A 72,089-nucleotide genomic window follows, 5' to 3' on the forward strand; every position below is an offset into this window, starting at 1 on the left:
TTTCTAACACACAAACTAATCATAGAATTCCCTCCTATTCATACATTTCAGAGATGCCCCGAGGACTGGAGGATAAAGTCCAAAATCCTTGTAAGGACGGTGGCAAATGGTTTAATGCCCTAACCCCTCCTAGCTCAGTAAGACACTATATTAAAATATGATTTTGCCTTCCCCCTCGCCTGGCTGTGGAATCTGTTTCTCCATCCTCTTGGATCTAGGCTAGGCTATAACTTACTTTGACCAATGGAATACGGTAGAAATGACATAATGTGACTTTGGGGTTAAGCTTTAAAAAGTCTTGTTTCCCCAAAGATTCAGATGCAATGAAACGTCGGGACACCTGCACCCCGATGTTTCTATCAGCAATGGCCACAATAGCCAAACTGTGGAAGGAGCCTCGGTGTCCATCGAAAGATGAATGGATAAAGAAGATGTGGTTTATGTATACAATGGAATATTACTCAGCAATTAGAAACGACAAATACCCACCATTTGCTTCAACGTGGATGGAACTGGAGGGTATTATGCTGAGTGAAATAAGTCAATCGGAGAAGGACAAACAGTGTATGTTCTCATTCATTTGGGGAATATGAATAATAGTGAAAGGGAATATAAAGGAAGGGAAAAGAAATGTTGGGAAATATCAGGAAGGGAGACAGAACATAAAGACTCCTAACTCGGGGAAACGAACTAGGGGTGGTGGAAGGGGAGGAGGGCGGGTGTTGGAGGGGAATGGGTGACGGGCACTGAGGTGGACACTTGACGGGATGAGCACTGGGTGTTTTTCTGTATGTTGGTAAATTAAACACCAATAAAAGTTAATTAAAAAAAAATAAAATAAAATAAAAAGTCTTGTTTCTTCTACTTCTCCTACCTCAGATAACATCCCTGAGACAGCCAGGGAAGGCAGCTGAACTAACCTACTGGCAGACGAAAGACCATGTAGAGAAAAACTGAAGAATCTCAGCCAAAAGCTAAAACCAATGGCCAAACATGTGAGTGAGGTCCCTTTGCACCTTCCAGTACAGCTGAATCTCTAGCTGAGACAACACATATGTGAATCCAGGCAAAATCAACATAGGAATCTCCAAACTCTCAGACCTATTAACAATCATGACTGTTTTAATTCACTGGGTTTTGGTATGGTTTGTTGTATAGCAATGGGTAACTGTAAAACCTTCTTTAAGATCTCCTTGAAATACTGAAGGTGGTACATAGTAGATGCTCTCGGGAAGATAAAAGACCTGATCTTCTTCTTCTTGGGCAGCCAGAACTAGAAGATCTGACTCAAAAATAATTATGGATGAAGCTTTTGTGTCATAGAGTGAACCTCTAATCAAGTTCATAAAAAAACCTACAAAAGTTTTGATTTTATTTTATTTAAATTCAATTAACATATAGTGTCTCATTAGTTTCAGAGGTAGAGTGCAGTTATTCATCAGCTGCATGTCACACCCAGTGCTTATTATATCATGTGCCCTCCTTAATGCCCATCATCCAGTTACTCCATCCTCCATGCACCTCCTTCCAGGAACCCTCAGTTTGTTTCCTATGTAAGAGTCTCTTATGGTTTTTGTCCTTCTCTGATTTTTGTATTCTTTTATTTTTCCCTCACTTCCCTATGCTCCTGTTTTGTTTCTTAAATTCCACATATGAGTGAAATCATATATTGTCTTACTCTGATTGACTTATTTTGCTTAGCATAATACCCTCTAGTTCTATCCACGTCATTGCAAATGGTAAAACTTCGGATTTTTTTATGACTATATATATATATATATATATATATATATATATATATATATAGAACATGTGGTATATATATATATATATATATATATATATATATATATATATACCACTCATCTGTCGATGGACATTTGGGCTCTTCCCATAGTTTGCCATTGTGAACATTGCTGCTATAAACATTGGGGTGCAGGTGCCCCTTTGGATCACTACGCTTGTATACTTTGGGTAAATACTTAGTATTGTTGGGTTGTGCAGTAGCTTTGTTTTTAACTTTCTGAGGCATCTCCATACTGTTTTTTTTTTTTTTCAGAGTGACTGTACTAACTTGCATTCCCATCAACAGTGTAAACCTACAAAATTTTTAAGAGAATCATATTGGTGAAAATGCTGACAGTTTGAATTAAAAAAGACAAAGGTAGTTCAAAATGGGCTCCCAGTTTCCTATATTCGGGAAATAGGCTATAGTGAGCTAAACATCTACAAACATGGGTCATTTGTTTTCTTTTGTTTTTACAGCTCTCTTGAGACATAATTCACATACCACAAAATTCATTCATTTAAAATGTACCATTATTTTTATTTATAAATTTGAAGCCATCACTACAATAAATTTTAGAATATTTTTATCATCTCAATTGGAAAAAAAAATATGATTTAGCTATCGCCTACCATCCCCTCCTCCCTACCATCCTTTCCATCCCTAAGTGACCAATCACCTATTTTTCTGTCATTTGAAGGACTCGTCAGATTGTTTTCCAAAGTAGTTGTGATTTTGCTTTCCCACTAGCAGTCCACAAGGTTTCTGGTTTCTCCACATCCTTCCCAACACTTATTATTATCTCATACTTTGATTCTAGCCTACTGGGTATGAAGTAATATCTCATTGTGGTTATGATTTGCATTTACTTGATGACTAATGATCAACAGCATATTTTCATATGACTATCAGCCATTTGTATGTCTTCTTTGGAACAATGTCTATTGAGATCCTTTGCTCTTTTTGTATTATTTCTTATTTTTATTATTCAGTTGTAAGAATTCTTTATGTAAGAAATCTTTATGTATGTACAAATTCCTTATCAGATATATGATTTTCAAATAGATCTGTAGTCTTTAGGTTGTCTTTCTACCTTCTTGATAGAAATCTTTGAAACATAAAAATTTTATTTTGATGAAGCTCAATTTATGTTTTTCCTCTTGTTGCTTATGTTCTGGGGTCATATCTAAAAACCCATTGCCAAATCATGAAGATTTACCTCTGTATTCTTCTAAGAATTCTATAGTTTTAGCTCTTACACTTAGATTTTTTAATCCATTTTGGTTAATTTTTATATAGTGTGAAGTAAGGATCCAACTTCATTCTTCTGTAACTATATCCAGTTGTCCCAGAATCATTTGTTGAAAACATTATTCTTTTCCCATTAAATGGTCTTGGCATCTTTGACAAATAATAGTTGTCCATATATCTGTATACACAACTTTTATTGGAGTCATGAAAAAGAATGGACTGGGAGTCTTATATAAATTATATGGAGAAGAGTGGTGCCTCTTTTCAGTAACTCATTTCCTGGAAACAAAAGATGGGGGGAATTATTAACTATCACTGTTTTCTAGGGATACAGACCTCAGATAAAGTCCAACATTGTCAATCTCTACTTTTGCTCAATACGAAGGAATAGAGTAGGTTTCTGAACAACTAAAAAACAAGCATAAACCTTCTGAGTGAGACAAGTAGGATCTCTCTAGGACTTTTGTTGGTGTTGTTGATATAAAATAAGTTGAACCATCAGTTTGAGAGGTTACAGCAAAAATCAATTGTTTTAGAATCCAGAAGTCCAGACATCTTAAACAGGGATACCTGAAATTAAAAAGAGAAAATATTAATATAAAAGATTGAGTTAAAGCAAATAACTAGGAATCGACCCTGTGAGTCACAGATTTAGTGGATTCCAAGAGGCTGGTGGAAGAAAATCTTTTGATAAAGCAGTACTGCTGTGGAAATAAATGAAGGCCACCCAAATGAGAATGAGCAAAGACTATTTATTCAGAGCTTGCTATCGTATGGGAGTCAGCCACCATCACTTACTTCTGGCAGAGACTCAAGGCAGGAAGATTAGTGGGCGACTTGTATAATAGACTAAAAAGGAAAAAAGACTTTAGGTATGCCCTGATAGAAAGCAGTTGGCATGAAGAAGTTGGGATGAAACTAACTAGAATTAGGGTATGCTATGTAACTAATTAGGGGAGCATTTTTGGCTTTTTATAGTTGGTCTTAAATTGGAAATGAGGAACAAAAATTAGGGAAGCAGGCAGTTGTTGGTTAACCAAGATTTAACTATTGGGGCAGTTGCTGCAGAGATGGTGATTTGGCTTACCAGGCTAATTGCTACTGAGGTTATGGACATTTTTCTGTGTAGGGGCAAATAGAAACATCATTCCTTATAGTCTTATTAGACTATTCCTTATGGTCTCATGTGATGAGACTAGAATTGCCCAGAGGTTTTATAAAGGGATGCAGTCATAGATGGCATATCCAGCTGTCAGTAAGACTGAGGGTAGTGGCTACTATTTGAGATAGTCTAATGATGGAATTATAATGAATATGTTCTGACCTAATAATTACATAAGGAGGGGGAAAAAAGGAGAGCAAAGGCCATTATGTGTGAATAACAACCAAGGGTCTATAGGAAATAAGGATGATTATTAACAGACATATATAAGACAAGAATCAGACAGAGGTCTTGGTCCAACACTCAAGGCAGAAACTACTCATCATGTGAAGCCATCTATTGTTTCAAAGGTATTCAGTGAGCTGTTTTCTTCCCAAGATGATGCGTGTTTACAAGATTTCTCAATATCCTCAATGTGAATTCCCCAATTAGAATAGCCTTCCAATTGTGTGAAACTCTGAATTGCTTCTTTAATCTCTTCAATCATAAAACATGAAACCAAGCATTCACTCTCTGGCATTTTACTATTTTATTTGTTATTAATCATACCTGATAAAGCTCCTTCCATTTAGATCAAAGGCAGTGGTTTTCCTCTGATGTATCTTCCAATAGACAAAATATCTTAGTTGAAGATCATAAAAAGGAGCACCTGAGTGGTTCAGTGGTTGAGCATCTGCCTTTGGCTCAGATCGTGATCCCAGGGTCCTAGGATCAAGTCCTGTATCAGGTTCCCCACAGGGAGTCAGCTTCTCCCTCTGCCTGTGCCTCAGCCTCTTTCTCTGTGTCTCTCATGGATAAATAAATAAAATCTTTAAAAAAAAAGATTATGAAGAGATGATTTAGAAAAATGATTTAGGGTATCATCTTAACCATTGATGATAGAACTGGGTGTATAATACAAGAGTCCCTTGTAAATTTTGCCATGTCACTATGCAGTAGGGTGAAATCTAATATTGGAGATAAAATTCTCAAATATGTGCATCTTGCAGTCACTAGTTCATAGGGGGATATCTGATGTGTCCCTGAGGGAGTGAACTGCATAACTATAAGAGCTAGTGAAAGTACTTTTGGCGAAGAGAGCTCGAGGATTTCTGAAAGTCTTGTTAATTTAAATTTAAGAATTTCCATCAGTCTTTTTAACCTTTTCAGGAAGGAGATTGTGGGTGATAAGAACAGTATAGCTTTTAAGTAAAGGTAACATCTTATAGAATTGTCTTACAAGGCTGTCGGTTAAGTGTGCATCCTGACTTCTTGATATAAAAGCTGAAATGCGCCAGGTTGAAAACACAAAATCAAGCAGCTTTTTAGTGACCATAATGCCTGTAATTTTTCAGCAAAGGAATGTTGCAGCACATCCTGAATATAGATATACAATAACTAAAACCTTTTCAAATCTCATATAGGTTGAAGCTAGTTAAAATCCATCTGAAGGTGTTCAAAGTGCCACCGAGGGTCCTGGCTGTGTCTCCCCTTTACAGTTTTTCCCAGATTAAGCTGTTGATAGATGATACATGACTTGAAAATAACCTCAGCTGTCTTTTTAGAGTTTTCTCACCAATGTTAAGATAATAATCACTTCATCTCTTCCATGATGAATAGTTTCATGAGGAAATTTAGTTAATACCCATTTTAACTTATCTGATTTAACCAGGTGGCCATTTTGAGAGTGCCAGACATTATCTGAGTGAAAGATGCAACCAGATCCTTCTTTTTCAAAAATTGGATGCTATATATTGATGTTTTTAATGGCCTCTTTGAAACCCTCCAGAGATATATCCTTTGAGGGTTTAGGTAAGATCATAACCTTCATTAAGGCAGCATTTTTAGCATAATGACCTGCTAGAGCATTTTCTTTAGCTTCTGTATTATCTCTTTTTTTTACATAGGCCTCAATATTTATAACAGCCATCCTTCTAGGAATCTAAAGATTTCTTAATTTGCTGTCCATTTTTAGGAGGAAACCAGCAGAGCTGAGAACTCCCTTTGCTGTGATTAAAGCATCCCAGTGTCTTGTACTTGTCCAAAAGCAGATCTGCTATCTGTGTATATGTGTCTGCTCTCTGATCTTTAGCTAGTTGAAAAGCTCTAGGAAGTGCAATAAGTTTTGCCATGTGGGCTGATTTTACTTCATGTAGGGGATTTTATTCTAAAGAATGATCTTCTTAAATTACTGATAGTATATCCTGCTTAATAACTCATTTCAGGTGAAGAATGGTCCCTCAACAAATAATACTAGATCAGATTTCTAGGTGGGATCTATAATATATTGTTTCTTCCAGGTACAGAAATCTCTCTAAGGGAAATAAGACAATCATGTTGTTCCCATTCTTTTAGGAACAGGGGAGTGGTAAGTTGTAGGTTGTTTCAGACTTGAAGAGTGATGTGAGAGGAGAGAGTAACAGAATCTCTTAAGAGGTTAACCAGTTGGCTGAAAAGTACTGTGTGTTCTCAGTCAGTAGCAATGTCTGTGTTGCATAAGGAACCATGAGGTTAAGTAGAGAGCCTAGAACTAGTTCAGCAGAAGCATCGACAAGTCTTGCCATGACACTGATTACTTTAAGTCAAAGGGAAAAAGCCTTTACAGCTGGGTCAAAGGTGAGTCAGTAGTAAGCAACTGGTTTTTGATGATTCCCATGAAATTGAGTTGAAACCTTAAGGGCTTGTAGAAATTGTTCATGCACAATTCAAGTTCAATTCAATTCAGTGAAATGGCTTTTGTAGTTAGGAACGCCTAAGGAAAGAGACTATTGTTGGACTTTCTTTAGGGTATAGAAGACCTGTTTGGGGTCCCAGATCAGAGTCTCTTACTGAAGACTTAGACAATTCATAAAGAAGTGTTGCAATCACAGAAAAGTTTGGCTCCCATAGCCTTTAATTTCCAGTTAAGCCTAGAAATCCTCCTACTTGTCACCTTGAAAGAGGTCTAGAGTAAGTTTGGATAGTCTTTAATGTATTGGGAGAGTGTTTCCCTACCTTAGAGGGGTCATTTCCTAAATAAAGGACAGTGTTTTGAAACATTTGTCATCTACCTTTTGAAACATTGTGTTCTTTTCCTATTAAGGCTGAGAATAAGCAAATGATCCTTTTTACAAGCTTCCTTGTTCCCTGAACAAAGTAAAAAATTTATATTATACTATATTATATTATATTATTATATTATATTACATTATATTATTATATTAATCATAACTGAATAGCAAGAGAAATTTGGATCTTGATTGATTAAGGATATGAGAAAAATAATAGATGGCTTCGTGCACCCCTGAACCATGACATCCCAGGGATGTTGTCCTCTTCAGTGAAGGCAAAAAGATGTTGATTCTCTTGGTCTAGAGGCATGCTGAAAAAGGCAAGGGAAAGATCTACCACAGTGAAGCAAGTGGCTATAGGCAGAATAAATGACCGGGTGGTATTTGAATTACATACTACATAGAAACAAAAGATAATAATTTTGTTGATGGTCTTGAAGTCTTGAACAATTTATAACTTCATCCTATGGTTTCTTTTTTGTCAGGATGAGAGTGTTACAAGGGCTACTACAGACTATGAGATCTTTGAATATAAGGTTTTTAAAATAGCTTTAAGCTCTTCCTTTGTGTCTGGCCTCAAAGGATATTGGGAAAGTTTGGGTGATGGTTTGATAGGGTCTATCTGAATTGTAATAGTTCTCCTCCAATTATATTCCAATTCCATTGTTGGAAATTTTAGCCCATAAAGTGTCAGGTATGGTGTCAAGATCTTTATCAGAAGTATGTAGTAAATATTACAGAGAAGGCAAAGGTATATCCAGAGAAACCCAATTTGATTATAAATAGAGGAGTCTTCTCAAATCCCAAGAAATGGTTCCTCTCATGTGTATTTGCAAAACCCACTTGCATAATATATATTTCCTTATTAACTTTCTAAGGATGGCACAGAGAAAAAAAAAGGAATATTTTTCAGTCAAGGATACAAGGGTTACAGTTAAGGGCTATGAATTATGTAAAATGCCTGCTTCAAGATTTGTGTGGAATCAGAAAAGACCCCGAATTGCCAGGGGAATATTGAAAAAGAAAACCAGAGCTGGAGGCATCACAATGTCAGATTTCAAATTGTACTACAAAGCTGTGATCATCAAGACAGTGTGGTACTTGCACAAAGACAGACACATAGATCAATGGAATAGAATAGAGATCCCAGAAATGGGCCCTCAATTCTATGGTCAACTAATATTCGACAAAGGAGAATAGACTATCCACTGGAAAAAGGACAGTCTCTTCGATAAATGGTGCTAGGAAAAGTGCAGAAGAATGAAACTAGACCACTCTCTTACACCATACACAAAGATAAACTCAAAATGGATGAAAGATCTAAATGTGAGATGAGAATCCATTAAAATCCTAGAGGAGAACACAGGCAACACCCTTTTTGAACTTGGCCAAAGCAACTTCTCACAAGATCTATGAAGACAAGCGAAACAAAAGCAAAAATGAACTAGTGGGACTTCATCAAGATAAAAAGCTTCTGCACAGCAAAAGAAATAGTCAACAAAACTAGAAGACAACCTACAGAATGGGAGAAGATATTTGCAAATGACGTATCAGGTAAAGGACTAGTATCCAAGATCTATAAAGAACTTCTTAAACTCAACTGCAAAGAAACAAACAATCCAATCATGACATGGGCAGAAGACATGAACAGAAATTTCACCAAAGACCTACGCATGTGCACATGAGAAAATGCTCCGCATCACTTACCATCAGGAAAATACAAATCAAAGCCACAATGAGATACCACCTCACACCAGTGAGAATGGGGAAAATTAACAAGACAGGAAACAACAAATATTGGAGAGGATGTGGAGAAAGGGGAACCCTCTTGCACTGTTGGTGGGAATAGGAACTGGTCCAGCCACTCTGGAAAACTGTGTGGAGGTTCCTCAAAGAGTTAAAAATAGAGCTACCCTATGACCCAGCCATTGCACTGCTGGGGATTTACCCCAAAGATATAGATGCAGTGGAAAGCCCAGACACATGCACCCCAATATTTATAGCAGCAATGTCTACAATAACCAAACTGTGGAAGGAGCCTCGGTGTCCATCAAAAGATGAATGGATAAAGAAGCTGTGGTCTATGGATTCAACGGAATATTTCTCAGCTATTAGAAACGACGAATACCCACCATTTGCTTCGACAGGGATGGAACTGGAGGGTATTATGCTGAGTGAAGTAAGTCAATAGGAGAAGGACAATCATCATATGATTTCACTCATACGAGGAATATAAAAAACAGTGAAAGGGATTATAAGGGAAAGGAGGGAAACTGAGTGGGAAAAACTAGAGAGGGAGACAAACCATGAGAGACTCCTAACTCTGGGAAACGAAAAAAAGTTTGCAGAAGCGGAGGTGGGCGGGCAATTGGGGTAACTGGGTGACGGGCACTGAGGATCAGGGCACTTGACGGGATGTGCACTGGGTGTTATACTATATGCTGGCAAATCGAACTCCAATAAAAATATATTTTTTAAAAAATTAAAATATAATTAAAAAATTTTTAAATACCTGCTTTATGTGCTATGTTTTCTCTGAAGAAGAGGTTGAGTAATCATGGTAGAATTTAAAAAGAAAGAGTAGTACTCATTATCTACCAGGAATTAATGAGGTTCACCATCTATATTTGTAACTCACTTTGTTTGCTTAAAACTAATCCAGAATAGTGAATGCATTTTCCTTTCTTATTGATCTAAATTGAAGGGAGTTTTTTGTTTTTTTGGTTTGAATTTTGTTGCGGTGAGACAATTATTTTTCCAGTGCCCCTTCTTTTTACAATATCTACAAGTGCCCTTATCAGTGGGTGGCTGGTTGGGAAGTGGTCTACTTAGCTGTTTGATCTTTAGGGCCACACATTTAAGTCTTGTCTCATTTTTATCCTAAAGCCATTTCAAAATGTTATGTCAGGTGTTTTACTTCAGATAACAGAGCTATTTCCTGTTCTTCCTTCAAATTAGGTACCTAGTTTCAGGTTCAGCTCCATTAACAAAATGAAATAAAAGAGCTGCTAGTCAATGAGCACCTTCTTTCACACCCACATGTTTTTGGAAGATATGTTTTAGTGTAACCTAAAAAACATCTCATAGTTTCATCTTTTATTGCATGATTGATTTATGGTTCAATCAATGTTTATTGATTGAACCAATGTATGGTGTCCAGGAGACTTTGCCCTATTTTTTGAGCTTTTTTGTGACCCTCAAGCTTATTGTGGAAAGAGGGATGCTGTAGGTCCCATTCTGGGTAGGTCCAGTCAGCTTTTGCCATATAGGATTCAGCATCTGAGCTTCCAACCAACTCATGTACAAGTTAATATACATCAAGTAACTCTGGGTCATATGCACCAAAAAGAATTCTAAATTCTTTTATGAGTATTTGTTGATCTTGTTTAGGTTTAAAGAAATCTGGATTTACTCAGGAAATTACTTTGTTGCTTATGTTTGCCAACTACCTCATAGCTTTGGTCAAAGAATCTTTCAGTGAAATAATATTTTATTTAAACTTTCTTTGGAGAAAGAAATGCATAGCAATCATACCAATGAAATGCATACCAATCAAAAAGTGTTGCCCATGGGGACTGAGAAGTCATATTCCTTTATTTTTTCAGGAATCTTTCAAGTGAACAATTTTGTGGAAGTCAAGTGCTCTCCCTCATCCCGAGTGCCCATTAAAGGCTTAAATTGTACTAGGGAAAATTATGTCATTTGGAAAGATAAGTATAAAAGTAAGCACTGTCATGAGAGTGGATATACAAAGCAAGAGTTTTCCTGGAGGAGGAGAAGACTGAGATTTAGATGATTCCATAAGAGCTGCCAGTGCTGGTAGAAATGAAATGGTTCTGCAGCTCACATCTCAAACCCCAAACTCAACAATCTGTGCCATCTAACACATGGAATATCAGAGAGAATGCTCTTTCTGAATCAAAAATGGAAAACAAAAAAAGCCCTCAGGACCAAAATTTGAGACAGAAACAGCACCTCATCCACTTTTACTGGTGACCTACAACAAAACTTGTCCAAATGGGCAGTTGTGGCAAGAAAAGCAATCTCATAGGTCTGTGAGGCTGGTGAGCAATAGGCTTAGAAAGCATATGCCTGTGTTCTACTATGATTCTCCTTCTTAGATATAACACTTTTAGATGGTACTCCACGGGGCAGTAACACAAATGCAAAAAAAAAAAAAAAGATGAAAAGAATAGCTTGATTTCACCAATGATGCCAAACAAAAGGGTGGGCACTGATGACAAAACCTGGGTACCAAACTCAGAAGAAATGACCAAAGAAATCAACATGAAGAGAGTAGAGTTCAGGTCTGTGCTGACTTACCACTTATTGTGGACTTGACAAGCAGTGAGCAGTGAGGCACAATGGGTTCTATGTGCCTGGTTGAAAACTGGAGGCCGTGGTGATGGTCGGCGCAAACTATATCTTGATGGAAACTCTGAGAAAGCTGTAGTAATAAATGAAAATCACTGAAATGAAAACAAACAAATTCTATTGATTCAGAGCTTGCTATAGCAAAGGAGTTACCACCATCACCTGAGATGAGCAGAAACTCAAATGCAGGTAGAGTAGTGGAAAGCTCTAGAGTAGAAAAGGGGAAGGTTTTAGGTAATGCCCTAACTGGAGACTGTTGGCTTACAGAGCTAGAGGACTAACTAGAAGTGGACCATCCTATATGATTGGTCAGAGTACATATTTGGCTTTCTATGGTTCATCCTAAATGAAAAATATGAGCAAAAAATTAGAGAAGCTGGCAATTATTGACTAGGCCCTGATTTGGGACTGATGTTGATCAGGTTATACTAGGTTGCTTAGACTAATTGCTATAGAGGCTGTTGATCAGGGCTCCATTTTGTATATGGTCTGGCCATTATTTGTTTCTATATTCAGTCTCTTACCACTCATTGAATTTTTTGAATCCGAGACACCAGTTGTATTCGTGGTGTTGTCCACAGCATTGGTTACTACTCCAGTAAGGAATGGATAACCTGAGAATTTCACCAGACTTGCTTGGTAGTCCAAACAGTGGACTATCCAGGGAAAGAACTGGACCATGAATGCTTAGTTGGGATGATGAGTCCTTCTAGTTTTATAAAAAGTTCTTAGACTTGAGCTTGCAATAACTCTTCAGATCTTGCAGGCAAAGACCAGTTACAAGGCAACTTTAGAGTCCCAACAAAAACTTGGCAATCAATTTGTAGTTCTCAATGACTCAATGAGAAGCAGGAGGCAGAAAAATTGAAAACCTTGCTTTGAAGCTATGATTAGTCTGTAGCCAAATATTGAAGGAACCTGGACGAACTGAAAATTTGGTAAGAGTTCACAAGCTGTGCAAGGTGAGAAAATGCACTTCAATTTAGAAGTAAACACCGAAATGGTTTTTCAACAGGAAATGAGAAACCTTGGTTACCAGACAAGACAAAGTTTGAATATCCATCAGATACCTGCTGTTTATAGAGGTGCAAAATAGCCCAAAGACAATGAGTAGGGTCAGAATCTGGTAATCCAGCAGAGCATGCTATAGTTTCCCACTGAAACACAAAATGCTCTCTTTAGTCCCTTTCTTCCCATTGATCAAAGACAATCTCAAAGAAAGATCATTCTTGATCACAAAACAAAGCTGATCTCATTAGACATGGCCCAGCTGTTTACACAGATGCAGCAAGAATGACAAGCTACCACATAGGTCTTCTATTTTGCTTTGAAGGACATTTTCATAAAGAACGTCAGATTGGACTTTCCAATGCCTCTTGAGGATAGGAAGCCAAGCCACAACTTCACCATCATTTTCACCTGCAGTACCTAGTGATTTGGTGGAAGTCCTCTCTTCCTGAGGTCCCAAAATGTCCTAAGCTTCCTGAGCCTGCCAGGAAGTGACCTTCTTTGCTCACCTATAAGGCTGAGAACCCTATAAAGCCAGTTACTGGGCCAGTTTTCCCAAGAAGGACTTGGTAAGTGTTGGCCCCAGAAAGTCAACCTTAGTCCTAAAAAATGTCTGGTCACAACTGTTGAAATGAGCATCACTTGCAAATGTGACGTTGTAGACAACGCCAGCCATGATTGCATAACCAGTGTTGCCAATTCTGTCCTCATAACAAGGTAGACGGATTCTTACTGAATCTATGCAAATAACTAGAGTGCCATGAAAACAGGAATCCTCAATAAGAATTCCCCAAATTGTGGTTTTGATTACTGCTCCCTTCCTCCACCATGTAGTATTGATCACTTACAATTCGCAGTCCGGGTGGCTCAGCGGTTTAGCGCCACCTTCGGCCCAGGGCCTGATCCTCGAGACCCGGGATCGAGTTCCACGTCGGGCTCCCTGCATGGAGCTTGCTTCTCCCTCTGCCTGTGTCTCTGGCTCTCTCTCTGTGTCTCTCATGAATAAATAAATAAAATCTTAAAAAGAAATTCCCCAAATTTAGAAGGATGAGTCAGAGCAGAAAAGATAAGGGTTTCATTTTTGCTTTACAAGAGCATAGTCTACTCAATTGTTATGAGTAATGAATAGCTCAGCAGAAAAGAGTGGTTCCTTACAACCAGAAAGCAGAGCATTAAAGCATCAGCACTGTTCCAAACAAAGCCCATATCTATGCAGTTTATTCAATTCATTCAGTGCTTTATAATTAATTTCTGTTCCACTTGATCTTGGGTTAGTCATCTCATGAACACATCTGTTTCTTGACTGGATGTCTGGAATTCCTGACTCAGTCCACTGGTATGATCTCATAGTTATTGAAGTAATATAATCAGAAGCCTGTACCCCAGAGTACCTGGCACAGTCTTCTTCACCAGGCTTTTAGTCCTTTGTTGAAGCAATTCCAGGTGCTTTCATGGAAGCATCAGAAGTAAAACAAAACATGCAAACTCTCTGTAGATGACAAAAGACTAGAAATATCTATTGTTTACTTACTATGAGAATGATCCAAAGAGAATTCATTATAAGAATAATGCAATTACAAGCATACCTGATTGTTTCTGTGGCATGCAAAATGAAATCAAGTCAATCCAAAAAAGTTGTTGACAAAATATGTATAAACACAAAGATTTATGCCTATTTTCAAAGAAGAGTAGAGATTACACCTATTTTATGAAAATAGATTAACATCATCTTCACAGACAAATTATAAGGTATAAAAATTCCAGAACATTAGATGCCATATACACCTAGCACAAAGTTAGACTATACCAACAATATATCAAGATTATCAAGTAAATAGATCCAATACATCTAACGTAGGTTCTAAACATCAGTAGTAAATTAATAAAACTCTATAGATAAATGATGTGAACCCCCAATAGAATACTACTGCCCCAAATACACTAGATTCAAGTTCAAAAGTAAAGTTACAACCAAGGTAATGTGTTTTAAAAATAATTGAAATTATGTCCGCTAATACGATACTGCTTTTGTCTTATAGGCAAAGCAACACCAAGACTGATAGATAGAAACATATCATGGACGGCAAAAGCATTGATCATCGTCTAGGACCTTCCCATACAGAATACAATTTTTTAAATATTTATTTTAATAACATTTTACCCATACAAATTTAACCTAGGGAAGTCTCAGCATTTCTTCTGATTTGAGAATATTTCCCATGAAACTCATGATCAGTAACATACCAAATAACCCTTATTATTCCTAACATTTCTCTTTTTACAAGGTGAAAGAACAAAAATGATAGTGACCTTTGGGAGACCCTAAAATTTGGGTGCTGACAAGGCTAATCAAACTTTGAGCTTGATAAAACTTTAGGACCACAAGGCCTTCAAACTCATGTATATTTTCTGTGCTTAAACTTGTTCACCCATCTCAAGTGCAGACCTCGCCCTATGTGCTTAGCCACAAACCAATACTTCCTGCCTTGACTTCCCTGTTAGTACAATCTTTGATGAAGATTAAGTTTTAAGAACGCACTCGCACACCAGCTTTCACGTCCCCACCTCCTACTCTCCATAGCCACCTATCCCAGGTGTCCTTGCATTTAAAAGCTTTGCCCACCCACCCCTCCCCGGAGACATTCTTGACTTAGTCTTCATGCAGCTTCCTATAATGATACTCTCTTCCTACTGCAATAACTTTCTTAAGGAAATCCTTCAAACTAATGTGCAGATTGCATTTTTTTCTTTGACTGTTATGACATTGTGACTCTGAAAGAATGCCAAATACCCCCAGGATCCTGCTTTCTTCACCCCAGGGTCAATGCCGTCTTAGCAGATGCTGGGTCCTTTCCTGGCTGGGATGGGAAGTCGGGATCCACAGCGGTGAGTCTCACTCCTGGTCCAGTGTTCCAAACATGTGTCTATTTTAGTATGGTAAAGACTGGGCTTTATTCTTCATTTTTGTCTTTTTTCTTCCTTCTATTTCTCTCCTTCTTCTGGCTTTCCTGGGTGTGATTAAAGCCTCTGCTTCTCTCCTGGGATATCATACCTTGGATTAAAGTCCTTAGCACCAACAGGTATTCCTTTCATTATCAAGGGAAATTGTCAATCTAACCATAGTTCCACACACTCTTCCCTGTGTGGGGTAAGCTTGGACATTATTCACACTGATTTCACCCAATCTCTTCAAAATGACAGAATTTCACTAAAAAATCAAACAAACAAACAAAAAACAAACAAAAAACCTTAGAATCTCAATGGCCTCTTTGGGGAACTTGGGATCTTTGCAAACTTAATTATTCTGAGTAGGGATTTTGAATCTCATGACTCCAAGATCACATCCAAACAGTGAACTGCTTTTATTGTTTGGTACAAAGAAACAGAATAATGTCCCTCCTACAAAAACTTTCAGAGACCACTGCTTCGTTCAAAGACCAATTCCCTCCTCAGTGTCTTCTAAGACCTCTGCCTTCCCATCACCATCGCCTAACTTCTGCTTCCTTTTTTCCATCCCCAACTTGTCCTTCAGCTCCCTAGAATCCTTTGTTCTTCCCCTGTCAACACGTCTACCGCCTCCTCTCCATTATCCACGCTGCCAGTCCTTCCCTCTCTCACTCAGGGTCCCCAACTCACTGTAGACACCTGAAGTTTAAGTGCCCTGCCATTGTGGGGCTCTGAGGAGCTCTACTACACCAGGAGAAAAAGCCTGCGGCCGCAAAAACTAATTAGAACAGGCTGCATGTTTTCTCCGCTTAGATGGGCTTCAGAGACACCAGATGGCCACTTGGTTTCTCCTCCATCACTCTCCCAAAATGCAGCCCACAACCTCCACAGGATTACAGGTCAGCGCAAAGCACGTCGTAAGGGTCTCCTCCACAAATACTGGGGGAGCTGCTTTACCTCTTACATTGAGCAAGTTACTTCAATTTGCCCCATCTGCCAGAAATACAATCTTTGTAAAAATGTAAAAGTAAGGCAAGATTAGAGTCAGCTCTTTTGTATGAGCCAGTGAGTTTTGAGTTTCCGTGTTTATACCTTGCACCAGGGCTAAATTTTTTAATTAAAAATTAAAGCTATAAGCATTTTGTGTCTATCTCTATGTGTGTGTATATATGTATATACATATGTTCTATTATGCATGCATAGTATTTTCTTACCTCCAAATGGTATTACCACAGTAAATTCTAAAATCCCTTAAAAGAGATCCTTTTGGATTGGCTAAGAGATAAATAAGAGTTTATAGAATTTTGACCTTCCTGGAATTCCCAGAAATCAATAAAATTAAATCTCTAATATGTTGAATATGGGGGGGGAGTATTCTTATAGAAACTTACTAAAAAGTTTTTAAAATTCAAGTTCACATGATTTAGGTAAATCTTTGGCAAATGAGACTATTTCTAATGTTGTTGGTTTAATAAATACAGTAATGCCTTTGAGTTTTCAGCCTTGCAAAAACACTTTTTTATTTTACTCAAGAGTGTTTTTCCTAAACTCATTCAGGTGCTTACATTTTGCTTGATAAAAGTATATTCTAACAATATGTTTAATATGTTCATGGCATATCATGTCTCAGAATTATTATGTTGTATTTTTTTCTCGTAAAAATATGCTTATACACTTTCATAAATTAGATATAATAGCCAGTCTTCTCTGAAAATATGATTAATTACTCTGTTTGGCATGTTTTGTCTAAAATTTCTTGAACTAACTTTCTTAAATGTCACATAAAAAATCTAATTTCCTTATTAATTGTACTATTTTTATATATTTTTAGAGTGAACTTTGATCAGATCTTTCACCTTTGAAAATTATCAAAAATACATCAACCATGGCTATTTTAAGTTTTTTGTTATCTACAAGTGGTTATGTGTTTTAGTCTAATGATTCCCGAAGAGCCTTGCAAATCAGCTCCAGGGGAGTGCTTCCTCTTAAACCAAAAAAGGGCTATCTTAGAGACCTGTGGAAATGATCATTCCAGGTACTCTTGGGTATAAGCTTCTAGTGGCATTGCTTCAATAACTTGGGGACCACACTGTTGGACTAAAGTCAGGATTTCTAGAACTCTAGTGGAAAAGAATATGAATTTATAAGTCTGCTAATTCAAGTTAGAGCAGAACAAGAATTAATTACATAGCACTGGATGAACTGATGATTCATGATTATGGGCTTTGTTTGGAACAGTGCTGATGCTTTAATGCTCTGCTTTCTGGTTGTAAGGAACCACTCTCTCTTTTCTGCTGAACTATTTATCACTCATAACAATTGAGTAGACTGTGCTCTTGTAAAGCAAAAATCAAACACTTATCTTTTCTGCTCTGACTCATCCTTCTAAATTTGGGGAATTCTTATTGAGGATTCCTGTTTTCATGGCACTCTAGTTATTTGCATAGATTCAGTAAGAATCCGTCCACCTTGTTATGAGGACGGAATTGGCAACACTGGTTATGCAATCAAGGCTGGCGTTGTCTACAACGTCACATTTGCAAGTGATGCTCATTTCAACAGTTGTGACCAGACATTTTTCAGGACTAAGGTTGACTTTCTGGGGCCAACACTTACCAAGTCCTTCTTGGGAAAACTGGCCCAGTAACTGGCTTTATAGGGTTCTCAGCCTTATAGGTGAGCAAAGAAGGTCACTTCCTGGCAGGCTCAGGAAGCTTAGGACATTTTGGGACCTCAGGAAGAGAGGACTTCCACCAAATCACTAGGTACTGCAGGTGAAAAATGATGGTGAAGTTGTGGCTTGGCTTCCTATCCTCAAGAGGCATTGGAAAGTCCAATCTGAAATTCTTTATGAAAATGTCCTTCAAAGCAAAATAGAAGACCTATGTGGTAGCTTGTCATTCTTGCTGCATCTGTGTAAACAGCTGGGCCATGTCTAATGAGATCAGCTTTGTTTTGTGATCAAGAATGATCTTTCTTTGAGATTGTCTTTGATCAATGGGAAGAAAGGGACTAAAAAGAGCATTTTGTGTTTCAGTGGGAAATTATAGCATGCTCTTCTGGATTACCAGATTCTGACCCTATTCATTGTCTTTGAGCTACTTAGCACCTCTATAAACAGCAGGTATCTTATTAATATGGAAACTGTCCTGATAAACGCTTAATTAGCTCCCTTTCCCACTATGGATAAACTACCTACTTATAAATTGGACTTGGATCTGTTACTTTACAGAGATTGTCAACTCTTACCAAATTTTCAGTTCTTCCAGTTTCCCTCAGTATCTGACTGCAACCTTTCAAACTAACTTGTCCAACTTTTCTCCCCTCCCTCCTGACTTCAAGTCACTGAGAACTAAAACATGATTGCCCAGATCCTTATTAGGATCCTACATTGCCTTGTAACTGGTCTTTTTCCTCAGGATCTGAAGAAACACTGTATTAGTCCTTGCAGGAACCCTACTTCTACCTGGACAAGCTGCTGTGTGGGTCACTAAGAAAGTCCGGTGAAATGTTTAGGTCATGCATGCCCTCCTAAGGGAGGGAACCCAGGCTCTGGACTACATAATTAAGATCTAATACAACTCAGGGAGCAGTGCTGCACAATCAAACTCTTTCATCCACTGACCTCCTGAATTTCACTGGACTAGATACTCTTTGGATTTGACATCTGGATCTTTAATAAATCCCTTTGCATTTTATCTTTTTCATTCAGGCATGCCACTGAAGGACACAGAAATAGCTGACCTTTGCCTGAACATCAAACAGATGGTTCACTAGTCTTCTGCTAGGGATAGCACTGAGAAAATCCTGATCCCAGGGTCTGTTTTGCTCAGCCATCCCCTCTTTCAGTTATTCCTGAATTGTTCATGGGAACAATCTGAGCCCACCTCAAACAAGGAGAGGGACTGAAAAGCTGATGAAACTTTGTGCTTCACAGGAGTTTAGGCTGCTTCGCTGAAGACCACTAGGCCTCAACTCTAAATTCACTTCCCACACTTTAGTTTGTTTACTTCACCTGAGACCCAGAATCCCAAGCCCACGTGTTGGAGCACAAACTAACTTTCCAGCTTTAGCCTCTCTATTAGTACAATATTTGATGCAGTTCATTAAGTTCCAAGGCCCCTCCCGCACACCAGATGTTAGCATGGCATCGTTCTTGTGCTTTCCACAGACACCTATCACAGTGTCTCTGCTTACAGAAGCGTTGCTCCCTTCCCCTTGCCTGAAACTGTTCTGGCTTAGATTTCAAGCATCTTTCTGCAATGGTTTTGCTCAATAATGTCTTTCCTTACTCAGGTCCAGACTTCACCTTTTTTTTTTTTCCTTGACAATTTCCTTGGCAAAAGATATCATTTAGGATTTGATTTCTGGAAGGTGAAATATAAAAAGCAGTCAGGAAGTTTGAACACTTGATTAAATGGGACCATGGATTACTAAGAAACAATGGTTGGTTATCTAGTTAACCAAAACAACAATATAAGTTTTAAAGAAGATATATGAGTTATGTGACTATAAAGGACTTCAGATCTTTTTAAGTGAAAAGGCTTTGTTCTCTCAAATAATTAAAGATATGACAAAGTCAACAATATAGGAAATTATTCTAATAAGACCCTGAATGGTTGTTTTATAGGCAGATTATTTGCAAGGTAAAAAAATATATATATTTTACCAGCACTTATTAAGAGAAGACCAGTAATCCAAAAAAAATTGTTATTTTAATAGAAAACCAAATGTTAGTTTTGAAATAGTATATTTAGTACTAATACTCTTACTAAAAAATCTTATAAATAAACTTGTAAACCTTAGCCAGCTTTGACTGTAAGAAGTAAAATTCCCTTTCCATGAACCATCTGCAACTTTCTCTATCCAGACAAGTTTTATCATATACTTCTCTCTCTCTCTCTCTCTCTCTCTCTCTCTCTCTCTCTCTCTCTCTCCCTCCCTCTCTTTCATTTTGGAATAAGTCATTTTACTTTGGAACAAAGCTTCCCTTGTTTTCCTTAACAAACTACCTCCTGCACACATTGCATGCAAAGCTGTTCCTCTCTATTGCTCTCACTCCTAATAGAGCCTTATTCACATATATTGATTCTAAGTTTTTGCTACAGCCACTTCTATTGCATGGAGAAGACAAGGAGGTGGTGTATGAAAAGAGGTATTCCCAGGGCATGTGTTCAAATGGCAAGGCAGATCTTATTAGAGCTACTGCAGTAAAGGAGAGACTTCTATATAGACCTGAGTCTTATCCCATACAGCACAGTCAGCCAGAGATCTGCAGCCAGTGAGCCAATTGAAGGACAGGTGGATGGAAAATTATTGACAGAAAAAAAAAGGGGGGGGGGTTATTGACAGAAACTTTGTTAGACACCAAAGTAGGGATATTCCTGCTAAATTGGCTTAACGGGATTCTTACTAAAAGCAGGCCAAGGATTTAGATATCCAGTGCAGGGGACGAAGAGTTCAATCAGACATCAAGGATAATCAGATATAAAGGATGATTGTCAACTAACTGGCATAAGATTCCTTGCTAAAATGGGGCTCAGCAGGCCAAGGTCAAGGCCTTATCTAGAAGAAGGCTCAGAGGAGCCTGACTAAAGTCTGGTCAAGGAAGGAGTGTTTGCTACTAAAATAACTGTAAACTCTTTCATACACCAGTATTTTCTAGCAGACTAGCAGAGCTTATAAATATACATCTCATAACTTTTTATAGCCATGAATGTCCCTCATAGTATAGCTTCTCAATGTGGCAAAAATGAACATGTCCATTAACAAACTCAAATAGATAGCTTCTCTGTATTATATAAAAATGAGAGGCAAAAAGTATATAAAAATGAAATTATGTTTAACAATTAATGCTTCAGTATTTTATCCTACTTAGATATGCTCTAGGTATCTAATGAATATTCATGAATTAACTCAATTAGCATCAGCCCAAGGTTTTAAGTTACCAAATGATTTTGGAAGCCGTCTTAAAGCTGACATTCTATACAACATAGTTACTTTTGAAATTAAGTTTGTCCAAATAATGACTTAATTTGACTAAATATAAATTTACAATTTTTATAATCTTGAAATACAGTAACTGAAATGATAGCACATTAAATCAGCAAACCTTTATAAGTTAAGGAGAAATATGCCCACATAAAATAAAAAATGTATGTTTGTATTACGCTTAATGCTCAGAGGATATAGCTCAGAGGATATGACAACTCAGAGGATATAGCTATTTTTATTAAACCAACAATATTAAATTAGTTTCATTTGCCAAAGTTACCTAAATTATGTAAACTTGAATTCTTAGAACATTCAAGAATGTATTCTGAGCACATTGAAAGTATTCGAAATTTAATTTTTTCAGTATTTGAGAATTTTTAGGAATAGTGCCATTTGTGTAAGACCTTAGTTAGCTCTAAGTCAAATAAAACACAGCTCTTTCTAAAAAATTTGCAATCTATTTAGTAATACCATCTGGAGGTAGGAAAATACTACATACCTATAGACACATAAACATACATCTAAATCTAGAAAACTTACATCTTCAATTAACAAAATTTCAGTCCATATATCAGGGGTAAACCCAGAAATACAAAACTCACTTTCATATACAACTCAGTTTCTTCCTAATTCTTACTTGATTTGAGGTCAAAATGGAGAAAAATGGACAACAGAGAAGAATAACAAACTCCATTTTCTGTCATCTTTCATTCGATAGAGACAAAGTATCTATAAACCAATATTCATTTGCAGAGATAGCCAAATGGTCTAACTATAAAACAAACAAAACAAAACGAAATCTATCACCAGAAACCAACTAAAGTACTCAGAAAGAATCAAAATTAAATTCTTAGCATGCTTCCAACAGACAACATCTGGAACATAGGACCAGAATCAGGACTTACCTTTAGACCCCTAGGTTGCCAGCCATAACTACAGTACAAATGGCTCCAAATGGCCTTATTACCTGACTGGAGCAGATGGGAATCTGAAGGCAAGTTCTGATCCTGAGTCATAGCACCAAACTGTCAAAGACAAGAAACAGACAAGTTAGGAGAATAATATGATATCACAAGCAGTATCAACCCCAGTCTAAATATCTTCGGAACAGCTCAGCTTTTATACACATTTTGCAAATGAGGTGGTTTACACTGTGGTTTTTGCAAACTGAAAAATAAGCCCTAGTCATCAAAACAGGAAATGGTTGGTTTTCCCAAATATGGTTAACTTCAGAGAACAAAGAGGTTTAATCTCCCTTAATCAATCATGAGATAAAGAACAGGAAGCTGAAGTGTCTGATTTGCCTTGTCAGCAGATTCAGACCAAAGGAGAAAGTTTGCTGGGTTTTGTCACACGTGATCAAAGATCTGGTAGCAAAGAGTTCAAGCAGAAGTGACAACAAAAGGAATGAAATTTCTAGCCACCCCTGAAGCTAGGCTCAGTCATGTCTCCTTCCTCAGCCTAGCACACTCTTCTGGCTCTTCTGTATGGAGTGCACTTACTTTCCATGCCCCCCCCTCCACCACACACACACACACACACACACAAACACACACACACCTCCTTCCACATAGCCTTCCTTCCCCTCTTCACACTTCTACCCACATCTCTCCATTTCCAGTGATGGCAGCCCATCACTCTATCACCTGATCCCTTCAAGGCCACTGTAATATCTCCTAAATGGTCTCCTTCCCTCCAGTCTTTTCTCTCACAATTCAATTTCCATGGAGTTGTCAAAGCAAGCTAAAGTGAAAATCCGATTTTTTCACTAATCTGTTCAAAAATTTCAATCTCTCTTCCAAAATGGTCTATACTGCATAGCAGAAAATTCAAGCCCTTCACATTCTGACTCACCTCCATTCTTTTGCCAGCCCTGAGCAGACTCTACATTCCAGGTCTTTGAATATCCAAGATTCAATATCCCAAACACCCCATGCTCTCCTCCATGTCCAGATTCTTGCTTATATTTTCCTTCTGCTTCTACTGCCTTCTGTCCATCTAGCTAAGTCCTTAAAGCACATCCACATGAAGTTTAGATGGCATGTACTCTGGGTTCATCCCTGGGTCCGTTTGTTCTCTTAGCCTTCCCAAATCTGAACAGACTGGAATTACTGTCTCCTTAGCATTTGCCATACCATTTGGAAAATTCCTCTTTCTTTGCCTATCTCTGCAAATAAACCAGAAACTCCATGCAAGTTGAGACCATGTGTTTTTCACTGCTTTTCATGGCAAGGGGAGATAGAGGGTTGTGGTACTGGGCGGGCATCTGTTCCCAGAAAGCAGTGCCTGGCACACTACAATCATGCAGTGAACACTTGTGAAATCACTGAATGGATGAACTTACCATGTACCTTTCCAGTTATACAATATGGTGGGATGATGCAACACATCTCACAATTGTGTTGTGGAAACAAAACAAGCTTATGCAAAGCAATTAGAAAAAAAACTAAAGACTATGAGGTAGAACATGAAACAGATTTGTTTTTACAAAGACTGTCGCATTTCACAAAGCCTAATGAACACTAGCACCAACCAACCAGCCACCCTAGGGGTCTGGATATGCACTTCTCTGGGAATTGCCTTTCTACACTCAAAAAAAAGGAAGGAATTCCTCCATAGATCCTGATTTCAGAGACAGTATCTGAGCAAGTTGCATTCTTGAAAATCTGCTTCATTCCTTTTTAGTTAACCAACGTGAATATCCTCCTGGCTTTCATGACTATGGGATGCATTCTCCAAAATCAAATTTACAATTACAATGATTTTGGCACCACACAGTGCCCTGTGCATAAACAAGACTTGATAAATACTTGCTGAATCAGTGACTTGCAGAATAGCTTCCCATCACTTTGGGAATGAATGTGATTTCCTTAATTTCCTTGATTTTCTTCTCCTGAAACATTCCGCTTGCAATGCCACTCATGATTATTCAGACCATAGTCAAAAGGAAAAAATAAATCTTTATCCTGTCTAGCCATATTCATAACCATGAGTTACGGAGGCTGAAATACTTTCCAAAGCAGTATGCTCTGAACCTGCAGAGCAGCACCACAGGTAAATTGCCTTTTAAAGAAACTGCATCTTGGCGGAGAACCTTCATGGGAATATCACAGTTCTGAGGTTGAAATGATCTTTATTTAGGTGCCCCACCACCACCAGAAGCAGATCCTGATACAAAGATTTATTGCGAATAGACTTGGAATAAGATCCCAGGAAATCTCAGGAGGAGGATGGAGAATGGGGACAGGCAGGAAGGGGCAGCCAAGAGAATGCCCTTGTGGGAGATGGGGTCTCTGCCTCCGGGGGGCAGTGTAGTACACACCTCAGAGATGACTGGAGAACTCCGAAAATCTGGGTCATTTCAAGCACTAAACACCATTAGATGAGAACTGCTCTGAGGATATTAATTCCCCAGCATTTACAGCCCACCTGACACCAGGCCAAGCATGTTAGCTTGCCAGAGGAAGCTCTTAAAAACCACAAGTTCTTGTAGCATGGAGTAGTTTCTTGAACCACTGAGTCCTCAGGAGATATGGATGAGGAACAGGGCCAGTGTCTCTAAGCCATACTTTGGTATAGTCAAGTTCTGAATTGCAAGATGCATTCACGGAACTTAGACTCGGTCACAATTCAGCTGAACCAAGGCAACGGCACCTGAAATAGGCTGTCTCAGCCGATACACAGCAAAAAAGGAATTATGAATTTCTTTAGCTTCATTAAATTTCTGCAATGCGTGCCATGCAATAGCTGGATTTCTAAACTCTTCTCCAAATTTTTATTCACTCCTTTGGTACCTAAATGAGACCAGTTCCCTCAAGCAAATGAAACATGCTTATCTTCTCCTTGAAAGCTTGATTCAATCTGTCCTTTCAGAAGTAGACCCTGCAGTAGGGAGTCCTGTGCAAGGGATGTGTTAAGAAGTGCTCCCACAAGAAAGCAGGAAGGGAGAAAGGAAGCAGAGGAGGGAGGAGGAGGAAGCCAAGCAAGGGTGTGATGTCCATGAAGCCCCAGCCTGCAGCCTGATCCCTCAGAGAGCTCTGAAGTATAAATTACGCTCTGATATGCCATTTGCAAATATCCTCTCCCATTTTGTAGGTTGGCTGTTCCTTTGCTGTGCATAAGCTTTTTATCTTGGTGAAGTCCCAATAGTTTATTTTTGCCTTTGTTTCTGGATGGTCGCAATTTCTGGGGGAAATGTTATGAAGAGAAAGCGGAATAAGGTAAATTTCTGCTGCTGCCTTTGGACCTCAGACCACCAGGTGGTACCCATCCTCTTCCTTCTCTGCCACTCTTCTATTTTTTAAAGATTATTTATTTATTTATGTATTTAAGAGAGAAAAAAAATGGGAGAGCATGAGAAGAGGGAGCAGCAGAAGGAGAGGGAGAAGCAGGCCCCTGGCTAAGCAGGGAATCCCAGCCTGGGGCCTGATCCCAAGACCCCAGGGATCATGACCCGAGCCAAAGGCAGACACTTGAAGAGCCGAGCCACCAGGTGCCCCCTCTATCACTTCTTTTGGTTTCCCTGAGCTCTGGTGGATACTTCTTGCCTTCATCTCTGAAGAGTCTGGGCCCCCAGTTGCCATGCTTTTTGAGGCCATCGCATGGGAATACTAAGAGATGCCCCAGTGGGTTTCCTGAGCGCTAACCATATCTCTGCCTGCTTCCATCATATAGCAGCAACCCCTGCTTATGCCCCAGTAACTCACCTCTTTCACACCTCTCCTGATGCTATAATCCCGCTGAGTTTCAGCCCAAGATCTCACCTTTCCACAAGGCCTTCCAGGTGCTTGCCGACCTCAGAACTTTCACAGAACTCCCTGCTAATGCCTCACATCTGGCCTGCATCACATTCTACACTGTGATTCCTCATTTGGTTGACTTCTGAGTGTATGTCTTGTCTTTCCTGTGGGAACCTGACCAGTGTTTACTGGCTACCTCCAGGGCCCAGCACAGACTGTGTGCAAGCCCAGGGCTTTGTGAACACCTGTTGGATATGCAGCTGAACAGCTTACAGAATGGCACCTCTGCACCCTCGGACTGGATCCTGACTTTCTCATCAGAAGTCTTGCTTCCCACACTTCCCTAATTCATTTGGCTCTCAATGACACTTTCTATCCCCAAGTTCACAATCATCTCTGCCTCTCTCTCTCTCTCTCTCTCTCTGTCTCTCATGAATAAATAAATAAAAACTTTTAGCCGTAACAAAAACCAAAAGAATAATAATTTTGATAAATTTAACTTTTTCACATTTTGAAACTACCTCACACCCTTAAAAATATATTTTTAGATATTTTATTACAAATTACTCGCAGAAGGAGCCATCCATAAATTTCCCCACACAGAGAAATTTTCTCTTTTTTGCCATTGTTTTGACCTTGAAGTTAACAAACCTAGTTTGTTTGAGGATAGTGAGTATTTGTGAAGAAGCCGAAGAAGACATTTTAAATAATTACATAAAAAATCAATTTAACTTCCTGTGAACACTTTTTTGGTGCCAGGAACTGCCCTAGCTATTTTATACAGACTGGATTGTCCACAAATCTTTTTTTTTTCCCTTCTCTTTCCTGAAGCTCATATGTTGCAGTGTTTTGAATCATGGCATAGTCCCTTGTAGAAGCTTGAAAAGAAAGGGGGAAAACTCAAGTCACTTCATTTTGCAATTAATTACTTTTTTGGGAAGGCCTTGCCTTGTAGTGGTAGTATTTCTCTCTATATATTTATTATTTCCGATTGTTTCTGTCTTATATACTCTACCTAGAAACAAAAGAACATATACAAAAATAGAACTAATCTTGACTATGTGACTCCAAGTATGTAACCTACTCTCCACAAGCAGTACTGGAATGAAATAAAATATTTATATGACTATTAATAAAAGGTAAGATATATTGAATGCTTGGCATGAGCCAGGCATTCTGTCAAGCACTTTATATATCCCATCTCATTCAATACTCATAACAGGTTCCAGAAATAGGTACTGTTATTAGCTCTGTTTTACAGATAAGGAAATTAAGGCTCAGAGAGGCTGAGTTACTTCCCAAAGTTCTCAGAGCTAGTAAGTATAGAGGCAGTGAAGGGAAAAGAGCCCTGGTCTTTTCTTAACAAGTTGCAACCTCAACCTGGTCTTGCTAGCCAAGGGATCAAAAGTAGGGCATCCCGGGTAGCTCAGTGGTTTAGTGCCGCCTTCAGCCCAGGGCCTGATCCTGGAGACCCGGAATCGAGCCCCACGTCGAGCCCCACGTGGGACTCCCTGCATGGAGCCTGCTTCTCTCTCTGCCTCTCTCTCTGCCTGTCCCTCATAAATAAATAAAAACTTAAAAAAAAAAAAAAACGTAAGTCACTGACTCTATGTCTCTGTTTCCTTTTTTTTTTTTTAAGATTTTATTTAATATTCATGAGAGACACATAGAGGCAGAGACATAGGCAGAGGGAGAGGCAGGCTCCCTGCAGGGAGCCCAATGCAGCACTCAATTCCAGGGCCACAGGATTACACCCTGAGCACAAGGCAGATGCTCAACCACTGAGCCATCCAGGTGTCTCTGTTTCTACACTTATTAACTATAACCACTGACATCCATACGGTTTATTCACATCTATCCACCCATCCATTCGTCTGTCTTAGAACATTTAACTTTCATTGTGTGATATTTTGTTTATAAGAGTTACTGGTAGCTCTCAAAGAGCAGAAAATATGTCATATTCATCTTCACACTCATAGCTCCCAGGCCACTATTCCATATGCTTAAATATATTAACTTACTTAATGCATATGATACCATGTGGAAGGTTTTATTTTTATTGCCACTTATTTCACACTTAAGAATGTTATTGGACTCCAAAGACAATTATATAAATTATGTCAGATGGATCTGAACCTAGGTGTCTGGCTCCAGAATCCATGCTTTTAATGACCATGATATCCAAGAAAGTAACTTACTTTCTTTTTAAATCCACATCTAGTTAGGAGTTGGTTTTTATTTTTTTTTTAATTTTTGTTATTTTATTTATTTATGATAGTCACAGAGAGAAAGAGAGAGAGAGAGGCAGAGACACAGGCAGAGGGAGAAGCAGGCTCCATGCACCGGGAGCCCAACATGGGATTCGATCCCGGGTCTCCAGGATTGCGCTCTGGGCCAAAGGCAGGCGCCAACCTGCTGCGCCACCCAGGGATCCCAGGAGTTGGTTTTTAAATCATTTGTTTCTCCCCTTTCTCTTGACTCTTTCACTCTTGTTTTTACTCTGTGATTTGTATTTAGTCTTGTGTAATCAGGCATGTGATTTTCATTGCTCTCTATTTTAAAAATCCCAGGTATTAAATCTCATATAGGTATTCATATTACTTTCTCATTGATCTTTCTTAAAAGCATGATTGAAAGAAAAATGCCTTCCCCTGATTTTCAAGTCTTATTGCCTTAAAACACGAAAGGTAGCAAAGTTGGCCACCTCAAAATATACCAGTTTGGCATATGGATCATTTCAGACTGAAGGCAATTAAGAAGGAGCAGGCAAAAAAATGCTCTGTGCTCTCCTCTTATTTTCCTAAAAGCAAGACACAAATTTACCCAAAGTGTATCACCTCTCCCTTCTCTACTGAAAGGACAAATGTTAATCACCAGAGACAATTTTAGTCCCTTATCCAACCCAGGTGACATAAAAGAAATCTACAAACCAAACTGTGGTCACTAGACTTTATCTGCCCTTAGTTTTCCCTTGTAGTTGTTTTCACACAATTTGTTGCCCCTGGAGGCCCAACGTCATTTTCCTTTGTCTTGTCACTTCCTAAAAAAATGTCTTTCCTTACTAAGACCAGGTTCTAAATAAAACTCTGATTTACTCATCCTGAGTTTCTCCTACGTGTATGTAAGATAAACATGTTACTAAAACTTTGTTTTTCTCTTGTTGATCTGCCTCTTGTTATGGAGCTCTGATATGGGGCCTTGAGCTAATGGTCAAGACAAAATTCTTGAGCTGTTTTTGGTGTGAAACATTGCTTTTATTACAGCATGGGGACAGAACCCATGGGCAGAAAGAGCACTGGGATTGTGAGGGGCGATTGATCATATGCCTTTAAGTTAGTGGGGGTTAGGGAGAGTGTTATATCTCTAAGGAATTTGGAAGCAAGGCTTCCAGGACCCTGAGGGGTAGCTATACCATTAAGATAAGGTTATTTACTACTTTTAGTAAAACACTAGACCTGAGACCCTTCTGATGTATATCAGTAGGCCATATGTTTAAAGGATGATTGCTAACATATATGGGGCTGGAGGGATATTTACAGTTATCAGAGTCAAGTAACACTAACCAGAGCAAAGCTCTACTGGTAAAACATTAAAGAAGTCCTTGAGGTAGCTGTAGAAGTGTTATAACCTGTATGCCTCAAGAATCCTGCCTGGAGACGATAAGCCACAGGAAAGTCCAGCCTTTGTTCCTTTTTCTCCCATTGAGCCCTAGCTGAAAACCTAGAAGGGTAGACAGAAAAATATTTTTTTTCTTCCCCTACAAATGCAAGGTCATAATCTCACACAGTTTCAGGAGGAATGTAAATAACATAAAAGATACAAGAATATGAGTGACTCTAGATTTTGCCTCTTAGACTATGAGAAGTCCACGGGTGAGATAAAAGTCAACACAAATCTAAGATAAACAAAGCAATCACCATGAGCATTAAGTCCCAGATATGCTAATTTTGGTCTCACAGGACACAGGAAACATATAATACATAGAACCAAAAAAGTTCATTAACTCCTTAAAAAGATGAAAGTAATAAATAGTTCAAAAATAAAACTAGTGACCTCCATACTATGGCAGCCACTCTGGAAAACAGTATGAAGTTTCCTCCAGAAGTTAAAAATAGAGCTACCCTACAACCCAGCAATTGTACTACGACCCAGCAATTGCACTACTGAGTATTTGCCCCAAAGATACAAATGTAATGATCTGAAGGGGGGCCTATACCCAATGTTTATAGAAGCAATGTCTACAATAGCTAAACTGGAAGGAGCTGAGATGTCCTTTGACAGGTGAATGGATAAAGAAGATGTGGTCTATATATACAATGGAATTTAGCTCAGGCATCGGAAAGGTTGAATACCTTCCATTTACATCAATGTGGATAGAACTGAAGGCTATTATGCTGAGTGAAATAAGTCAATTGGAGAAAGACAGTTATCATATGGCTTCACTCATATGTGGAATATAAGAAATAGTGCAGGGGATCATAGGGGAAGGAAGGGAAACCTGAATGGGAAGTCATCACAGAGGGAAACAAACCATGAGAGACTCAACTCTGGGAAACTGAGGGTTGCTAGAGGGGTGGTGGTGGGACAATGGGATAACTGGATAATGGGCATTAAGGAGGGCAAGTGACATGATTAGCACTGGGTGTTATATGCAACTGATAAATTATTGAACACTACATCTGAAACTAAGTATATACTATATGTTGGCTAATTGAACTTAAATTTTAAAAAGAGAAAAAAGAAAACTAAGTGAGATATCATCTTAGAAAATAAAAACTTTTAGTTATTTTTTTAAATAAAAAAGGAAGTGGTAAAGCATCTGAAGAGAACTAGTCAATTAGGCATTTCCTTGTGAAAAGTTTAAAGTATAAACAAAAAAAAAAATCCAAAAGAATTTCTGACAATCAAAACCACCCCAAAAGATGCACAGTGAGAAACAAAGGAATCCAAGCCTAAAACAGAAACAGATTCACTTTTTAAGGTGACTTTCATCATTTACTTAAAAATCTGCATTAGGAAATATAAAAGCAACATTTACCAGGTCCCACGTGACCACTTTCCCACAAATTCTTAACATATTGCAATTCACTACTACAGGCATTACCAAAATCATGTACATGTACCTTCTACCCAATTGTCTTGGATCCACTAGGAAGAGATGTTCTTGTGGCCACAAGCTAAACAAATTCAGAATGGAATGGAGTGAATACAATGTAGAATGGAGTAGAGTAGAGTAGAGTAGAGTAGAGTAGAGTAGAGTAGAGAGTAGAACAAAGTTCAAGCATACAGGAGCAATACTATACAAGGTAAAGATGATGGATGGATGGATGGTTAATAGGTAGATAGATGATTGATAGAGGAAAGAAGAAAAGAAAAGAGAGAAATATGGAGAGATTTCAATAAATGTGTGCTTAAAAAGGTTAATCACACTATTCTCTTAGGATGTTTAGCTTTGGAAAGTGATACTCCAAGGCTGTCCACAAACCAGCACAAGTCTGTAAACTGTTTACCACCCATCTGTGACAAGACAAGAACTGAAATTAAGAGTAAGTCTGGCAGAGAAATTTCATGCCTGTTGAATCTAATTATGCCTTTTAATTTTTCCGCTAATTCATTTTTATGATCTTTTATAAAAGAATCAGGCTGTGATGGATGAGAAATTTAAAAAAATAAAACTGTCCCTTTTTCTCAGGTAGCCTGAGAAGCAAAGCATAAAGTTATGTTTGGTTAAGGGGATGCCATGGATTCCCCCTCTCTCTGTGGTTGTACAAATCCCCACTTTCACCTTCCCAAGAATTGTTATTATTCCCTCGAGCTGTAAAAGAGAGGAGAGGAGGTGGGTAAGGTGAGGGAAAGGGGCAAGTGGTCTTCCCGCTGAGCAGCTACAAGCTGGAAGAGTAAAAAGGAGGTGCAGGGATCCCTGGGTGGCGCAGTGGATTGGCGCCTGCCTTTGGCCCGGGGCATGATCCTGGAGACCCGGGATCGAATCCCACATCAGGCTTCCGGTGCATGGAGCCTGCTTCTCCCTTTGCCTGTGTCTCTGCCTCTCTATGTGACTATTATAAATAAAAAAAAAAAGGAGGTGCACCCTCAGAATCCCGGGGGGAAGGGCAGCATGAGGCTGTAGTCTGTCTACTTACACCACCTGGGCTGATAATATTTTTCTTGCTTCTCCACACAGGTTTTCAAAACTTTGTCGCGGACTTCATTCAATCACTCACAGACACCACAAGGTAACCTCTCCCGTTAAGGTCTAGGCTAATGGGCAAGCATTCATGGGAACCCTTTCTGGCTTTGGGGAGTTAAAGCAGTATCTATGATCTGCACCCTTGTTTGGTGGCACCCATCCTATGGAAGTGGTTTGCTGTCTGTGCAGGGCAGGGCGGACCATCAGCGATGTATGTCTGTACTGGAGGTGCTCGGGGGTATGAAGAGCTAAGTTCTTTCTGCAAAAACAGCATGTTAAGTCTCAAGCTTACACCTGCTTCACCCCAATATATCCTGCTTAGCTCCAAACCACAAAAAGTACTTTCTCAGATTTGTTTACTTTTATGTCAGATTTTCCGAGAAGAGACAAGGGCTAACTCTTGAATTCATGTCTCCAAAAATTGATAACAGTTCACTGGCCTTAGGGAGTATCAGCCTGGCCCCCCATTGCCATAACCCTACTGCTTGCTCCACTTGTCTCAGGACCCGCTTTAGTTTATATATTTGAATTTATCCACTGTATAAACTGAAAACTTAGAATTTGGACAATAACAATAACAATAGAATTTGGAATAAGGAATGGGAAATCTAGGGGCACCTTAAGAAGTTAAGCAGTTTCTTTTGGCTCAAGTCATGATCCCAGGGTCCTGAGATGGAGCCCTGAGTCAAGCTCCATGCTCCGTAGAGAGCCTGCTTCTCCTCCCTCTGCCTGCTGCTCCCCCTGCTTGTGTTTTCTGTCTGTCTGTCTCTCTCTCTCTCTCTGTTAAATAAATAAATAACTCTAAAAAAAAAAAGAAATGAGAAATCTAGTAATTTAGTTGTACCTGTATAATATATATTATTTTACTGTATCTATAGTGATTTATTTCTGTGTCTGACTCCCCTAGTGGATTGAGACCTTCATGGGGGTGGGTGGTAGGCTATGTTCAGATTCTGGTTTCCCACATAATAAATGCTTGGTAAATGTTTTTAAATTAATAAAAATGGGAAGAAAAAGATTTTTAAGACATAGGACAAAAACTAAGAAATTTAAAACAACATAAAAGGTTTATAGCAACTTAAAAATAAAAGCACCTAAGTCAGACGTATTTACTGGACAATGTTTCCACATATCTGAAAAAAGAGAGAAAAGGAATATAAGAATGAATGATTATTTTGGAGGCAATCATATGTGCTGGCACCATGCTCAGACTTTACACTTAAAAAAAAAAAAAAAAGGAGGCGGGTCACCTGGGTGGCTCAGTGGTTGAGCATCTGCCTTTGGCTCAGGTCTTGATCCCAGAGTCCTGGCATTGAGTCCCACATTGGGCTCTCTGCAGGGAGCCTGCTTCTCCCTCTGCCTGTGTCTCTGCCTCTCTCTGTGTCTCTCATGAATAAATAAATAAATAAAATCTTAAAAAAAAAAGAAACAGATGTACATCTGACACACACACCATGCACACACCACACCCTAGATGCACAAGAAAACATGCATCTATGAAGAGGCAAAGTCTCCACAAGGTTGAAAAGAGTTTTTGAAATACCTGTATTGCTCTAAGTAACCGTCCACTTCAGTGATGTTAGGTCTGAGTCCTATCATGCCCCAGCTACACTCCACTCTAACCTTCACCACCAGATCAATGATCCTAAAATGGAAATTTATGATGCATCCACTAGTCCAAAACTTCCTTATCCACCAGACCCCAACCTTGCCATAGCAAAGAAAAAAATAAAAACCCAAAGTCATGAACAGTGGCCGCATCCATTCTTGAGGTATCTCCACTTACTTTTTTCAATTCATAATTATTTTTTTAATTTTTTAAAAAGATTTTCTTTATTTATTTTAGAGAGAAAGAGTATATGCATGCAGGGGGAGGGGCAGAAGAGAATCCCAAGCAGACTCCATGCTGAGCACAGAACCCAACATGGGGCTTGATCCCATGACCCCAAGATCACAGCCTGAACTGAAATCAAGAGTCAGACATTTAACTGACTGAGCCACCCAGGTGCTCCTTTTTGGTGTTTTTAAAGTTGTAGAACATTCAGAATGAAATTTACTCTTTTAACAAGTTTTTAAGTCTACAGTATAGTATTGTTAACTATAGGTACAAGATTGTGCAGCAGATATCAAGAATTTAACTCCTCTTGTGTAATGAAACTCAATGCCCGTTAAACAGCAACTCCCCATTTCCTTCCCCCAGCCCCTGGCGGCCACCATTCTACAATTCTATTTTAGGATCCTCTTGCAAGTAGAATCACACAGTATTTGTCCTTCTGTGACTGGCTTCTTCACTTAGAATAATGTCCTCCAGGTTCATCCACAGTGTCACACTTAGTTTCTATATTTTCTGACTTCTCCATGTTGCCGATTAACTGACCTCCAATGCCCACACTCCGCACCCCTGCATTTTTTCTATTCTCGTGCCTTCATGAAGCTTTTCCAGATTTTTCCTACTTAGGCAACCTATCCCTTCATCATACAATATATGCCACCATTTCCTGAAAACTTACACTTCATTAGGGCATTTTTGAGGAGCTTTACTTGTACTGCAGTGTACCGGTCTGTGTGTTTCTCTCTATATTTCCAGTTAGGTTAAACACGTATCCCATCCAACATTTATATCCTTCATAGTACTTAGTAGAGTGCCTTACACATAGTGATTATGCAGTAAATATTGTTTAATCGATTGGATGGTTGTAAACTTCTTAAGGGAACGTTTTACTTACCTTAATATCCCCAAGTCTAAGATGTGCTTGATGTATAGTAAATGCTCAATAACTGTTGTGTTGTGTATGAGGAGAAACAAAGAGAAAGTGAGATCATTTTTTGAGAGCACTTTGCTGAATACAATTTTCAGTTCTCTCCTTATTTGACTGAGCAGCAGCATTGACCCACCTGCTGGCTCCTTCCTACTGGAAACACCCCTTTCACCAGTCTTGAGGATCCCCTGCTCCAACTCAGCCTGATTTAGTGTCCCTTTGTCTTGTCCCAGCCTCTTCACCTTGTAATGCCTCAGAGCTCAATCCCTGGCCTCTTCTCTTTTTCTCTTCTTCTCTTCTCTTCTCTTCTCTTCTCTTCTCTTCTCTTCTCTTCTCTTCTCTTCTCTTCTCTCTCTTCTCTCCTCTTCTCTCCTCTTCTCTCCTCTCCTCTCCTGATCTAAGTCATTATCATTGGTTGCCCAGATTGTGACAAGTGGTGGCTGAGGTTGATTCCCCCACACAGCAGCCAGGGAGATCCTTTCAAAATATTACTCAGTTCATGTCACTGCACTTTCACAACGCTGCACCAGCCCTCCACTTCGCTCAGAGAAAAACTCAAAAGTTTTTATGAAGCAATATCCAACAGGATTTCCCACATACCTTTCCAACTTCATCTCCCTGTGGACTAATTTCCCTGTGGCCCACTCCCCTCTACCTACAATGTCCTCCTTGCTATTTATCTCAGTCATCTATTGTTCCATAACAAACTACCCCAAAATTAATTGGCTTAATACAATCTGTTGTGTCTCGGTTGCTCTGTAGGTTGATTGACTTCAGCTGGGCATTCTTGCTTAAGGTTTCTTGTGTGGTTACAGACCACTGTCAGCCAGATCTGGAGTGATCTACTGGTTCAAAAAGCAAGGCCCCAAGGATGACTCATTCTCACGACACACAGTTCTGGGGCTGCAGACCAGAGAGCCTCCATATGGCCTCTCTGTGCACCTAAGCCTTCTCACAGCATGGCACAAGGTGGGGTGGGGGGGGAGTTGTCTATGTTCTGGAAAACAGTGTCCCAAGAGCAAGTGCACCAGGAACTAGGAAGGAGAAGTTTCCTGCCAATTAAGACAGGGCCACACCTAGAACTGGCATGGTGACACTTCTGCTATAATCTATTGGTGTCGGCAGTCACAGAACCTGGCAGGATTTAAGGACATGGAGAAATAAGTTTTCCCTGTTCATGGGAATGTGGCAAGATCGCATTGCAAAAAAAGCATGTGGGATGCGAGATATGATTGAGGCAATCTTTGGAAAATGTACTCTGTTGTGCTATTTTTCCAACACAACAGCTATATTCTCACTCAATGCCTTGCACTAGGCTTCCCTCCACCAGAAATGCTTTTCTCTCAATATCAGCTTTTTGTTTCCTCATTGTTCTGAAGTCTTTGCTTCTTCACTTACTTTGACTCTGACAATACGCCAATGAGCCTACCCTCGACTGCCTTATTTAACATTATTCATAAACACTCTTCGCTACGGCCAAGTGCACACAATTGCCCATGGCATATCCATTGAACTTTGCTTGACCAAATTTTAATCGGCCTTCTCTGCTCCACACAGGCTCTTAAACGTTGGCTTGACCTCAAGTTCAGGCAAATGCTAAACTACTACAGTGCAGAACATCCGCCCTTAAACAGCTCATTCTGAGAATCTGTTAACCATAAAGAAAAACATTTCACTGTGAAAATGCCCCAAAGATGCCACTTGTCTACCCCACCCACTTGCCCTACCCCCCCCCACAGACTTCCTGCTAGTTCTGCTCACCCCACCCTATAAAAGCCTTTTATTTTTGTTTAATTTTGAGATACTTGCATGTCTCTGGGATCAGAGCATTTTGCCTGATGGAATAGTCTTTTTAAATAAAGTCTCCCTTTATCTAAGTCTGTATTTACTCGATTTGACACTCAGCACTCCCAAGCCTTTATACCTTGCACCCTTTTTTCATATCACTTATTCCCTTCTAACATACCATATATTTATCTATTTATTGTGTTTATTGCCTTTCTTCCTCTATTAGAATATAAACTGTGTGACAGCAGGATGTTTTTCTACTTTGGCTACTAAATTCCCATCACCCAGTACCAACTGCAGGTGCTCAAAAAGTATTTGTCAATTTCATAGATAAACTCTCATGTGCAATGTGATGAAAGCATATTCATCTAATGCACAGAGACACCGAATAAAGAAATATTTGCTACTGATCTTCTAGGATCTTATTCTCCACCCCCAGATAATTGAGTCTCTGACATGTTCCTTGAGCCAGCTTCTCATTTCAATCATGTGGTTCCTATAAAACTCTTATTAGGGGATCCCTGGGTGGCGCAGCGGTTTGGCGCCTGCCTTTGGCCCAGGGCGCGATCCTGGAGACCCGGGATCGAATCCCACATCGGGCTCCCGGTGCATGAAGCCTGCTTCTCCCTCCGCCTGTGTCTCTGCCTCTCTCTCTCTGTGACTATCATAAATAAATAAAAAATTTAAAAAAAAATAAAATAAAGCTCTTATTAGGGCTGTCATATTTTTCTTAGTCTCCCCTGATTTCTTTCCCCCTCTCTTCTGGAAGTTAGCTCAGAAACTGAAGCCTGGTTATATATGCGAGTCTTTTTTTCTTTGATGCTGTTAGCCACTGGGTTTTCCATCATTTTCTTTTGGCATGCCCCTGCCAACTTATATTAGCATGCTCTATTACATGTTCTCAGATACTGGCCTGGACAATCTTTCCTCTTTTCCAGCTCATCCTGTCCACTCGAGCTTGTCCAGCCTCATTAGGCAGGTACATGGCTGTTTCTGACACCTCCTAGTCTTCCACATCCTGCCTGAGTGATTTAAGTCCTTCGTAGACACTTCCTGAGGGGGGCAAAAAAAAGAAACATAATCTTTGTGATCGTGCATAAGGCAAAATTTAAGGAGTGAACTTTTGTCAAAAAGATCTCAGGGTACAATGATTTTATGTTCCAAGCTATGCTTCCACGCCTAGGTTCTAGACAAAGAAAGAGGGAGAAAAAAATGATCATATGATCATGATGAGTTTCAGTTCGTGATCACAGAATTCATCTTGTTATTACACACTGCTGCTCCTTTAAATAAAGTACCAGAGCCCCATTAAAATGAATGAGATACAGATGCTTCAGAACTTCATCCAAGCATTGCTAAGGAGTTGGTCTGTCTTATCTAATATATAAAAATGTATCATTAGGCTAAAATAGTAATTCTCAATGGTTGGCAGTTTTGTCTCCCAGAGGATATTTGATAATATTTTTGACATTTGCTTGTTGCCAACTGAGTAGTGGTAGGGGCAGGGCTTGGTACTGGCACCTAGGAGGGCAAATCCTAAGGTGCTGCTAAACATCCCACAGCACACAGAACCTCTCTCCACAACAGAGAGTTGTCTGCCCCAATATGCCAGTAGTGCTGAGGTTAAGGAACTGGGCTAAGGAGCACCTGGGTGGCTCAGTTGGTTAAGTGTCCACCTCTTGATTTCAGCTCCAATCATGATTCTCAGGGTCCTGAGATCTTCACTGGACATGGAGCCTGTTTAAGATTCTCTTTCTCCCTCTTCCTCTGCATCCCCCCCCCCAAAAAAAAAGAAACTGAGCTTAAAGTATCAAAACTATGGTTCAGGTATGACGACTGATTGACAAATAATGGAAGAGGTTGGAAAGCCCAAGTACAGTCTCAGCTCTACATAAAAGTATCGCATATTATAAAGATGTCTCATTTATTTGATAAAGTATTCAATAAATGTGAGTGGACCAATTCACTAATGAGATTGCAAAGGATAGCATTAAAACCTTATTTTACACAAAAAGTGATTCATTTTTTTTTTTTATAAACAGGAGTAAAAGAAAGAACTAAGGTAAATAACTATTTAACCTTAGGATAGACAAGTTATTTATAAAAGTGACATTTATTCCATGCATCCTTTAGGGTCCGGTTCAAGTTTGAGTTCCTGGACCACGTTTCTGGGAAGTGGCAAGAGAGTGGGAATAAATTTCTATTGCCCAACAGTGTAAGTTTCGGCTCTGGGGAGGCTGGCTTATGCCTGTAGATAAGCAAGAGGCCTGATTAAATAGGATTTTGTCAAAGGAGCTTAAGTTACACTGCTCAGTCCATGCTTTCAAACAAGGATAAAGAGTGTTCCCAAAGCGATATGGATGCTGGAGCATTAAGTCCTAGCTTCAGTGTTCAGCTTCAGTCTAGAGAACACAGCCATCCAGAAATGCACGCACTTCTTCCCCTACTCATGATTGCATAATTACATTTTAGCCCTTGTGTCTGGTTTGTTTACTCCCTTGAAAATCATATGGGTTGGCTCACCCTGATTGATAAAAACAAAATCAATGGCTACAGTGTCATTTTCCAAGAGAAAGGGAGATATATTATATATGAGAGAGTAAAAGGGCACATTTAGAATGTGATACCTCCAGCTAAAGACAAGGACAATTTTTCTTTAATATGGCTACAAGTCTTCCTCTTTGTTTGACATTTCTTCTTTAAGTTCCCCATATAACTGTTTCCCTGTGGGCATAGCTAGAGGAAAGATGCTCTGGTCTGATCTCAAACCAATAACATGCAGAGCTGTACCTGCAACTATTTTCTTCCAAGGGGCCACATACAATCCAATGACAGTTTTGGGTGTGTTTGGAGATGCTCTTCTAGTCCATTGCTCCTCATTCACAGACAATCTGGGCAGAGAAGTCCACAATGGCCTACAACCTTGTTGAGAATCAAAATGGGGAGCCAGTTCCATTACTCCTTGTACATAAGTGTAGAGGCACTAACAGGAGGGGAGAATCAGGGTTCTAGAAAGCAGATGAGGTTCCTTACAGAGAAAAAGATAGCCGAGCATAATGGTGGTGACTTATGTGTTAAATAAGGAGACAGAGTAGCAAATTAGACAGCACACCCTATTGCATTTCAAAGAACAAAGTGCTTTCCAAACCTTTATGCATAAACTCAATCATGGGATTTAAGCATGGAGATATTTTTTAGGCTACAGGAGATGAACATACATTGGACAAACTTTCCTTGACCACACAGTGTTCCTGGAAGAGATTTCTCAGCCCATTCCAGTCCTCAGTTTGTCCACATTATCTGTCCCACTCATTTGTATTTCACAAAATTTCTGGGGTTTTTGTTTGTTTGTTTGTTTGCATTTCAAATATTTGGAGTTGTCATTTAATTTTGCATGTAGCTGTTTTCCACATATGCCTTGAGCAACTTGAGGACAGGGGGTTTGGTTCTTTTGTGTTCCCCAGAGTAAAAAGCATAATTCTTTTCCCAAAAAGAGTGGCATTTGTGATTTTAAACTATAATTGCTTAATGAAGCCAAACAAATGAGTGGAAGATAGAATAATCTCATCTACGTAGAATTCAGTGCTCCAAGGGTCTTATCTTATATGAACGAACCCCTGGGTGGCGCAGCGGTTTGGCGCCTGCCTTTGGCCCAGGGCGTGATCCTGGAGACCCGGGATCGAATCCCACGTTGGGCTCCCGGTGTATGGAGCCTGCTTCCCCCTCCGCCTGTGTCTCTGCCTCTCTCTCTCTCTCTCTCTGTGACTATCATAAATAAATAAAAAAAAAAAAAAAGAAAAGCTGTTTCAAACATTCAAAGTGGATGTTATTAAGTTCATTTGTAGCATCCTAAATGAGCATAACATAACTAAAGGGGGAAATCCTGAGATTGTTATAGCTGAGAATTATTTTAACAATGCGACATAGGCATTAGTATAGGGTAAATAACCTTTGACTCAGTGAAACAGATTTTTTTTCCAGATAGCATGAAATTGGATTTTTTTTCTTTTCATCAAAAGCCAACTAGCCTAGAACCGTACAGAGCTGTACAGAGTAGACATTATTCCCAGATAACAAGGAGTTCTAGCACTGTGCTTTTGCCAAATGTGCTGTGGAGGGGGAAAAAAAACCCCAAAAACTTATGTTTCAACATTTTCGTGGGCATGTGCAGTAGGTAGTAGGAACAAGAATAGCTAAAAGAAATGCAATAAATGAAGATTCTATCCATAATACAGGGAATTACAGACAAAGCTTTCACAAATTCTCAGAGCTAGACTTTCAATACAGGTATAAAGTCATGCTTCTATGAAATAGAATTATTTGGCATATCTGGCAGAGACAAGTGTGAAATACAGAAGAGAGCAAAACAGAAAGAATCAGGCATGAATCAGTATGAGCATCCAGATAGGAGCAGGAGAGCAATATTACCTATAACATGTTATTAAAGGACTCACCATCTCCTAAGGGCGGAGATGGAAGGTGTCAACTGGTTCTGTCATGGCTCCATTAGGATGTCATCTGTGCCATGAGATGGAAGCACTGTGCTAAAGTCAACCATAGTTGATCTTATGTATTAAATCAGTCATTCTTAACTAGGTCTTTGTGTTATCTTTAAAAAGCATCAAGTAAAAAAGCACTGTTTAGGTATTGTTAGAAACAGGTTTTATAATAGCAGTTGCAGGTTCAATGTAGTTGCTCAGAGTGATGGAAGTTCAGAAATCGAGAAAAACTGACTCAGTAATTTTTCTCTTTGAAGTTCATAAACAGTAATTTTTCTCTTTGCTAGTAGAAATGCAAACAGGGGCACCTGGGTGGCTCAGTCAGTTAAGCATCTGCCTTTGGCTCAGGTCATGATTCCGGGGTCCTAGGATTGAGCCCTGCATCAGGCTCCCTGCTCAGCAAGGAGTCAGTCTGCTTCTCCCTCTGCTTGTGCTCTCTAACTCTCTCTCTCTCTCTCTCTCAAATAAATAAAAATCTTTTTAAAAAATGCAAACAAAAATTAAAACAGTTGATAAAAATAAATACATTTTGTTAAATTTTAAAAGCATGCATTTTAAAACCTAACTTTCCAAAACCATTTTCTTCTTTTTACTATGAGTAACTTAAATAGGAGTACATTAAAAAGGAATACTTTGGGTATGGCCATGACACAGAATGGGTTCTATACTGCTCCCTGTTCCCTTTACTGTAAACAACTATAAAAGTGGACAAAATAAGCAAAGCATTTTTGAAGAAGTTGGAGAGGAAGAGAGTGGAGTCAGTGCAGAACTGTGTACTAGCAAAAAAGCAGACAGATGTGACAAGCTCAATATTTTCTCAACCTTATACCTTGGGGACCTTCCAGGTTCCCATACGTCACCAGGAAAAGAGCCCAAGGAAAGAACGGCACTCTTGCTAAGCTGAGGAGGAAGAGATCAGAGTGGAAGGCTCCTGAAGCCACTAGAATTCACCGGGCAGTGTACTAAAGAGAAAGGCACGGTGCAGATAGGAGTTTCCAGAATGCCGCCTGGGGAAATGGATTTCTGGCCTAGGGCTGGATGGTACATATGTAGAGAGTTTCTTCTAGAGCGGGAAGGAAACACTGCAATGCTTCTAGACTTCTGAGTACAAAGGAAAGAAATTAGCATTTCAATTACTAAAAAAAATATATGGGAACATTTGGAGATTAAACAACACACTTCTAAATGCTGCAGGGGTCAGAAAGGAAGTCACAGAGGACACTGAAATATTTCAAATGATCATAGCAAAAAGGCACCGTGTCATTAATTTTGGGGAGTATCTAAGGTTGTGCTAGAGGAAAACTTACAACTTTATTATTTTTTTAATTTTTTATTATATCAATTTAATTTAATCAATGTAGAATGCATTATTAGTTTCAGGGGTAGAATTTACTGATTCATCAGTTGCATATAACACCCGGTGTTCATTACATCAAGTGCCCTCCTAAGTTACAACCTTAAATACATATATATAGACAAAGAGGGGGGAAAAAGAGCTAAAAATGAGTGATTCATGTTTCCGCTATAAAAGATAGAAAAGCTCAAAGTAAATCGAAGGAACTGGTAAATATGAAATCTTAATTAATAAAATAGTCCACAAACATTACCGGAAATAAGAAAGATGAAAATTGGATCCTTAAAAAGAGCACCAAATATTACCCAGGTGAGTCATACCTCATGCTCTGTGTTAATCACACAGATGAAAACAACTCAGTCCATCACACTCCCACTCCCCAGTTCAGCATATTTGAGGTTTCACAGATGGGCTTTGCAGACGATTCAGCTGTGAAACATCCACAAGTTCATCTAGTCCAGCAGTGTCTGAAACATAGTAGGAACTCAACAAATATTGGGGCAGCCTGGGTGGCTCAGTGGCTTAGCACCTGCCTTCAGCCCGGGGCCTGATCCTGGAGACCAGGGTTCAAGTCCCATGTCAGGCTCCCTGCATGAAGTCTGCTTGTGTCTCTGCCCCCACCCCACCCCCGTGTCTCTCATGGATAAGGAAAAAAAAAAAAGGAACTCAATACATATTTATTGAATAGATGGTTGAAGTGTTTGCTTTAACAGACAAGGAGACCAAGAGGCAGGAAAGGACTTCCCCAAGGTCACCAAAGCCCTAACTGGTATAGAACGTGGGTTTGGGTCACACCTCTGTAGACTGTGGGTTTTGTCCTCCCCACAGACAATGTTTTCTGTCTTAGCCAGATCACATTTTAAAGCTTCGACCCCCATAACGTGAGTGAACCTTAATAACTAATTCTGTTTTTAAATTGTGCTGGCGGACCATCAAACAAAGGCATTTCATGAACATTCCTTTTCTCTTAACATCAGCTTGCTAGCCGGGAGTCTGATAAGAGGTGAGAAAGAAGAGCGGTAATGCACACAAAACTAACACTAGGATTTACGCAGCCCCACTTAGCCCAGTGGAAGTGAACTGCAGCCACCCGCCCTGGCAAAAGCCAGCTTTCTCAAGGTTGCTCGCCTCCCAACACCGCTGTTTTTGGTTGATTAAACCTGTTGAACCAAACTTTCTTGGGGCGGAGCTGAGGTTTAAGTGGAAGTACAGGCCAATTTTCTACCAGTGGAGAAGTTTCACTGAAAAATCACATTGAAATTGAATTTGAAATGGACAATTTTAATTTTGAAATTGAAAATCAAAATTGGAAGGAAATTTTCCTTTTCCACCGAAATCACGGAGAAACAAAAAATACTGTCATAATCAACGAGGCTCAGGAAATGGTCAGAGTTTGGCAATTCAGGCCAGAAGGGAGGCAGAAGTAGGAAGCAAGTGGCTAGAGGGGCTGGCACCCGAGAAGGCATAACATGACCCCCAAACAAATCAAACAATAGCAGGCATTACAGAGCATGCACTACATGTCCGGAGCTGCTCTAAAAACTTCATAAAACAAATATTAAAATACTCAGTCCTCACAACAACCCTACAACATAAGCACTATTATTAACCCATTTGACCGATAGCAAAGCTGGCTCAAAGGTGAGTTAAGTGACTCCCTTAAATTCATGGAGCCAATAGGTGGTGGAGTCAGGCTTTCCATCCAGGAAGTCTGGTTCCAAAGTCTATACCCCGCCCCCCATGTTACACAGAGTCGCTGTTACTATGGACACCAGCTCCCAGGTAAATAAGCAGACCAGACCTTGAATTCTCCTCCACAGGTTGAAACCCCACAACACAATAACAGGTGCTCATTGCAGTGCAAGCTTTGCAAACAGTTAAGTGTATGGCAAGTACCAGTGATACCCAGTCCTTCCTTCCCCCATTCACTCCTTATTAGTCATTCGACCCATTAAGGAATGTGCGGGTAGGAACTGAATTAGTGATCGTAAAGAACGGAAGACAGCTTTTGAAAGAGAACCACAAATATTTATTTAACACCTACCAAACACCAGTTTCACAGATTGGAGACTGACTGGGATTTAGAGAGTATTTCCATGGTAGGTGGTCTGTGATCAGAAGGTCTGCACCAGCCACATAGACTGCCCCTGCTTTTATGGGGCTTATAGTGCAGAAGGAAAGACAAATATTAATCAGTTAATCCATCAGAGAATGTATAGCTGCAGAGCGAATGAGGTGCTCTGAAGGAAAGAAAGACAGGTCTGTTATTAGTGATTCACAAAGGACACTGAGCCAGCCCCAGGACATCAGAATCGCCTGCTTTCAGAAAAAGATGCTTGGCTGAAAGCTGGAGGATGAAAAGATGATACAAGAGCCACGTGGAGGGAGTTCCAGGCAGAGCCAGCAGCACTCGCAAAGGCCAGAGTGAGTAGCCCCTGGGGCTGCTGGCCTGATGGCCCCAAGGGAGCAGGGTTGGGGAGGTGAGGCTTCAGCAGGAAGCAGAGGCAGGCCAAGCAGCATCTGACAGCATTGGGATCTTTGTGCAAAGGACATTGACAACGTAGTGGCATGAAACGAGGAGCACCCAATGCATCCAAGGAGTGACTAAACAAATAATGAAACATGGATCCTTTGTCCTCTTCATCCAAACCTCCAACCTCAAGGCGTTCACACCAGCCCACAAAATTAGGCCAGCAGGGGTCCTCACCCAGCCACCAGATCATAGACCTTGGGTATCAGCGGAGAGTTAGACAACATCTGGTCCCACACCACCTGCTGGGCAAACATTATTATCTCGCCCCCTCTGCAGCCCAGGCAGTCTCTAATCTCTGCAACACTGGATATCAGGAACCAGCGTAGGCTCAATAGCTGGCAACCACCAGCAAGTCAAATCGTCTCTGTGAGTTCCATTTCTGCAAATTCACAGAAGGCGACTGTGGTGTCAATTGATTATGAAGATGATGCAAACAGATGTTTCCAGCACCATACCCAGCCTTTGGTACATGTCCAATAAGTGACAATGTAATGTGAATTCAGCCATTCGTGTGAAGCTATAACTTTCTCCCATTTGCTCCTCCCAATAGGGGATGTCTATTAACCACCCCCATCCCCCGCCAAGCCATTTTGCAGATGATGGAGCAACCAAAGCCCAGACTGGTGAAGTAGCCTGCCAGTTGCCAGCAAGCCTTGGAACCAGAACTCAAGCCCACTTCATTCTGCTTTTAACCGTGAGACCAGCCAGACTCTGCTCTCACATTTAGTTGGAAGAGGTGCCAAGAATCCTTTGCACCTGTTGGAGGCTCACAGACCCTGAGGAGGCCTGGGCAGGTAAGAGCAAATGTTTTGTAAACATGGGATGGTGAGCTAAAGCCCAGCCTTTCCTCGTGGGCTGGGGGAGTAAGGGGCAAGGATGCATGCCTGAGCTGGTCCTGTGTGGAGAGAAGCCTCCCACTGGCTGCTGTGCCTCCATGAGCTCATGCAGCCCTGAAGCTGGCATCTGTAAGTGTCTGGGCTGATGACTATGCCAGCCAACCCCGCAGGGGCTTACTCTGGCAGAGACGGCCACTTGAACATTCACAGCTTCCTGGGTTGTAGGACATTTCAAGGCTGGAGTAAATGTGCTATCTTCTCCCTAAAGCCTCTCTCTCCTTCCCTCCCTCTTGCAGTCTCCACCTCAGATTGGGAATGGTGGAACAGACTGAAGTTTTGGAGACTATTTTCTGCTTGTATTCCCCGGGCCAGCATGTTTGCAGGATCCTTTCACAGTATTGGAGCCCGGGAGCAACACAACCTGTCACCAACCTCTGAGCTCCATTTACCTGCACGTCCCTAGTGAGTACATCATAGGTGTGCAAAAACTAATTCCTAAAATAGTAGGAAATTAATAAATGCAGCTCAGAAAGTGTATACGAGGTTTGATTGCATGGAGTTAGATTTATAAGCAGTAAGACCTGACTCAGAATCTTCTCAGCGTGAAGTGTGTTGTAATGGCCTACTCTTCATCTACAATCCTGAGTGATGCTAACCACACTGAACAGTCACATTTCTGCTTGCTCTGAAACTATTCTCACTCTTGCTCTCGCTCTCTCTCTCTCACACACACACAGAATATCTTTCAATCTACTTATGAGTTTCAGCAAGCAACTGTTGAATAGTTTAGCAAGCTATGAGTGACTTCTTGTCTGCTATCAAAGTAGGCAGATACATGGTCCTAGGAAATGTACATGGGCTTTGGTGGCATATGGTGAGCCCACACTCTCTTGATGTGTCATTGGGGCAGTTACTTAACTCTGAAACTCTATCTCCAGTGGTAAAGTGGATATGATAATAGGCATTGAGTGACAGGGAGAGAAAAATCATGATGAAGTCATAAGGGGAAAGGATCCTGAGCTCAAACCTATTTCACTATGGTGAACGCCATAGTGCTTCACCCAGCGGTCTCCCTCTCAGGATAGAGAAACCCATTCCTGTAGCTGCAGGGGGCATGGGATGCTGACAGCTCAGAGCTCAATTCCTCCCCAGGAACTGCCCCCCTCTGGCCTTGCCCCAAGGTATATCCTTCTGGAACAACCCTTCTCCTGGAACAACTTGCAAGGGTTCAAATGTGTGGCCCTCTTTCTCAAGTCAGGGCAGCTCTGAGGCCTCCCCACAACGCCCACCCCGCAAGTTCCAGAAATGCTTCAGGTTTGCAGCAGCCACCCTACCCTAGTCCTGCTTCTTCTCTCCCTCTCTGACAGATGCCTTTACCTCTGTAAAAGCCTCACCAGCTAAGTTTCCACCAGAAAATCTCTATTTCAGAGTCCATTTCTTGGATAGTTCCTATGAATGTCACTCCTTATAGCAGACAGATCTTCAGAAGTTGGATAATTACACATGATGGGGTTGGAATTCTTAGAAGAATCTTGAGATTTAAAGTCCAGGCTTCCTCTTGGCCTCTGTCCTTATATATGATATGGTGTGAAGGAAACCCCAACACAACAGACTCCTACGTTTTAGCTCATTAGTAGTCACCATATTCTGGTCGGAGTAGTAATTTTTGTCAAGAAGTTGGTGGTGAGAAAACCGGACAAAACCCTGTCACCACAGAGGGACAGGCAGTCTAGGTCCCACTCAGAAACACTAAAATTTCTAAAAAGTCTTCTTGAGATTTTTATTTCAAAATAATCTTACTGAACTAATACTAAATATAAACTTGAGTGATCAGAATTTGGGATAGGTCATTGCACAAATTGTTAATGGTCTCTGCCATTCATTCAGTTATTTATATTTTTGTATCCACCCATCCACCCATTCATCCATCCATCCACCCAACCATCCAACCACTATGTATTGTATACATTCTGTGTGCCATGAGACATTTTAAGCTTTCCATACATGCTCTCCACTCATCTTCCAACAACAATATGAAGCTTAGGCCCGGCTAGAATTATTCAAGATGACTCAGATAGGAAGAAGCAGAGAAATATAATCCAGATGCTCCCAAAGCCTATGCTTTCCTAATAGTTGTATCATATTGCCTCCCCCACCCCAAGCATAGCTAAAATAAAACTCGGATTGTGAAAAATGATACAAAGTACTATCAGATACAGGAAAAATTTACGTATATATAGGTGTCCCACGTAAGCCTTCCTGGAGAAGGCACAAGTTGGCCTTTCAAATGACCGAGGCTCACTTCTAGATAGGAAACTCAGCAATTTTGCTTGAAAGCAAGAGCATGGAAGGAGCCGAGGGCTCAGAGTCCCTCAGAGTCCTGTCTTCATCTGTTAACAGCTGTGTGACCTTGGAAGCCTTTCTTAGCCTCCCTAAGCCTTCATTTGGTCAACATGAGAAACCTCATCGACTTCTTGTAAAGCTTGAAGAAAGCATGAAATACATCTAGTCCAATACCTGAAACCACAGTGGACATTAACAAATGCTTGATTTGGGCCAACTCAAATCTCTAGCTTATAGTAGGAAATGGAGAAAAGCTCATGAGTCAGTTTCTCTAGTTTGTGCCTTAAAGAGGATTAAGCCAAAGGAGGACTTTGTTCTTGCCCTCCTATCTCTTATCACACTCTTGGTCATGAAGATCATACATTCACACACGTGCACTTGTGAACACACACACGTGCATACACACGCATACACCATATGCATACACCATATGTTATGCACATACGGGTGCATAACAGTGCACGAACACTCAGGCATGAGCCACAGGCTCAGGGGAAGAAGTACTTGGAATGTTCTGGCACCGTAATAAACCTTCACATGAAGTACAATGTGTAGGTTCTTAATTAAAATCTCTAAAGAACTGTTGTAGTTGGTAATATCGCCACCCAAAGCCATATTTACGTTGTTAATTATTCAAGTTACAGTGAATAAGAAACAATGCCCAGGCTTCCCATAAAATTTCCAAAAATTAAACCAGGGAAATGGGCAATAAATGTCATTTGAAATGGTACTGATGCCAGTTAATTGCAAGACAACTGTAAAATAATGGGGCATGAGGTGCTTCAACAATGCCTAATTAGTAACTATATGGACATTTTCTTGGAAAAAAATGGCAATTACATGGTGCAAACACTTAGGAGTCATCATCAAAGGCCCTTTACTGATATTAGCTAATGAATCTTCCCCATGACGCCCGGCAGGAGGCAGCACACGTCCTCACCCCTAGGGAGGGAGGGAAAAAAAAGCCAAGAGATGTAAATGACTAGTCCTCTTCCTGCTTTGCTTGTCTAAAGTACAATTCGACACTCTCCACTGAAACACACCCATAGGGATCCCCAGGCAAGGAGAGGAGGATTTCTTTCCCAAGAAGTGCCCTGCCCAGGTGCTGTGTTGGGTTCCTGTGGTAAATTCTTGGATTCCTCCTGTTGGCCAGCCATGCCTCCCAGCTCCCCGGCTCCCCACACTGAGCTGCTGGCCCAAGCGCTGGTGTGCTCTTGAACACATCAGCTTTTGCCCTTCTTCTCAGCAAGAAAGTTTTTTATCTCAAACATACAAACCCAAAGAAGGGGTGCAGGGGCTCTACCTCTTCCTGTTAAAGCCGCATCCACTTTCTTGGAACATAGTTTGCAGCTTTGGGGTTCAATCCAACTAGAAGGTTTAGCATCATTTTGGAGTATGGTTGATTTTGACGAGGTGAAAATATGAAAAAGGAATGAATGATATCTTGTATGCAGTAATAAATCCACATTAAAAACTTATGAACAACATGGGGTACATAGGTGGCTTAGTCGGTTAAACATCCAACTCTTTTTTTTTTTTATTTTGTTTATGTATTCATGAGAGACACACACACACAGAGAGAGAGACAGAGACAGAGACACAGGTAGAGGGAGAAGCAGGTTCCACACAGGGATCACGACGCGGGATTCAATTCCAGGTCTCCAGGACCACACCCCAGGCCGAAGCCAGAGCTAAACCTCTGAACTACCCAGGCTGCCCAAGCATCTGACTCTTGATTTCAGCTCAGCTTATGATCTCAGGGTCCTGAGATCGAGCCCTATGCTGGGCTCTGTGTTTAGCAAGGAGTCTGCCTGGGATTCTCTCTTTCCCTCTCCCTCTGTTCCTCCCACCCACCCCCACCCCCACCGCATGCTCTCTCTCTCTCTCTCTCTCTCTCTCTCTCTAGCAAATAAATCTTTTAAAAATTTATGAACAACAATGAGAAAATGAAGAAGAAAGGGAAAGATGGAAAGGAACATAAAGAGGGAGAAAAGAGGGAAAAGAAGTATGAGATGACAAGGAAAGGGAAGGAAATTTGGTGCCTTCAACTCTTTATAGCAGCACTATGAGGTGAGTATAGTTACCATTCCCATTTTATAGATGATGAAACTGAGGTATGGAGAGGTTAGCCTGCAGGGTCCTCTAGCCAAGAAACTGGCGAACTAGGCCCTAAACCCATCTACACTTGGTACTAAATTATTAGTTTTTCCCACAATACTGGCTTTATGAGGAGTTTCTTTGCCACCTTCCATCCTTCCTTGAAGTGCTTAGTTAAGCAATGGCCAGTGGGCAAGCAGAAAGCATTCTGGAATGTTACTATCCTGACAAAGTATTTGATGAGCTGAGATCCAGTTCCAGGTCAAATCCAAGTACAGTTTTCTTAGAGCAACACATACCTTTTACAGAAGAAGATTCATTATTCACTCTTCAGTATCACAATAGAGGGAAGACCACATAACATTGGAAGGATGAGCTTTAGGATCCAATAAACCTGAAAATCCTGGATCCTGTTCCTTATCTATAAAATGAACACAATAATAGTGCCTACATTATAAGCTGCTGCACGGATTAAGTGAGCAAATACTTAGTGCCTGACATATAGAAAGCCCTCAGTAACTGTTAGCTATGCTTTGCACATACACTGCCCCTATTAATGATCGCTAACAATCACTCCTTCACTCATGGTATAGTGCACTGATGAACTATGTTGGCTTTGGAGTCACACAACCTAAATTTTGATCCTGCATCATCTAATTGCTCTCTATGTAGCCGTAGAGGAGCTGTATAGCCTCGTATGCCTTAGTTTCCTCATTAGTAAAAAGACTATGATAGTAACATCTGCTTGATTTTTCTATTTTTATTTTTTTATTTAAAGATTGTATTTACTCATGCAAGACACACAGAGAGAGCCAGAGACATAAGCAGAGGAAGAAGCAGGCTCCTCGTGGGGAGCCTGATGCAAGATTTGATCCCAGGACCCCAGGATCACGACCTAAGCTGAAGGCAGATGCTCAACCTCAACCACTAAGCCACCCAGGCATCCCCGCTTGATCTTTTTAATAGGGCTGTTTGTAGGGTTGAAATGAGACAATGTGTATAAGGCATTAAGCCCAGCACCTGGCCAGTAATAAGAGAGTGATAAATGTTAGCTATTGGTTTTCATTACACAAGAGGGACTTGGTCCATGTTCTAATCCTATATACAAAAAACAATTAATTTGAGACTCACTTGCTCAACAAACATTTAATGCACCCCTACTGGATGGTAAGCAGTATCCTATGGACTGAGATTCAGATGTAAATAAGCACATAGTTCTTGCTCTTAGCTGAGAGAACCATCTTCCAGTAGAGACAATGCGGTGAGGATCTTTAGAAAGGTGGGCAGACAGGAGACTCTTCTAGAGCATCCAAGAGTACTGAATAAATAAAGTATGTTGCAGTTCATGAAGTCTCCGGAAAATACATTTTATCCAACTTTCTTCCTTCCCAAGTAAGAGTTCATTTCATCTAAAGTGCTTCTTCAAGAATGACCCACTGATGACTCCCTTTCCCCCAAGTGACAGCCTGTCTTTAAACATCGCTACCAACAGGACATTTGTAAAGCAGCGGTTGCCACTGTCTGATAGCTCTGAAGTTTTTCCACTGAGTGGTTACCTGGTCCTCTGAAATGTCACCCTTGGTCACCATCCCTCCTCTGGAGCTGGGCGCAGTCCATGAACCCCCTCCTCTCCATGGGCCTTCCCACATGTCCACCCCACGTCCCAGTCTTTGGTCTTTGTTTCTTTAAGGTGAATTCACAGACGTGCTGTGACGGAAGTCCAACAGATACCAGCATCTTTTCCCAGTGGTGAGCTGCCAGGTGCGGGGGCCACCGCCAGACTGCGCCCTAGGGCTTGGCACCATGCTCTGGTCTTAGCACCCGAGTCAACCCTACCCACACTTGTCAACTGGGCAGCTCTCCCACAGCTCCCTCTCCTTCATCTTTACTGGTGACCGAGCCTGTGCTCTAGTGTCAGCCTCTGCATAAAGGAGCTGTGACCAAACCTGCCTTTGGGGCCTTAAAAGGTTTACCAGCCGAGAAAGTGACTATGTTAGGAATTTCTGGGCCTGAAACGGGACCAGTGGGGCTCCTCAAAGCATTCCCCATCAGCTAAGGCCAAAGCATTCTGACCTCAATCACAGGTACTCTTCCAAAAAAGAATTGCTCAGTTCTCCTGCAAATCCCCAGGACTGCTCACCCTTTCTGTAGGTGGGACTCGTGGGCTGGCATTGATCAATGACTGTCTTTGGTGTCCTTTCCCTCCTGCCTAGAGAGCAAAAGTACAATGATGTCCTAAGCATTCAGCTTTTCCTTCAAGGCCTTCCTGAACCGGGTTCCTACTCATCTGCCCAGTCATATTTCCCACCACATGCGCCCTATGAGCACCCCAAGCCCCAGCTGACCCGTAGCCTCGTGAATAGCACTTCATTATTATCTTTATGTTTAGATTAGTTTTGAGATCTTTTACGACATTCAGTTACTCACTCCAAAATTTGATATTACAAGGCAGGGTCTGCTAAGGGTACAGCAAGAATTATTTAATTTTCCCCAAAATCACATGATGCAGGTATGATAATTTACTTTTTTTTTTTTTTTTTTTTTTTTTTTACAGATGAAGAAGCTAAGTCTCAGTGCCATTTAGCATCAAGCCAAGATCACATGGTTTGTGAATGGTGGAGTCATTTCTATCTGCCTCCAAGCCTGTGTCATCAGCCCCAGGACTCTGCTCTTCACTGACGCTCCTGAACTGCTGGAAGCTCAGAAGCAAAAGCCACTGAAGACAAGTTCCCGGAAGCCAAGCTCCTTGCACAGAGCAGAAGGAAAGAATTGGTCCTGTCAGGAGGTGATGGATGGAGAGAGGACAGGCGACTGCAGGCAAGCCAAGCACAAGGTGGACCAGCGCTGAACTGACTCCCCCTGGTGGCACACAGGGGAGAGACGGCTGGTGGGAGCTAGGTTTAAAGGGCTCTTGGGGAAGGAATGAGCACTTTGAAATGGAAAGGTAGGTCTCACTTGCAATGATGCAGATGGAACTAGAGAGCATTACGCTAAGTGAAATAAGGCAGTCAGAGAAAGGCATATACCACATATGTGGAATTTAAGAGAGAAAATGAATGATCATAGGGAAAAAAAGAATGGCAAACCATGAAACAGACTCTTAGCTATAGAGAATAAACTGGTGGTCACCAGAGGGCAGGTGGGTGAGGGGGATGGAGGACATAGGGAATGGGGATTAAGGATGCACCTGTGATGAGCACCGGGTGATGCACATAAGGGTTGAGTCACTATATTGTACACCTGAAACTAATATTACACTGTATGTTATCTACCTGAACTTTTAATAAAAACTTTAAAAATAAAACCAAAAAAAGGAAGAAAAAAGAAAAAGAAAGAAAGGTAGGGCTCTGTGTGGACACAGTGAGAGGAGGTAAGCATGGGAAGCTGCCCACACAAAGGCCTGAATAATGAAGCATTCTTTAAAAAGAAACAAGGAAACCTGAGTGGCTCTGTCAGTTAAGTGTCCTACTCTTGGATTCAGGATTCAGCTCCGGTGATGATCTCAGGGTCATGAGATCGAGCCCTATGTCAGGCTCCATGCTGGGTGTGGCATCCAGAGAGATTTTCTCTCTCTCTCTTAAAAAAATAATTAATTAAATAAAGTAAATAAAAAAGATTTCGAAGGTGAGCAATACCCTTTCTGCCAGAGGATCCCTCAGAACCTTGAAGGAAGGCACCAACCTGTTCCCAGCCCATCTCCCAGGTAGGCAGCAGTTATGTGCCCTCTCCCTATCCTCCATTCAAAGAGTAACATCTGGGGTCATCATCAGGGAGACACACAGAGACTGGATTGTGAAGGCATTCGAGAGCTCCCCTCTGCCCTACCAACCTTCTTCCCGCCAAGCTCCCATTCACCTCCACAGCAAGGAGATCTTTGTGAAGACAAATATCAAGCCCTGCACACGGTAGTGAGAATTTATTAAAAATCTAAAGATTACAACAATTCCCCTGATGGTGTCTTCAGGCTTGTACAAAAAAAACAATTTCATGAAAGCTTTCGATACAACATAGAAAGTGTCATGAGTGAGGCATGCACCAAATTGGGACTGGCAGGCAGGTTTCATCTGGATCATCTGCTCTGGCTCATTAGTAGTGGCTTCCTGAAATGACTTCTAAAGGATTCTAAAGTTGAATCCCGGCTCAGCCAAGAAAGTGTGCCATCACTAATTAGTAACGTGTGCCAGAAATTTAAGGGAGGGGAGTGAAATTTAAGGGAGGTATTATGGAAGCAGAGAAAGGGCAATGAACACATCCCTGGGGGTTAGGGACGACCTATGGAAAGTGGTGTCTGAGATGAAGGGGGTTGAGGTAGGTAAAGGTGCTAGGGGAGGAGTGGAAGGGAATACTTCTCCGACATAGAATAGCTTAAGCAGAACCATGACTGTGTGGTAAAGAAGAGTGTGTTCAGTAGTTGAGTCTGACTCAAGTGTAAAGAGGGAGAGTTACGGGCAAAGGAGCTTGAAGAATAGACTAGAATCGGGTTGCGTGGGACTGTTTGCCCCTCTGCTACACAGTTGACTTGGCATCAGAAAAATCATCATACATATGCTCATTTAACAGGGGCTAGTGAAGTGTTCTATACACCCTAGAAGTGTGGGTAGTGGATTACCTGTCCACTTCACACTAATGGCTGATTTTTAGCATCCCTCCAGTGTTCTCCCACTTGGAAGAGTGAAGTTCAATGATACAATGTGATGAACAAAATTAAAGACATGAGGGCTAAACCTTGAGGGAGAAAACCAGAGCTGTTGAATATTTCCAGGAAAGTTCGTTAGAACCAATTTCTCAATCCCTACTTCTACATTCCTGACATACTGTTCTTGAACATCTCTGAAAAAAAGGGGGGGGTTATGAAGCAACCACTTTTATTGCAGAATCATTATAGTGCATAATGATTTCTACATCAGCATAAATTGAAACGTATCCCCCTGTCATCACCATCCCTAGTCATTGTCCTTCTCTCTGGAGCCAGATAGAATGGACATAACCTCGCTTCCACAAATAGATATTTGCATATTTGGACATTTCTCATGTTTCCATCCTTATTTCTGGATCTTCACTTCCTCATCCTAAAATTTTACAGCTCTTCAGTTGCTGCTCTTTAGGAGGATGTGCAGGTTCCTCATCATATAAATGTCTCCTCCTGGATGCACTCCAATTTTCTAGTGTTTCTCTTAGGCTCTCGCATCTAAATCTGGACAGTCCTAATCATTTAAGATTGCCAAGCCTTTAAGGAAAGGATAGATAATTCCACAGTCCCCCGTGAGGTCTTCAGCAGCAAAGTCTTCTATGCCATAGAAATGCCAGAGACCTCTGAGAATCAATCACTTAGTGGATTCTCTGCTATTATGGAAAATAAAACAGTGACCCAGGAATATCTACTTATATTGGGATTGACTCTGAAGGGTGTTAATATCACTTTGATTCTGCATGTGAGGAGAATATTCACCCACACTTCACTCCCTTAAGAGACAAATTTCCAAATCAGCCATAAGGTTAATTCTTAAAACATGTTCATCATCAACTATCTTATGTGCCAGTCCCAATCCAGATGGCATTTGGCTTAACACTTTATTAGCTGACAGAATGGAGATCTCTAAAATTGAGACTTGTTTGGCTTCTTCTTTATATACATTTGGACTAATTTTCAGTCCTCTAATTAAACCTTTCTATGATTGACAGAAGCATGACAAGCAGATCTGCTGACGGAACTAAATACTTTTAGTTTTCTCTCCAAGACAATAGACATCCAGAACATTGGAGAAAAGAGAAATGTTGGTAAAAGTAAGAAATAATTTAAAAGGATATGAGCATAAGGATAGCACCAAGAAGAGGCCTTTGACTGGATGGAGGAAGGATCTTGGGAAATGTGTGGACAGAAATGGTCATCTGCTCTTCTCCAGGAAATCAAACTCCCAAGACAAATACACAAAAACGCCCTTAAACAATTGTCCTCACTCATGGAGTCAAAACCACTCTTTCCTGAGCCCCACAGCATAGCGTGAAAGAAGTCAGCAAGCAGAGACCATGGAGTCTGTAGGCGTGAGTGTGAGGACTGACTCGCTTCTTCTTGGCAAAGCATGTTAGTCTTCTCTCTGAACCTCAGATACTGATAGCCAGCTGCTTACATCTCAAGAATTATTGAGTGAGCTTCGAGTTATCTAGATTGGGAAATAATCTTTGTGTTACTGGGAAGTGTTATAGAAAGGTAAGACGTTAATAGTACCAAATTCTGCCTCATGTAATTATTCATACATACCACCCACTGGAATATAAAAGCCAGACAGCAGGATCTGCTGTCATCTCAGCCTCCTCTGTATCTAGTATAGTCCTGGTCATGCATAAGAGCTTGAAAAATGTTTGCTGAATTGACGTCCATTGAATTGAATTACTAACCTGCACGGTCTTTGGGGACAGTTGTAGAATCTCATTTTACATCATCACCATCACCTTGCTCCGAGCTGACAGAGGAAGTGTGCAATAACTGGTGAGTGAACGAGTGAATAAATTGTGAGGACCTGGAAAGATGGTTCTCAACTCTGAGTGCACTTTAGAATCACCTGGGGTGCTTTTAAAAATCAATCTCTGGGACCCTGCCCCCAGAGATTGATTTATAAGTTCCCCAGGATATTCTAATGTACCATCAAGGTTGAGAACCAATCACTTCAAACAATAGGAAAATAGAATGAAGAGTCCTACCCCCCATACTTTTTTTCTAACCATTCTAGGTTTTAGATTTTTGAGGGAAATAAAGCATTATGAAAGCTATGGCACTCTAAAATGGAAGAGTGATACAGTTACTGCTTTAAAACACCGTCAAGAAGTGGTTTCCATCAGTGCTAGCTGATGAACCCCTTGGCAGCTATCACCTTGGCACACACTTGACCTGGATATGGCTGAGCTGTCAAGGCAAGATCAAACACCATGGCCATTTCTCAGGACATCCGCTAGCCCAGGTGTTCTAAGAGGCTGCCACCTTGTGGCCACTCTGCACACCCTGTGCCCAAAATTCTAGCAACTTCCTTTCAACAGGTTTATCTCAGGCTGCTATAGGTTTTTCTCTTTCTCAAATTATGTGCAAAGCCTACTGGTATATATTCCAATATTTCTGGAAAATTAAATAAGGATTTCTTGATTCTTCACCATGGGTTCTTGATTCTCCATGCTGAAAAGAATGCTTTGAATATTAACAGCAGGCACGATATTGCAGTTATATGAGCAGGTGATTTCTTTATCACCACTGAAGAGCAAGTGACAAATCAAGAAACAACAATGTACTCAAAAATAAACCAGGCTTCATTTCTAAGGGGAAAGTGCTGGTTATGTCAAATCCATTTATAGGTGTTTACTTCCATGAAAAACAAGTGGAACAGTAACATGGCCATCATTCTCATCTCACAGGTGGAGGGAATGAGGCCCCAGGAGTGAATCATGTTTGTCAAAGCTGTGTGGCCAACTTTTAGATGAACTCAAATTGAGAACCAACCTTTTAAACCAATGTCTTCAGAAAATGAAAGTCCTTTTTATCTTAAAAGGAAAACTTCAGGAACAGAAATTCAAATGTCAAGACTGGATATAAATGTGTGTAGGTGGGAGATAAAATACACATATACACACAGACCCACATAAATTTTTTTAAAAAATTCATAGTGAGGATTAATTGAATAACAGAAAATTTTACTTCATGAACAATTTTACTTTATAATACTGTTAAAGAAAAAAACATTTTAAGGACACAAACGAATTCAAACAAATATCTGTATTTTCAAATTTGTCAGATCTGCTATAATGAGTACATAAGATTCACTGGAAAGGGCATCTGAAAACTAATATGAAGTATGGATTTTATGCTTCACACCAGACTGCTTCTGTAAGTGGATTAAATGTGCAAAAAGTGGAAAGAGCTGTCCCTGGGTCCATAGAGACCTGGCTTTGTATGTCAACCCTATCACAAGGAGCTACAAAATCCTGCAGAATTTGCTTGACTTCTTGGGCATCAATTTCCTCCCTGACAACTACGAATGGTAATGACAACCTGCTAATAATTCTTATTGCTATTAAATAAAATAAATATCCCCAGACACAGGTCCTCAGACAGGTAGTACCAAAATATTAAATGAATGGAGAATTGTTTCCTTCACGTACACTATGATTTTTCTTAGAATATTGGTCCCGTTGATCACATTGCTGATGAGTGGGGTACAAAGTGGGTTACTACACCATTGTAGATGTCAAGGATTTTTATAAGGGTGCTAGAAACAAACCATTCACATCATCAGAAAAAATATGAAAAGGATATTTCAGACAACTAAGAGAAGTCAGGGACATTGCTGAAGGATAAGCATGGTCATCACAGTGGGTAAATTGCACATTTGGGTGCGGTTTTAGGAGGTAATTTTTTGGAACAATAGCCTTAGAAAGCAGCCTGTATTCAGCTACCAAGAAGGAATGGCTTTTGATTCTTACCTGACTGTGTCGTGAGCCAGCTGGTAGCTAGAAAGTCAAATCTTGAAGGAAGGGGTCTTGGGCTTCAGTAGCCACAGGCCATGCACTCAGAAATCGCTGTTGAAGGATGTGACTTCAGAAGCTTAAAGACAAAGGCCTCCCTAAACAAAAATCTCCAAGCCAGACATTAGAGGTGGAAGAGGTGAATTTCAATTGAAACTAGGAAATCTTCCTAAAGGCTACCTATGAAATACTTTGTCCTCTACCTTATAATGCAAATGCTCATATTCATCTCATTTCTTTTGTTTCCCTGCAGCACTAGCAGGATGAAGGAAGGATGGTGTTTGTGAAATGAATGAACACACAAAATTTTAAAAACTGATTGTGACATGTGTAGTATCTATCCTTAACACATCGGGATGGAGGGACTAGACATAGATGAGCAAAGCTTTTAAAAATAAAATCATTACCTGTTTTAAGAATGAAGTCTAGACTTAGTGACTTAAAGCACTAAAAGCTATTGGCATTAAGATCGAATCAGGTTACTTAAAGAGGATAAGACAATTACTACAACATATCAAGAAATGTCAATCTCTGTAATATAGGAGATGCTCAATCGTGATTTGTGTTCTACTCTGGCAGAATGGATACTTACCTATAACGTGTGGTTGGAGGGGCACAGGATGATCCCAGACCACCTTAACCTCAAAGGAAAGGATTTCCTTATCAGGATTCTACAGAGCCTGATACTGCCGTTTTTTCCCAGTTTAAGGACCATCCCCAAAAAGATTCCAGTAAAAAGCAAAATATGTTGCCTTCAAAGAAGCCCCATTTGGCCTGGCTTACTTTATCATGTATAAAGGAAAAGACCTGAAGTGGAGAGCAGGAAGAAAGAGAAGAAAGAAAAGGAAGGGAGGTAGAGAGGCAGGCTCCTAATACCTATCCATCCAACCTCTCCACCTGAACTGTCCAACATAGTAGCTTCTACTTGCAGGTGGATATTTAAATTTAAATGAACCCAAATTAAGTAAAGTATAAAATTCAGCTCACCTGTCACATTAGCTCTATCTGAAATGCTCAAAAGCCCCATGAGATTACTTAGTAGCTACCATATTTGTTAGGGTAACTCAGAGCATTCCCATTACTGCAGAGATTTTTTTTTTTTTTTACTGCAGAGATTTCTATCAGACAGTACTGCCTTAGTGAGTGAGTCCTACTGAAGAGCCGTATCATATTCTTGAAAAGTGGTGGACAAGCACATTCTACTAGCGAAAACAAAAAAACAAAAAAAAACATAGTATCTTGTCCTTCTTAACTTTGATGTATTAAGACAAAAAAACAAGAAGCAGGTATTTTGTTGCAGATTCACTTCCATGGGAAAAGGACAGGATGGGTCCCAGAGAAAAAGATTTAGCCATGACAAGCTAGTATCTCTTCCTCAGCAGCCCCAAATGAGAACAGTTTACCTCTGGGCACTAAATGGAGAATGACATTGAAACACACATTTTTCTGTAGAGCTAAAGGACTCTGACCATGTATTGTACACAATATGAAGTTCTCATGGCAGAGTGGGATCCTTTGTTATCTTTATAATTTCAAGGTGATGGAACAACTCCATATATTTTATTTTATTTTTTTTAATTTAATTTTATTTATTTTTATTTTTTTTATTTTTTTATTTATGATAGTTACAGAGAGAGAATGATAGTTACAGAGAGAGAGAGAGAGAGAGAGGCAGAGACACAGGCAGAGGGAGAAGCAGGCTCCATGCACCGGGAGCCCGATGTGGGATTCGATCCCGGGTCTCCAGGATCGCGCCCTGGGCCAAAGACAGGAGCCAAACCGCTGCGCCACCCAGGGATCCCCATATATTTCATAGATACAGTGGCTGCTACCTGACCATAAGGATTTTATGGGAATCAAGATTATGGAGGCTGGATTTTTTTTTTAAGTAATCTGAATTTGAACCCAGTGTATATGACTCAGAAGTCCAAACCTTTAAATCATACCATGTGTCTCTATGAGAAGGAAAAAAAATCATGACAGGGTTATTTTAGCCAGAAATAAGTACATGAAGGCCACCATGGCAGGACCCTCTACATTGCATTGACAATGATGGGGAGCTTATGACCTGATCATAGTTACAAAAGACTCACAATATTTATGGCTTTTCTGGATCTCAGTGTCCTCTTCTGTAAAGTAAAGAGGTTGAACCAAAAGATCTTAAGCTCCTTTCAATCCTACGTAACTGTTGAATACCCTATATTTCTATTAAGCATTCAATGTGAAGCCTCTCAAGTGAGGATTACTTTATTATCTAGTAAAAATGGTTTTATTGGCACATATTCTTTTAGTGCTAAGAATGGACATCAGTGCACATTAGCTTGTCACAAAATTGATGGTTAACAAATTAACTCAGTAGCCAATTTCTTTAATGCATGTGAACCCTAAAAGGATATCTTAATTAAAAAGAAATTATTTTTTTAAAATAGGGCTATTGTCAGTTTTTGCTAGATTCAGTACCTGGAAAATGTTAGCATATATGTGTCATCTTCGTGTGCACGTGTGTTAGTTTCTGCCCCTCCTGTTCTCCCAAGCGAAACATGTTTATGCTTGAAGCTGTTTTGTGAATCCCAAGAAAGCATTTGAAGAAAATTAAAAATCTCTGCCAAAAACTATAACCATCACCAAGCTTGGTCATAAACCTTAATTGGAAAACTGATATTATGTATCTTTATTACATTTTGAAAGCATGAATAATATATGTAATCGTCCAAGGGCTGAGCTATGAACGTTGCTTTATTATTCACACATAAATAAAAGTGTACTGTATTATCAATTAGTGTCCAGCTTCTTTCGAAAAGTGAGAATAAAATCTGTTAAACCTCAACTGGTGATTTACATTCTCAAACATCTTTATTCACAAGCCTAAAGAGCAGGCTATTAACAGTCGCCAAAACAGTTGCCAAGACAACTTATCTCTGGATTTAGTATTCCTGTATCAGGAAAGACGCCTACGAGGAATTTAATTAACTAACGCCAAATCCTCTTTGGCCAAAAAAAGATGGATTTTCCTTTAACTCAAAGTCTCTAGAGAATGAGATTCAATGGAATGAGGGTAGACGCAGACACACGAGACAGACATACACACAGTCACAGATGCTGGGATTTAATTATAGTAGAAGGCTAGTTTTCAGGTGGGGTTTACATAGAATCTGCCTCGGTAGTTCATGCACGTTTATTGAATAAATGTAAATAAATATGAGGCTAGGATGCTATATATGTATTTATATTATATATTTTGTATATAATATAGATATGTATCATATATAAATATATATTTACATTATAGATTCATATATATTTGTTTATATGTAATTCATTCAGTTGTTCATTAATTCATGTGCGCATTCATTTTTCATTTACTTTCCTTCCTCCAACCCTCTTCCCAGAAAGAAATAGGCAGTTTATGGAAGTCAACTGAAAGAATATTAAGGATCAAACATGAATCAGATATAAAATTGATAAGGAACTTTAGAACTGTTAGAACTAAGCTTCATAATTGGTTCTGAGCTTCCAGGTAACCATGGCAATAATCAAAACAGAACAAATTATATGGTTTACATTATTGCTCACAGAGGGGAAAGGTTTCTACTCTCCTGAGTTCTAACATTATTTTGGGAGGGGTTGTTTGAAAATCATGTGTATTTCTGACTAGCATTATCAAATTCCTAATATAAGTGCCACACTTTGGGTGTAATGTTTCCTTCTCATGTAATCCTCACTACTCACCACTAAAGCCCACTACCTACTGAGCTAGTAGAAGGTGCTATGAAGCTTTGCTTAATAGTATAGTTAGTATATACCTGGAGGGCACAGCCTTCTTTCCCGCATGCTGCTCCTCTAAATTGGTGTCCAATCCAAAGCTCAGGATGTGACGTTGAGCTTTAACACGCTATCTCCCATCTTTTAGGCACCTTTTCCCCACAATGGGTAATAGTTGGCTAATTTCCCCATCCCATAGGAGCTCCAAATACACATGCTAGCAATACCAGAGCTACATAGTGTTTTGTCCTTTTTAAGCATCTTTGCATATTTTAATCCTCACAATGAATAAGAGCAAGTGGACAAATCCTGCTTCTCCATTTATATGCATTAAGAAACATGGTTTCTGTTAAAACACAAGTTTTTGATTGCTACTTTAGTGCCCACACTTCATATTTCCTTTCTTCCCGTAAATAATCTGGCAACTAAATCATAACTCATGCATCTCCAGGATATTGTTTAGTTCATCAAACTAGTCACTTGCTAAATAGGAATGTGATGACTTAATACAGTTTCAGGATATTCCTAATTGTCTGCCTCAGGATGTAATTTTGAGCTAGCCAAGTCTATCAGGTAGTGTTAATCCTCTGACTTTGCTCTTTTCAAAAGGTTTTGTTTTTGTTTTTTGCTATCCTAGATTTTTTTGCCTTTCCATATGAATTTCAAATCGGTTTGCCAGTCTCTACTCCCCCACGCCCAAAAAGCCTCCTGGAATTTCAACACAACCCTCCTGGATTGTGTTGAATCTTCAGATAAATTTGGAGATAATTGACATCTTAACAATATTGAATCTTTCAACCCAAAGACAAAGAAAATGTCTCCATTTACTTAGGTCTTCTTTAATTTCTCTCATCAATATTTTATGGTTTTCAATTGACAGGTTTTACCCATCTTTTGTTAGACTTATCCCTATTTCTTATTTTTGTGCCATTAAAAATGACATTTACTTTAATTTCCAAATATTTGTTGCTACTATATTTAAATACTATTGAGATTTGTATCCAGCAACTTTGCTAAATTCATTTACTAGTTCAAATATCTTTTTTTGTATCCGTCAAATTTTCTACATAGACAAAGCCACCTACAAATAAAAACAAGTTTATTTCATCATTTCCAATCTGGATGCAATTACTTTCATTTTTCTTGCCTAATTGTACTAGCTAGAACCTCCAATACAATGTTGAATAGAACTATTGAGACCAGATGTCTCTGTCTTGGTTCTGATCTTCAAAGGGAAATAACTGCCTTTCACCACTAAGTATAATATTAACTGTATGGTTTTTTTCATAGATGATCTTTACCAAGTTAAGTTCTCCTTTTTTCCTAGTTTTTATTAGGAGCTGATGTTGCATTTTTCTCTGCTCTTATGCAGTTTTCTTATCTATGTATACTGGTCAGAACTCCACTGAAGACTGGAGAGGGGAGCTTTTGCAGCTTTCCAGGGGTCTCTCTGTACCCCCCCCCCTCTCTCTCTCTCTCTCTCTTTAGTACTCCACTCTGTAAACTTTAGCCATCTTGGCTTTCTTGGACTCCCACATCCATTTTTCCAACACAGAGACACCAACAGGCTCAGCCTCAATCCCTCCCAGCAGCAACACAACCTGAAACTCTCTTAAGGCAGTAATCTGGGATAATGGTAGAACTCATCTCATTTGTTTCCTGTCGTTCAAGGATTATTGTCCTTTGCTGTGTGACATCCAATGTCTTAAAAATTATTGTTTCATATGTTTTGTCCAGTTTTATAGTTGCTTCTGCAGGACACTTAACGTAGTCCCTGTTTTCCATTTTGGGTGGAAGCAGTAATCTTTCCTGGGATTACTGGGATTTTCACGCATGCACATTCTTTGGCCTTGCTCTAGACAGAAGTCATGGGGTAGGTCTTGAGAATCTGTACATTTTTAAAACTCCACACTGAATTTATTGACAATCCTGGCTTGTATAGTCCAGATTTACCCTTACTTTATATCTATTGAAACCTGAGTTCTATGGGTTAAGTCTTAGTATGACTAGGACTCTAGCGCTGGGTTCTCTGCCTCTTTAACCTTAGCTTCTTCTCCTCTCCCCTGTATGCACAACCAATGTAATGTCTGCTGCAGTAGCGCTAATGCTGGGAATGCTAATTTAATTTCACATATTTCAGTAAGGCTTAATATCCTCGTGTTCAAAAAACTAACTCTAATATAAATTGGGCTGCTGGACAGAAATTGAGTGTTTCTTGCCCTGTGGTAAATATTAGATGAGGAAAAGACAACAAATAGTTCTATTATATATATGTAATCATCTACCTAGAGAGGAAGCCATCAAAGTTTGGATGCAGTGAACATTTGCCAAGATTTTATGTGATTGGATACCTTCCCAAGATAATACCACCATGGTAACTGCACTGCCCAATGGTATTGGTTACCCGTAGACATATTTTAAAACACAGCTGGGTAGTTATGTCCTCATGATGTCCTCTTGAAAAATTCTAGGGGGTCTTAATCACTCCCATCCCTGAAAAGCTAATGTGCAGGGCCGGCACATAGCAGTATTTTTGCCTTCCTCACAGTGTACAAAGAATGTGTATTTGTACAATGACACCTGTACTTTCTCAAATGAATTTTCCCAGGTAACTGATTTCATGGAAATTACTAATTTCCTATTTCTCCTATGCATTTACTCTAGAAATATTCAGAAATTTAGAATATGTGATAATGTATTAGCATAATATGAATATACGATTATGGACACATTTATGACTATGTAATTTAAATATACATAAAATATGAATATAGATTTATTTCTTCTTTTCTGGTATTCTCCCTGGGAATATCTGAAAAGCAGATAACTGAGCTATATTAAGTTTAGTTAATATTAAACAGCATTAGGTTGGCATGTCCCCTGACTCCTGTGGTGCCAGATTTCTGATCTCATGGGTATCTAAACTGGCTTACAATGGATGAATATGTGAAGCGTTCTTTCCATTTGCGATTCTTTGGTAATGAGCACACCCTGATAGTAATTCCTTAGGACTCTCTGTACCCTCTGATATACCACTGATTTTTAGGGAGTCAAAAAAATCCCTTTGGCAGTGCCTAATCCCTTTATGCAAATCTTAACTCTATGAAATTTCATCCTTTTCTTCTTCAGATCATCTTTAAATTATTCATAGCCTGACAAACAATATGTAAGCAAAAGAATGGAATTTTGTTATAGCCCAACAAGTTGCTGTTAAGCCCAAATGCTGTTTAGACTGTGTGATTTGACTGCAGAGGATTTAAAAGGTTAGATGGCTTATGTGTACACCCACAGCCAAAAACTAAGACTGTCCCACCAACCTTAATAAGAATCTTGGTCGTGTGCAAACCCAGTTGATGAGGAACTCAACTCTGTAATGGGGTTTAAATATAAGATCTAGGACAGCCCAGGTGGCTCAGCGGTTTAGCGCCGTCTTCAGCCCAGGGTGTGATCCTGGAGACCTGGGATCGAATATCGCATCAGGCTCCCTGCATGGAGCCTACTTCTCCCTCTCCCTGTGTCTCTGCCTCTGTGTGTGGTGTGTGTGTGTCTCTCATGAATAAATAAATAAAATATTAATATATATATATATATATATATATATATATATATATATATATATGGGATCTAGCCCAATCCCTTGATCAGGAGAATCTTACCATAGAAAACAGTAATCATGGACATATTTTGTCTCAAAGAAGCATTAGAAATCATCCAATGTTACGTTTCTCAGATTGGTTGAGAAGAGGGACAATAATCAGAATTATCTGGCACAGTGAGGAAGAGAATGGAAGAGTATTGAGCATATACATTTTGTCAAAGCTCCAAAAAGATCCTTTTCAACTTCTAAGAGTTTACAAATTGCTGATCCAAACAACGCTTTATAGCCCAGGCTACAATTTAAACCATCAAGGGAGCTTTCAAAAATCTTACCATCCAGGTCCATATCACAGGCCAAATTAGAATCTCTGGGTTGAACTGAGATACCAATACTTTAAAGAATTGCCTAGGAGAGGTTGGGGATCTAAAGGCCCATACATAGTGTGAAGTGTGCTCACACTGGACCCAGGAGAAGTACCCAGCTCATATTTGAGCAGCCACAAAGAGTCTCTCCCTTCCCTTTATACACATCTCCAATCAAGAATTACTGTGCCTAGGGACACTTGGGTGGCTCAGCAGTTGAGCATCTGCCTTTGGCTCAGGGTGTGATCCTGGAGTCCCAGGATCGAGTCCCACATTGGGCTCCCTGCATGGAGCGTGCTTCTCCCTCTGCCTGTGACTCTGCCTCTCTCTGTGTGTCTCTCATGAATAAATAAATAAAATCTTTAAAAAAAAATTACTGTACCCTCCAGGGAAAGTGTTATCTTTAAATTAAAATTTTTCTTTAAGTATGGTAAAATATACATATAAAATTTACCATCATTAACCATTTGTAAATGAACAGGTCAGTACTGTTAGATATATTTACATTGCTTTGCAACAGATCTCTAAAACTTTTTCATCCTGCAAACGGAACTCTATATCCATTGAACACTGATTTCCTATTTCCTCCCCTGTCTACCCCCTAGAAACCCTCTTATTTTCTATTTCTAGGAGTTTGACTACTTTAGATACCTCATAAAATGGGATCAGACTGCATGTGTCTTTTTGTGACTGCTTATCTCACTAAACATAATATCCTTAAGACCCATCCATGTTACGGCATGTGGCAGGATTTCCATTTTTTAACTGAATAATATTCCACTGCATGTGTATACCCCATTTTCCTTATCCATTCACCTGTCCATGGATATCTGGATTACTTCTACCTCTTGGGTATCATGAGTAAAGCCGCAATGAACTTGGATATACAAATATCTCTTTGAGATCCTACTTTGAATCATTTTGGATATATACCCAGAAGGGGGATTACGGGATCATATGGTACTTCTATGTTTAATTTTTGAGGAATCTCCATAGCTATTTTCTTTAGTGGCTGAACAATTTTTAATTCCCACCAACAGTGCACAAGGGTTCCAAAAAATATGGGAAGCTTCCTGAATTTGCATGTCATCCTTGCACAGGAGCCATGCTAATCCAATTTTAGTATACGTACTACTGAAGCAACCACTAAATGAAAATTTTTCGAGATAATTTTCATAATTTATAACAAAGCCCATGGGAGTGGAAGATTGCTTCTACCAAATTTATAAAAAATGCATATTGCATAATTCTTTTCAAGAGGAATCAGATCAATGGTCAAGGAAAAGTTACAAATAGGGAGCCCTCAGAGCACAGTCCCAGACCAGAACATCAACCTCATCTAGGAACTTGTTGAAAATGCAGATTTTCAGGACCCATCTAAGACCTAGTTACTGACACAGAAATTCTGTGGGTGGGGTCCAGCAACTTGTGTTTTAAAAGCCTTCCAACAGGAAGTACCTAGATGTTTCAGTCTGTTAAGCCAAGGACTCTTGATTCCAGCTCAGGTCATGATCTCAGGGTCCTGGGATCAGCCCATGGTGGGCTCTGTGCTCAGCAGGGAGTCTGCTTGATATTCTCTCTCTCCCTCTCCTTCTGCCCCTCCCCCTGCTCATGCTTGCTCTCTTTCTCTCTAAAATAAATAAATAAATCCTTTTTAAAAATAAAAATTAATAAAAGCCTTATACCAGCTATTGAAACATACTAAAGTTTGAAATGCTCTTTCTGTTATGATTTTATGGATCTTAGAAACAATCCTCTAAGCTCTAATATTTTTTCTATTGGTGCAGGTAATGTCAATAAATTTATTCCTTTTTGTGTGTGGTTTGTTATTTTTGTTTGTTTGTTGCTTTTTGTTGTTTGTTTGGTAAAACAGCCTTACTGTAAACATCAGTAATGTCAGGATTAAAAGTAGGTTTAAGCAGTAGTTTAGCCTGTGAACTGTAACTATATTAACTTCTTGGTCATGATGTCTCCTGTAAATGGAGGAGACTAGGTCAGAGATAGTGAATGTCTGACCTACATGCCACCACCACTTTTCTAGAGCCAAGGCCAGCTTTGCTAATTGATCAAGACACACTATCCCAGGGACACGTGGGTGGCTCAGAGGCTAAGTGTCTGCCTTTGGCTCAGGGCATGATTCTGGAGTCCCGGGATTGAGTCTCATATCAGGCTTCCCGCAGGGAGCCTGCTTCTCCCTCTGCCTATGTCTCTGCTTCTCTCTCTTTTGTGTGTCTCATGAATAAATAAATAAAATCTTAAAAAAAAAAGACACACTATCCCACCCAGTCCACATAGAGTTCTAGAACCCTTCTTAATACAGCCTTACCAAAGAATTAGATGTACATCATGAGATGAAACCCATTTGCCACCAGATAATCTTTGTTGTCCATCTAGCTATGTCCTCAAATAACTCCAAATGGACTCCAAACACTATACATTCTAGGGTGTTCTCTAGAGCTGCAAATATTCAACAAGCTTAGTTTCCTCAACAGTAAGACACTACTAATGTTATCTACTTCTCAGGGTCCTTAGGAAGATTAAATGAAATATTATATTTGAACCTGCTAGAACAGTGCCAAATGCAAAGTTTTTAAAATATCATTGAACCTTAATTTCTGCATTCTTTATATTTTTTTTTCTGACCACTCACCTTACCCTTGGCCAGCAACTGCACCTGACTGAGCTCAGTGATGCTCTAAGAAGCATGTGTGCTCCTCGTACTGACCTGACAATAATGAGGATTGACTGATTTCTTATCCTTTGCTTCTATTACAGTGTTTCCCTCATCACTCTGCTTACCAAGTCTGCATATTGGTTGAACTAGTACCTTTGGGTGAAAAAGGAGCCCTTTTACTTCTTATTTAATCTCACAATAGCAAAATCAAAATAATTATCTTATCCACCACAAACTAAACTCCACATGCATATTGCATATTTCCAACATTTTAATGCTGACAAAGTAAGATATTAATGAGCAGTTTTCTCTCCTGGATTAGATGTGAAGAAGTTAAGAATTATTGAGGACCATGCATGCACAAAAGCTCTATTAGCCAGTTTGCTGTTATATATGATTTATTCCACACAAGAAGACTTTAAGATATGCATAACTACATTGTTTCTGATTTACAGATATGAAAACTGAGGTTTAGAAAAGTTAAGAAATGTGTAACCAGAGTCATAAGCTTGAAAGAAGGATCAGCTACCTAATTCACTGCAGATCATGAAGCCAACCCTCTGCATGGAATCCAGGTTACTGTACAGGTTGTAGGCCCATGAAGCTGACCTCGTGGTGCCACAAAATGTTCCAAAATCTGTGTCATTTGTCTATTCCATTACATGGGAGAACCAAATAACTTAGCGGGAAGTGTATCTTAAGAGCCCTGGCTCCAGAAAGAAGGTTAGGAGCCACAGGGAATAAGAGGAAAACCCAGAGACAATCCAGTCAACTTCATGGCTTTAATGAAACCTAGCTCTGATCTCAAGGAGCAGCTCAAGTAGATGAAGGAGCACTGGATTTGAGTCAGAAAAACCTGGGCTCAGATCCTGCCTTGGAAACATTGCATGAACCCAAACAAGTCACCCAGCCTTCCCAAGCCTCTGTCTCCTCCACTGAAGAAGTGAGGGGCTATCACTTTTTCTTGATTCACAGATTTAACCACTACATGGGTTGAAGCACATAATTGCATACAGTATGCAAATGAGGATACTGCCTATGGAGCCATTAACCATATCCCTAATGCTCTACCCCAACTATCTCTTGTATCCAATGATTTGAGTGAATGCCAGTGGGTCTCTGGGGCAGGAAGAAAACCTAAGCTATGTTCAATACTGGGAATGTGACATAGAATGGCAGACGATTTTAACATTAACAATGAATGATTTTGAGATTATATAGCATCTACCTATATTGCAAAAAATGCCTTTCTTTCCTTTCTTTTCTTTCTGCCCCTCCAAGAATGTCAGCATCACTTTGTTGGCTTTGGTCCAAAGAATTATGATCATGTTGGAGAAGAAATATGTACAAGCTGTCCAGTGTGCCAGGACACCCTTTTCTCCTTAGCTATTGTTACATTCACTGTTCCATAGCATCCTTCACATAGTTCAACAATGTCTGTCTGCAGCAGTGACTGAGACATGCCCATAAACAATGGTTTGAGAGGAAGATATACCATTCCAGGGAGCAAGCCATTCTCTCTCCAAGCTGTAATCTGCCAGGGTTACATGAGATAATGAGTGGCCTTGAGTCCAATGCCACAGGTCAAGTTCTTAAGGCCCACATCATGCACTCATGGATATTCTTGTGAGACTCTTCCAAGGAGAGGTGGACAAGATTACAAAGGATTCCATCAGACACAGAATGTACCTAGTACTAGATCTCCACTAAGATGTGGAGACAGGTGTAATACTACTTTATTCCACTCCAAAAAGTCAGTCCCATTTCCTTTGGCCATTTCTTAGCAAAGCAAGAATAAATAAAGATTTGTCCCTGAGAATCTGGGGCTCCACCACATTGAGGCTGTCATTTTTATTCACTCTGCTACTGCACTTAGCTGAAAGTTGTTGAGCTCATCCTTGCCTGTCTCCATGAGGTCAAGGGCAACTGATCTACCTTCCTCCTACCTTCCCAACTACCCCAGAACCCAGGACTGATATCCAGCTTCCCATACTTCCTTATTTGGTCCCTAAGATAATAATTACTCTCCCTCTTCCCTTTGATAATTCCCCATTTATTCGACATTCATTCAAGAGACATTTATTGAGCACCTTGTATTAGCCAGGCACTATTTTAGACACTAGTAATTCAAGTGAACAGAAAATAATCCCTGCCTTAATATAGCTTACATTTTAGTTCCAAGGTCTACTTTATTTCCTCCCCAATTATTGATAGCTCAAAGGATACTCACTCTATCTTGCCTGATGACCCCAAATGTAACCTCCTAAATAAAATAGCGTGAGTTGGTGTATTTTCAAGATCTAAACTGTTTAGTGTTATTTATGGTCACCATGTAAAATTTCAAGAGAAAAGGAGAAGAAGGTTTGACACCTCAGGAACAGAAGCCCATATTGGAACTTAGTTAAAGTAGGAAATAATGCTTCTGGATACAATATGGAGAGTATTTCTTGAAGCAGTCACAATCAAGCCTCTGTGACTGGTTAAAAAAAAAAGCTTCACA

General features: G+C 39.9%; 1 long non-coding RNA gene and 1 pseudogene across 2 annotated transcripts; one reads left to right on the forward strand and one right to left on the reverse strand.

Annotated features, from left to right (window-relative positions):
* Window positions 1-15,271: 15,271 nt before the first annotated feature.
* Window positions 15,272-53,755, forward strand: LOC121498519. Of its 2 annotated transcripts, none has more exons than XR_005989826.1 (5): window positions 15,272-15,496; window positions 32,471-32,522; window positions 45,960-46,203; window positions 46,542-46,707; window positions 53,240-53,755. It is a non-coding gene; the product is annotated as an uncharacterized LOC121498519 (long non-coding RNA). The 2 variants fall into 2 exon arrangements; XR_005989827.1 differs by having other exon boundaries at window positions 45,995-46,203.
* A 14,215-nt stretch (window positions 53,756-67,970) lies between these two features.
* On the reverse strand, window positions 67,971-68,058 carry LOC121499189 (annotated as a pseudogene).
* Window positions 68,059-72,089: the final 4,031 nt, after the last annotated feature.

This window comes from Vulpes lagopus, chromosome 9 (genome assembly GCF_018345385.1).
Source record: "Vulpes lagopus strain Blue_001 chromosome 9, ASM1834538v1, whole genome shotgun sequence".
Lineage (NCBI taxonomy): Eukaryota > Metazoa > Chordata > Mammalia > Carnivora > Canidae > Vulpes > Vulpes lagopus.